Genomic DNA, 70,348 nt, shown 5'->3' on the forward strand with positions numbered 1-70,348 from the left:
AGCTCAGTTGTTTAGGGTGTGGTGCTGCTAATGCCAAGGTCACGGGTTCAGTCCCTGTATGGGCTATGCTGAGGGTTGGAATAGATGACCTCCAGAGGTCCCTTCCAACCTTACCATTCTATGATTCAATGGCCTCTTACAATTGCCCCCACCAAAAAGCCAAAAATTGGCATGTGAGCAGGAAGAGCACATGCAAGTTTCTCATCATCCAGCCTGTCTGGTTTTGCTGTCTGCACCAGTTTCTTGGAAGATGTTGTGCTCTTACCTTTTTCTCCGCACATGAAACGTTGTTTGGGCTAGTGGGCTAGCTGGACCACCAAGGACAGAAGTTTTTTTCTTCAAGCCCTTTGGGAAGTATTGCCTCCTGAAGAAACTGTGTTCCTGATGAGGTCCCTGTTAGGTCTGCTCACAGTTCCTTGCTTTCTAAAGACTTCCCTTGCTTTCACCTTTCTTTCTTTCTAAAGGGACAGATAATGAGACTGTGGAAGAGGAGATGTTTTGGGAAGGAGGCATTCACAGACTGCTTGTCTCTGATAGAGGAGCCAAACCTGTGGAAGGAAGAGGCGTGGCAGGTAATTGCTGTCCCTTGTCAGCTGGTGTAATACCTCTAACTGCTTGTGTGCCTCTGGGCTCCTTCCTTAGGAGATAGGAAGATCGGCCAGCAGTGGCTTTTTGGAGTGGCCTTTCATCTCTGGTATGTGGCGATTATTGCTGTTTGTGATTTACTGGGGCAGATGTTGTTGCAGTCTGTGTAACTGCAAGGGGACCCTTGTGCGCAGTGAGACAGGAGAAGGAGACCCTGTGCAAGACTCTTGTTGTGTTTGGTGCTTTTAATTCTGAAGCCGAGGTGTGTCACTTTGGTCTCATCTAATCGAGCCTCGGAAAGCACCGTGTGAATTCTAGTTCTCTCCTGAGTCTAGTAGAGCAGCCTGCTCTTGACGGAAAGATAGTGTGCACATTTTGGAAGATTCTGTGAGTGCAGCAATGGTGCTGCTTGTAGGAGGAATATAGTGGTGAAAGCCCATGATACGTGTCTCTCTTGATCCTCACATATATCTTCAGGGGAGCCTCTGAGACCTAAAGGGCATTTTTCTGTTGGCCAAGGCTAGAGGACCAGCTTGTAGGTGTAACGATTATTTCTGGGCTTCCCGCACTTAGCTGCATGCCTTTGGTGCTGTGAGCGGATGCAAAAGTCCCCAGAGAGCAGTGCTGGAACCTGGATGCATTCAAGTGTTCCCTGGAAGAGCTGTGAGAGGAGGAAGGTGAGATGATGCCTGTGTGTTAGGGAAGCCAGAGCACGCAGTGACTGCTGGGCTGGGGAGTGCAGCTGGTACTGTTCCAGCTGCAGCTGTGCCTCTCTGCAGCCGGGGCCCCCAGTGTCCCTGAGCAAGAGAGCAGGAGCACAAGAGAGCCTGCCTCTGTGAGCTGGACTTAGGGTGCTGAGCTGGGAGTGCCTTCCCTGGCAGTGAGCTGGGAGTTCCCGCTGTTACTCGTGGAACCTAGAAAACGTTGCAGCTGCAGGGTTTTCTCTCAGGCAGACATGTTAACTCCTCAGCTTGCCTGGAAATCTGAAGGCACCTTTAGGTGAGGAGTAATGCAGAGTCTGCCACTCTAGTGTGCAGAATGGTAATATTTCTCCTCCAGGTGGGGTAAGAAGAAGAAAGCGGAGGCTTCAGATCATAAAGATCTACACAAACGCATTGTAATAGCTTCTGAAGTCATCTCCGGTGTGGTAGTGGCGAGGGTAGTCTTGGTGGTAGTAGTCCCTTTGCTGCTGAAGAAGAGAGAAGGGTAAATTGGGTTATTTTCCCCATGTATTAGTGGGATGGCTGCTCTTAGGAATTCAGAGCTCTAGTGCTGTGGAATGCAAAGTGAGCTGTCAACAGTCCTGTTGAGATTTCTGCTCTCAAATTTTCTTATTTGGCCTCGTGATTCATACCAACAAATAGGCAGTGCTGAAGCTTGCTTTTATTCTATCAGAGAACCAGTTAGGCCTGTCACCAACACTGCCTGTAAAAGGGAAGAGGGCAGAGCAAATTCAGGCCGAGGAAGGCAGGAGGCTGACATATTGCTGTGGAAAATATGGACTTGAAGAATAGCTTCAGTCCACTGCTAGTGAATTAGGGCACCCTGTGTTCTAATGCTGATATCTCATATTTTTTGCCTCAGCCTAGAGGCTGGAGCAGCTCCGATCCTAGTGATGACTCTTTCTCAGGTACATGCATGTCATTGGATTCTGCAGAAAAAGAGCCTCTGTTGACAGTAGCTGAACCCGATCACTCCAAGCCTGTGTGTCTTTGTATAACTGAATACTGTGTTTTTTCAAGGGGCCACAGCTGATGCTGCAATGCCCTTAGCAGCCTGGAGACACCCTGAAGGCACCTAGACCACCAGTTGGGCAGTTCCAGTTAACAGCCCGTGAGGATGTTTTCCAGAGGTCTGTATCACGATGTTGTTTTCCACAGGCGCCTCTCCTTGTTAGGGATGTCCCTTCAAAGGGCTCAGGTTTCTGCTAGGGTATTTCTTATAAAGCACGACATTGTTTAAACCAGGAGAGACACTTGTTCTCAAGCCAGTGGCAGCTGCTGAAGACTTGAGGTGAAGTGCTGGAGGCCATGAAGGGATGGATCTCTTTGGACCCAGCCTCCCTGAGGTGTCCTCTTTAGGGCTGCCATTAAGGTTTCCTTTTTGGAAGGGCAAATGGTTAAAAATGCGAAATCCCTGGCTGTGATTAATTCCCCAGAGATTTCTTGGAGCTGGTGCTTGGAATGAGAGGTGTAAAAGGGAAAGAAAAAGCAGGCTGTGTTGTGGAAGAGAAAGAGCACAGAGAGATCTGCCTGGGAGCCCTAATGAATGTTCCTCTGCATCAGCTCCCTCCTGCTGAAAGGGCCCAAGGCACAGCAGAATCGCAGTGACTCCCCTGGGATGTAGCAGGCAGGGTGAAACCTGACTGTAAAACCCTGGCTTCACACGAGCCCCAGATCAGAGACTGGTACTCAGTTTTGCTCTACAAATTTACTGGGTTTTTCTACATCTCCTGAACTTTTTGTTCTCTGTGCCAGCTCACAGCACAAATTTCTGCATCCCCCCCTCCCCAGTTTCCTTACCCAAATGTCCTCATCCATCAGGCTGCCAGGGCCAGCCCAACTGCAGCACCTTGCAGCTCCTGTCTCTGCACAGGGGAAGAAGCCCTGCTGCTGCAACCCCTCAGCAGCTCTTGCTGCTGTCCCAGCAGGAGCTTAGCTGCATCTGTGACACAGGACATCCTGCTCCATCTCCAGTCTCAGCTTCTCTCCGGCCAACAAGTCAGGCCAAGGATCGAGCATAGACTGGAGGAAGAGCCCTGCCCACTCAGCTGAGGTTGTGCTCCGGGCAGATAAAGGTCTAACGCTGCCACAGGGGTCTCTGGCAGAGCTGTCTGCACAGCGGGCAGAGCTCTGAAGCGCTCCCACGTTCCCACACAGTCACAGGAGCAGGGACTCAGCTGGCCTCTTTGGCTGCCCCACGGCACTGCACCCTCCCTTCTCCCCATTCAGGAGGGAGATGTACAGACATGACCACTCAGCATGGATACATGCTGGTCCCTCTTCTGTCCTTTGTATCAGGGAGGAGGATGGCACAGCTCAGCTCAGCTCCAGTAAGACGTGCATGCATCCTCCGTGCTGCTCTTCAGCTTCTCTGGCCATCCCATATGGTCCAGAAAGGATGTCCCATAGCAACATGCATGTCCCAGGCACCAGCAGATCTGCTGTCTCAGAGCCAGCTCCCAAGGGATGTACCCTCCAGAGATGTTTGGCTTTTGTTGTGACTGAGCTCAAGTGAGAAGAGTGGGGAGAAGCAGGTGATTGCTTGGGCAGCTTTGAGAATGAACTTGAAAATGTGTGCCTGTAGGGATAGTGATTGCAGACCACCCACTGCCCCCAAAGACTCCTTCCGGGCTGGTCTTGAGTCAGGAACAGGAGCATCTTTGATGAGGATGTTGGCTGAGTCTGTATGCACGGTGCAGAACAGATTAGCAGTGTATCACTGTAACCCCTTGGCCACCTCATTGCCATGCTGTTGTTGGCAGTTGGTATTTTTCAACTTTGAATAAAACAAATCCAGCCATTGTAGGTACTTCTGGATTTGTGAGGATTTTTTTTTTTTTTGAACATTGGGACTGAGCAGCAGGGAGAAGTCTGAACTACATGTCCTGTGTTCTTGTAGGCAGTGCTGAATAGACCAGCCCTGCGCACAGCCGTCTGTTGTGAGGAGGGGAATTTTCCCTTTTCCCTCTGGGTTTCCCTGGTCAGTTCCTGGGAGCGGAAAAGAGCATTTCCTGTGAGCAGGGGAGGCACCAGGAGGTTCCCAGCATATCAAGAGGCCAGTGAAGACACAGCCAGGAGATGCTTTGGGAAACTCTTGGGTTTCATTTGTGGCTGCTCAGGATGCTCTTTCTTCTCTTTCTTGGAAGATGACACAGGGCAGAAGAGAGAGCCTTCAATAAACCCTGACTCATTATATTTTAGCCCTAGTAAAGTGTTTGCGTTGTGCTGGGTGCTGATCCTAACACTGTTGATCTCCCAGCCTCCCGGAGGTGTCCTCATCGGGGCTGCCATTAAGGTTTCCCTTTTCGGGAAGGGAAAATGGTTATCCTTCCAAGTCCTTTGGACTGCTCAGCTGGATCAGGACACAGCAGGGGCAAGGAGGGGCAGGAGACATTGTGAAGGATCCCTGTACAGCTGTGCGCAAGTACAGAAATTCAGCCCCGAATTCACCCCAGGGTGTTGTAATCAGAATAGAAATGGTGATGTGCTCAGCAATCTGCTGCCTGCTCTAGGAGAAGGCCATGACTTTTAACAGTGAGTGTGTGCCAGGAACAAGGCTCAACTACGTAACACCTACTGTTAGACTTTGGAAAGGACGTGCCAGTAAAGAAGCAGAGTAAGGCGCACCGTAAGTGCTTTTTGTAACCCAGCCTCCAGGAGGCAGGCAATATTGCTGAGTAAAAAAGAATTTCAATAACCTTTCCTCCACATTTCACCCCAGACCTGTTTTTTTCCTACATCGCTTTCAGCCTTCCTTCTCTGCTGTTAGACCCTCCCGAGCAGCGTTCCTTGTCAAACCAGACATCTCCCTATTCACAAGTGCAGGGAGCCTTTTCACCCACAAGTGCATTGCTCGAGTCTGGCGAGCTGGGAGGTTTGTGCAGGGCCTGCTCCTGCACTGAAGTGAACATGTCAGCACAAGGCAGGAGAGACGTCCAGAGGTTGGGAAACCGGTCTTCCACTCACAGATCTCACCAGTGGGAGAGCCAAGGAAAGTCTGAGGGGGCTGGGTGGGAAAGAGAGAAAATGAACGTGATGGGAATAGGAACATGTGAGCCAGAGGTCCTGCTGGGATACGAGGCCGCAAAAGTGCTGGGCAGGGGATGAAAACTGTTGAAGGGCAGAGGTACTGTGTGAGCAGGAAGCAGGTTATGGTGTCAAAATTACCTGTTCTCGTTTGTGCGTTCACAGGCACCATTAACGTGCAGCAGGAGTCAGATTTTTAAGTATTTTAATTTTTATTGCTAGCAATAAGCTGCCTCTTGGCTGGCAGCACAAGAAGGGGCCGCAAGCAGCTTTTTGTTACAACTTTTAAGCAATAGTTAATTGTTACATGTTTAATACTTTAATTTACATAACCAGCCAGATCGATCCACAATTTTTACTTCTACCCATCCTCTTGCTGTGTTACAGTACAAGAGAGTTCCGTGACAGCCTCATATGGTCCATCTTCTTCATGAGCTGATTTTGCACCTCTTCTGCTGGTACCTTGGAACAACTTTTGTACTGCTGGCTGGATTAAGCTGGCTTCTTTGCAGATCTTCAACAAGAACAGGCCTAAGGCGAGGTCAGATAAGATGTTCTGCTTGCAGGGTACATGAGTTTCCATGTTCTTTTTCTGCAAAACTAGAGGACAGTGGAAATCTCCTTAACATTCCTTCCTTTCATTTCATGCATACCACCTTTCAATATTACGCTGGTCTACACTGATATCTCCTTACACATGGAAAGGCATATTTGACCCATGCATGAGACAAGAGAAAAGCACAGTTCCCACTGCCAGGATTAATGTTAAAATTATTAAAATACTTCTGGTCCACACTCCCAGACCTGGTAGCCATGACCACAACCATGACCAGTTCTGTTGCTAGGAAATTAAGCAGTTACTGCTCTTTGGCTACTCGATGGAAGGTACGCACATGTCGTTGAATGATGTTTGCATAGTATTTGTTTTTATTTGTTTCCACAAAAAACACAGACAGTGTATACCAACGCACACACTCCCCGCTGTGTGGCCACTTAGGTAATCTAAAGCCCAGCGATTCTGGAGGGCTAATGGAGAGAAAGACTTCGCTTCTACTTTTAGATTTCTTGAGGCACTTGGAGCGGTGTTTTGAATGATTTCAAGGGTGGCAGAGATGACACCCACCCTTGGGAACAGTGCACGCATTAACTGATTTATTTTTTTAGGTCTTTTAACTGTGTTAAAATAGTACGGTTCCCTACTAGGATGGTCTTGCTTCTGTGCCCAGGAGGCAGGAGGTTACATCAGTCCCAGTGGTACTTTTACATTTTGATAGTCCCCATTTGCCTGAGTATATCATTTGGAAAGGATTTTCACCTATGCACCAGTTGCTATACTTCTAAATGCACACTGTCCAGCTGCTATTACCAGGTGTGACTGCAAGGCGGGCAAGCGCGGGTCAGAATCCAGCAGAGAGAGACGCTCAAAGTCTGCCCTGTGAGGAACGGCTGCGAGAGCTGGGCCTCTTTAGCCTGGGGAAGAGAAGCCTGAGGGGGGATCTTATCAATGTCTTCAGTATCTGAAGGGAGGGTGTCAAGGGGACAGGGACAAACTCTTTTCAGTTGTCCCATGTGATAAGGGCAGAATCTTTTCTCCTTCTCTGGAGATATTCAAAGCCTGCCTGGATGCAACCCTCTCTAACATGCTCTAGGTGACCCTGCTGGGGAAGGGGGGTTGGACTAGATGATCTCCAGAGGTCCCTTCCACCCTTCCTATTCTGTGATTCTATGATTTTTATGATTTCTGGGTCCCCCAGGTCAACTTTTAGCAAGTCACAAGTTTCTGCCGAGCTCTCTTCAGTCACAACTGGCCAGCATCTGCCTGCCAGCAGAGAGAAAGAACACTACAACCTGCTCAAGGTGACATTCAGCGATAAAGACAGTTTAAATACCTGGCTGTAGTAGCAATACCTACTGTTGAACAGAAGCCTATCTTTCTCCAGTTTTAGGAGAGCACTCACCATGTGGGAGACCTTGTTCTGCCCTTATCAAACACTCTGGGGGTCAGAAGTAGTTTGACCATACAGGAAGAGCCATCTTCTCTTCATATTCAGGAATGAATGGAGAGAGCTTGGATTTGCTAAAGCAGCTGCAGCCAGGGAACACGGATGGCCACAACGCAGACGCAAAAAAAAAATAAATGTATCTCTGCTTCCATACCTCTGTCTCCAGCAGCAGTGCACACGTTATGCTCTGGCTTTAAAATGTAGGTTTAACCAAGGGCCTGGGAAAAAGGAATAAGGACACCGGGGTCAATAGAAATAAACAGAAACAACGGGGTCTGACCTGTAAGCTCTTCGAAATAGCTCTCCATGCAAGGGTGTGTTCACATTCTTCTCCTTGCTCTAGCAAGGACAGAGCCATTTGTGGCCATCTATTTCCTTTCCTCCTTAGCAAAAGGAGGATGAGAGGAAGCTACCAAAACAGCACTAGAGCTCTACATGTACATACCTCAGGGCTCAGGCCCTGCTCTTTTCACAGCCATCTTCTTTCCTCTTTACTACAGAGGACAGACTGCTAACGTTTGTAACTTAATGCTGAAAATAAATCAAATTTTCACAGGTTGATCAATAAACAGAATACTGCACTGCCCCCGCACACTACAACAGCAGCTCCTGCCTGTCCGCTTTCCCCAACAGTCTCCCCACACACACCCGGGGCATTTCAGCTTTCCAGGAGGGGAGAACATCCCGGGGCAGAAGCAGCACAGGCAGCAGCTGCCTCAAGTGCAGTGCAGAGGTTTCTCTCCCATCCCTCCCCTCCTCTCCCCTCCCGCAGACTCGCCCAGGCCCCGGGGCAGAGCAGGGCCCTGCGGCAGCAGCACCTGGCAGCAGCGGTTCCCCATGCACCAGCACCAGCAGCCAGGGACACGCAGGCCCCGCCCCCACAGCCGGAAGTGACACCTCTCACAACATGGACCCGTCCACCCCGTTTTTCCCCATTGGCTCCCGTGGGGCGTGGCCTCGTGGGGCGGGACACCAGGGAGGGGTGGAAGGGAGGCAGCAGTGTGTGTGCGCTGTGCAGGGGCCGGGAGGGGAGGGGCAGGCAGGGGAGCCGAGGGGAGGGGTTGTGAGGGGAGAGGAGGGGCGTGGCAAAGAGGAGAGGGGCGTGGCCAGTCAGGGCAGAGCATGCGCAGTGGCCGAGAGGAGGGTGGTGAGGGGCGGGGCGGGGGCGGGGCTGCCTGAGCCCTGCGGGTGGGGAGGGGGCGAGAGGCGGCTCCTGCCGCAAGGCAGTGTCTCCTGGCCCGGGGCCGCCCGGAGCCTTTAGCTGCAGCGTCGGGAGCTGCCGCGCCAGGGCCGAGGGCCGCGGGCTGGGCAGTGCGAGCAGCCGTGCGCACGTGGGCAGCCGGAGCTGCCGTGGCCCGGTTGTGTGCTAGCAGCGGCTGGGGAAGGCCCGGCCCAGCCTGGGCTGCCTCCGGCCCCTGGCAGCCCCCGGCTCTTGTGCCAGCGCTGGGAACTGGGAAGTGTCCTGGGGTCGAGCGGGAGCTGTGAGCAGCCCTGCCCCATGCAGCCCCCTCTCCATGGGGGAATGAGCCTGCCCTGCTGGGGTTGGTCCTGCCCCCCAGAGCTTCCCCAGGCCGTGTTCAGCCTGTCTGTAGTTATCCCTGGACATCGCCTGGAGGGTGCTGGGTTGTGCTTTGTGTCTGCTGGGAGACCGATGCCGGCGAGGTGTGAATGAAGGATCCGCATGAAATGTGTCTCTGGGTAAAAGCTGAACTGGAGGACACGGTCATTTTTTGTCACCTTGAGTTTTACCTTCTGAAATCCCGGCAGAGGGGTATTCCCATGCAGGAATGCCTTGGTGAGGGGTGTTACCACGGTGAGCAGTAGGGCTTTGTGATGGTGGTGGCATGGTTCCCGCAAGGCCACTGTGATGGGGCGGTCTCCATGGGGACTGTGTCCCTGCTGGGAGCAGGGCCCCTGGGGTCCTCACTCTGAGGAGAGCAGCTGGGTCAGGAGGGAGCTGCTCCCTTTGGTGCCAGAGAGGCAGGTCCCCAGGAGAGGATCCTGAAGAGAGAGAGGAAGCAGCAGGCAAACACCTGCTCCCAGTCTGTAATGGACTCCCAGGCACACCAAAGCGCAGGGGTGAGGCGAGCCATGGGGCTGGAGGGAGAGAGAGGCAGCACAGATGGGAGCGTGACGGAGAGCACCGGGATGGTTTGGGCTGACCTGCTGGAAAGCAGCTCTGCAGAGAAGGACCTGGGAGTCCTGGTGGTCAATAAGTTGACCATGAGCCAGCAATGTGCCCTTGTGGCCAAGAAGGCCAAAGGCACCCTGGGGTGCATTAGGGCATCCTGTAAATTAGAGAGATCACAGCGAGTGGTAATAACAGGTAACAGATCTGGGGGAGGTACAGGAGATTCAGGTACTAGTGATGAGGTCGGTGACTGTGAGACCACTTGTGTGAGGCCCTTGCCGCTAAGCCTAACAACTGACCTTAAGCACTACCTCTAATCCTAAACCCTACCCTAACCCTTCCCCCAAGGCCCCATTTTAGTCCACATCCGATACTCTGATCACAAAGCCCAAACCCAAACCCGTAATTCCTTACAGGTAATGCCCAACTCTTCCCCCAAGAGTCACTCTAGTCGCTAGCTCTTATGCCTAGCCTTAATATGTAAGCCCCAAACTCCAGCCTGAACCCAGCCCTCTAACCCCAAACTCTAAAACATACCTTAGCTGATTACCGGAAACTGTAAGCCAAACCCCAGCCCTCCCGAAGCCTCTCCCCACTCCCTAACCTCCAAAGCCATTCCCTCCTCTGACCTCCTGCCAGAGCACAGCTCTGACACCTCTGTGGATGCCAGCACTGGAAGAGACATGCTTGCGACCCAAATTCTTCTAAATCCTGAAGAAACTCCAGCAGGACATGGAGAGCAGGGGGCATGTGCTGCGCGGGAGGGCAGACGAGGGGTCCCGAGAGGAGCAGACACTGACTGGAGGCTGGGGGCATAGAAGGCCCCCACGGCCCAGCCGGTTCCAGCTCCCGTGGTGACAGTGACCTGCCAGCGCTGAGCTGCAGGGAACAGCAGTGCAAGGAAGGTCCCTGGCACCCAGCCCCGTGTGGACATCTGCCCATCTGCTGCCGGCCCTAGTGGCCACATGTCCACCTGCCTGCTCAGGGCACAGAGCCAGCTGCGCTTGGGGCTGGGGCGTCTCCTCACATCCCCCCAAAGGCCTCGTGGTGCCTCGCTGCAGCTCAGGAGGCTGTGGGGGCCGGGCAGGGAGGAGGCAGCAGGGATCAGGCCCTGCCGTGGGATCCTGCTGCCTCCTCCCCGCCCCACTCCCAGGTAATGTTGGAAGAGGGACCCTGCAGCGTTTGGTGAGTTCCTGGGTTACACAGAGCTCTCTGCCCAGGGCCTCCCCAGCAGCATCACTCAGCTCCCCATGGAGAATGCCATACATTTTTATTTATGTATTCATTATTACATACTTGTAATACAACTTAACAGTATATAGTAAAATTTACAGTATAGTTTACTCTATCAGACTACGGTACAATTTACACGGAACTGTATCTATTAGAAGTCTGCATGTAGTATAGTACAAGATTATGAGCCTATTGCCTTATGAGCCTTTTCCCTTAAAGCCCTTCTGCGCTGTATCTTGGCTCTCCCCTCCACTATACTCTTGATTTTCTTTTTCTCGCTAGTGACTGAAGTGGCGATTGTGGGCTGCCACGGGGGATGACTGCTGGCTATGCTCTGTCTTCCTGGTGGCTCTTGAAGGCTCGCAGTCCAACACCTCCCGTCTCTGGAGGTTAAAGACAATGATGCATTAGAAATTACAACAGTTGTTTCTCACTTTAATTCCTGGTTTCACCAAGAGAATGATCAAGGAGGCCTGCAGGCCCATGATTTTGGTGGCAGCAAAAAGCTTGGGTCCCTGTAAATGTCTTTACCGGAAGGTTATTCTCCCACGACAGCATTTCCAACCAGGGCGCTCCTCAAAACAAGCCTCAGGGGAGTGCGTTTGTGCTGAACTGCAGCAGAAGCAGAAGTTGGTGCTGCACAGGAAGGGCTGGGGCTCAGCGTCTGCCCCGTCTGCTTTGCCAGGTGTTACAGCCTACAAGACAGTCCTGTCCTTTGCAGCAATCCCTGTTTTGGGGCACCATCCCAGCATTTTCCAGTATTTTAGATAGTAGATTGAGGCCCCTTTTCCCAGACTGCTAAAACTCTGAGCAGCATTGCAGAAGTCCATTTGTAGCTGCCTTAATCAAATACCTTGTTTTCTCCTGGCTGTGAACATGCCTGTGGTCAGTGCTCTGTGCTAGGGGAGGGGACTGGTAAAGGTGGTGGCAGCTGGTGTGCTCTCCTCTCATGTTACTAGTGCATGCCAGCCTGATGGACTGGGGGCACCCACGGCTGAGCTCTCTACTGGCAGGAGCTGTCCCTTGAGCACTCCTCTCCCCCCACTGCTCCCTCCCGCGGAGACCCTTTCCCCAGCAGTGGTGGGCAGTGAGGGCACATGGTGGCGTCCCCCGAACTGCACGGCCCTTAGCATACCTCCTTGCTGTGGTGTGATGAAGGTCACCAGCGCAGGGATCTGGGCTCCTGATGTCAGCTTGGCCAGGTATTGCTGTGTCCTACAGTCACGTGTGCTGGGCTCAGCATTGGGGAAGGAGCCCACAGTGATCCCCCCACATCCCTCTGAGGCCCACTGCCACCACGCGGGTGGCAGCATGGCCTTGGCACCAGGGGCTGGTGGATCATGGCCCAAGCTGCCATGTCACTTGGCTCTTGGGAGATGGAGCAACCTAGGCCAGCGCAGGGCCTGTCTTGTAACCCCTAATCAGAGCTTGCGTGGAGGCGAGTCCCTGCCCTGGCTGTGGGCACTGAGCAGGAGCCCCATGTCTGCCCCACTGCCAGCCCCAGTCTGTTCCTGACCTGTGAGCAATGTTGGCGGTTGGCTGGGCTCGGGGATATGGCAGGATCACCTGGGAGGCTTTAACAGCCCTGTGCATGCGTGATACCTGCTGTACACAGGCTCTCACCTTCTTGGCTTGGTCTGGCAGTGGCTTTTCTCCTTGTTACCCCTCCTTCAGAGCACCAGTCCATTGACTCAACAGGAGCCCCAAGGAGGGAGGTGGTGAAAACCTAGGAGGGCAAGACATGCCTTGGCTGTGGGGATCCCTGCCTCAGAGGTGAGCTGGCTGGCACGCCAGGCTGAACATGATACCAGCAGCACAGCCTCTAAGGCACCTTTCTCAGGAGCGTTATGGGGGAGCTGCATGACTGTGAAGGCAGCTTGCCCTTCAGTGAAAGGTGTGAATGCATCATACGCCTGCCCCAAGCCTGGTCCGAAGATGCAGTCAGAATGAGGCAAAGAAGAAAGGGGGAAAGGATGGGTCTGGTTGTCAGTGCAATGAGAGAAGGCAAGATGATCTCCATCTCTGCCCCAGAGCCATGCCTCCTCTGAAACACATGTTCTGCTGCAGGAGCTCAACGTGACTCTGTACTCCCACACGAGCCCATGATCTGCGCCCGCTCACAGTGCCGCTCCAAAGCCCTTCCTGACAAGGTCTCTGGCCTCAGCTGACTGCTTTCCTGATACCTGCGCACCGATGACGCTGCTGACCATGTCCTGCTCTGTCTGCTGTTCTGATGTGGTCCTCCTAGCCCTCTTCTGATCCTGAAAAAGGGAAGGAGGCATTTGCAGGAAGGGGGATGAGGCCAGCCCTAGTCCTGGGGGCACGGCTGGCAAGTGGCAGCATCACCCCACTGCTGAGATGCCTCCCTCCCATCTGACCACAGTCCCTTTCCTGTGGGGGTAAGAGGAGCACAGAGGAGACGCATCCCATGACTCTGATGGCAGATCAGCAATAGCACCCATCTCTTCCTTTGGCTCAAGACCAGCTTGGAAGGTTTTCTCCCTGGAGCTTTCCAGGGGTGGAGAGCAGCCCGACAGCAGATCCTGAAAGATCTCCCTGTTCCCATCTAGGATCCCCTAGCAGTACACAGGATCCTTCAAGGGAGACTCAAACAGACGCTGGCCTATTTCTGTCCGACCTGTCCCACTGCCTGGGCCAGCTGTCCAGGTGCTGTGGACACCGGAGAGCATTTTCTGCCTCAAAGTCATGGGCTTTACATTTTGGTCCAGACAGGAGGTTTGAGCCTGATGATGCTGGTGGCGTGGTGAGACCTGCTGTGCCTAACTTTCGGACTTTGCATTCAAGCACACAAGGAAAGAGAGCCTGGTCCCACTTCTTGGACCAGGAACAGGGCGGAGTGCCACACCAGGTTGGAGATGCTCTGGTATGGAGAAAAGTTGGACTCTAATCAATTCCAGGAATTCTGTCTGTGAAGGCCACTCTGCCTACGGGAATACCCAGTACCATGTCAGGCCTGTGCTACCCTATAAAAAGGCCTCACCGGCTCTGGTGTCTCCTCTGAAGCAGGCTGTATATGCCGCTTCTTTGCCGGAAGACTCCGAGGGGTCTCTATGTCCATGGTGCTAGACTTCCTGCACACTGCCTGCAAACGCAGCAAGGGCACATTGTCCCGGGGCATCACCAGGGCAGTGAGGACAACGTGCTGCTGGGTCCCCAGCAGCACTGGGGCTACACAACAAGTGGGCCATCAGCCCACTTTTTTGCTACGAATGCTCAAAGGCCCCTGCCTCAAAGAGCTCACTGACCCCAGACACGATCCCCGACCACTACACAGCATCCTTCCATGCAAAATCAAACACGCACTGCCCCATCTCTCTCCATCTGCTACCACTGCCTGCGCCAGCTGACAGGGTGCTGTGCACACCGCAGAGCGTTTTATGCCTCAAACACACAGGCACAGCCTTCTAGACTTCGCTGCGCACACCAGGTCTGAGCCGCGGGAGGCTGGCGCTGTGCTGGGACCAGTCGTGCCCAGTTTGGGGGCCTCTTTTTTCACCTCCACGAGGAAAGGGAGTCTGCTCCCATTTCCTGGGCCAGCAGCACGGCACACCTCACAGCACGCTGTGCTGCCCTGGCCCAAGGTCTCACCGGCTCTGGCGTCTCCTCTGTACGAGCCGCTCCATCTTGCTGCGTTGCGGGCAGCCTCCGTGGCGTCTCCTCGGCCGTGATGGTAGTTTCTCTGCGCACTGCCTGCAAACGCAGCAAGGGCACATTGTCCCGGGGCATCACCAGGGCAGTGAGGGCAACGTGCTGCTGGGTCCCCAGCAGCACTGGGGCTACACAACAAGCCGCACAGAGGGCACGCATGTTCTGCACATGCAGGTCCTGCTCAGGCGCGATGTGCGTCCCCTCCCAGCACGGCAATTGCTCCTGCCTGCCTCGGGGGCACCCAGCCCAACAGGGCCCTACTGCCAGCTGCACCCAAACACGGGCACGCTCCAAAGGCCTGAGGACCCCCATCAGGCATGGGCTGCCCACACCACCCACAAAGACAGCCCGGCCCCATGGGCACGCCTCACTCGCACAGTGCACGCACTAGTGCTGGCTCTTGCATGCTGTCTCACAGGCAGACGATGTGCAGAGCCTCCACTTCTCTCACTGCTTTGAATAGGCCCCTTTTCTTCAGCTCTGCTACAAAACCTCCACCAACAGACTCATCTGCAGAGCCCGGCCAAGCTACGCGTGCAGGTAGAGCAGCTCCAGAGTGAGGATGTCAGGGACTATGATAGGCGCTTACCTTTTTCTTGGATGTTCTGGGGACTGCACTTGCCTTTGGAATCCTTGGCAGGGGCTGGAAAGGAAGGAATATTTCGCACAATGAGTCCGAAGGAGCCTTCTTTGGCCTTGTGCAGATTAGCAGGCAGCTCCCAGCGAAAATCCTGCCTATCCCAGCTCAAGGGACTAAAAACCTGGAGGAAAGAAGAACAAGTCAGTAGCCCAAGACCCTCAAATCCTTTGAGGTCAGTCCCACCACTAAAGGGCTCCCACCCACCGTGCTCCACGGTGCCCCTGGCATTAGGGCTCCACAGCCTGCCTCCTCCACAGCATCCCTTACAAGGACAACAGACGCCTTGGCTGCAGGGCTACCCATGGCACACAGCAGCTGTCTGGTACGCCATGCTGAATACCAGGTCGCCACCACAGCCTCGCTGACACCTTTCTCAGGAGCATAATGGGGCAGCTGCACGGCCCAACTGCAGCTCTGAAGGCAACTTGTCCTTCAGGGAAAGGTGCAAATGCACCACGAGCCTGCCCCGAGCCTGATGCAAAGGTGGGTTCCCAGTGAGGCAATCCAAAAAGAACAAAAGGATAGGTCTGGTTGTTGGGGCAATGAGAGAAGGCAAGATGATCTCCATCTCTGCCCCAGAGCCATGCCTCCTCTGAAACACATGTTCTGCTGCAGGAGCTCAACGTGACACTGTGCTCTCACACGAGCCCATGACCAGTGCCTGGTCCCACAACCCCTCCAAAGCCCTTCCCGACAAGGTCTCTGGCCTCAGCTGACTGCTTTCCTGATAGCTGGCTGGCCGCCGATGATGCTGCTCACCACGTCCTGCTCTGCTTCGTGACCCTGTGTGTCTCTTGTCGTCCCCTTCTGAGCCTGAAAAAGGGAAGGAGGTATTTGCAGGAAGGGGGATGAAGCCAGCCCTAGTCCTGGGGGCACGGCTGGCAAGTGGCAGCGTCACCCCACTGCCGAGATGCTGAGGAGCAGCTTTCCAGGGAAGGACCTGGGGGTCCTGGTCACAAGTTGGTCATGAGCCAGCAATGCGTTCAGGCCACAAAAGGGGCCAACAGTATCCTCGGCTGCATTAGGAAGAGCATTGCCAGCAGCTCAAGGGAGGTGATCCTTCCCTTCTGCTCAGCACAGGCGAGGCCCCACCTGCGGAGTGCTTTTTCCAAATCTAGGCTCTCCTGTACAAGAAAGAAATGCACCTGCTGGAGAGAGTCCAGGAAAGGGCTATCAAGATGACTACAGGTCTTGCACATCTCTCATCCGAGGAGAGCCTGAGAGAGCTAGGACGGCTTAGCCTGGAGGCAGATGGTAGTGCATGGATTGTTGTGAGCAAAGGAGTTGGCCAACATGGCAATAGAGACAAGAAGGTGCACCACTAGCAGGTGAGTTTTCCAAAGTATGAAAAGGAAGTACAAGGGGCCTCACATCTGGATGCCGAGCACTAGAAATGCTAGGACTGAGAAAGGTGCAGAACACACTCATGCACACCCATCCTAGCCACTTCTAAGCTAGGATGAGTCCTTGCTTCTTCACATCAGGAAATTGTTTTCCTGAAAGAAAGAAAACAACCCCACAATACCTCTAGAGCAAGTGAGCACCCCTACCACTTGGGCCTCAGCATCTCAGCTGAGCAACTGCTCTTCCCAGGCTCTCTGCCTCGGGAGAGATAGTGAAATCCTCTCACAAGGGCAGCCTGAGGAACAAGCACATGCACAAATTCAGCTGCACGAGGCAGACGAGGCAGCTGCTGCCTCCAGGCCCCTCTGCTGTAGTCCTTTGACTCCCCCCTCCCCCCCTGCCAGCAACATCACAGCTGCCTCCATCCTGATATCCCCACTAGTGAACTAGTTTTGTTTTTCTTAATGAACATGGTATGAAAAGAACAGTCATGAAATTAAAAACTCTCTTCTTTCCCCTCCACATCCACAAACACTGAAAACAACTGAGCCAATCTAGTTGTTGCTAGCAACCCTTTGGCTTCTTCCTTTTTTTCTTGGAATGGTTGTTTTCAGTGTGAGTTTTGCTGTTTTCACAGAATGACAAAATAGACAATATTGGCAGGGACCTCTGGAGATCCCCCGCTCCAACCCCCCTGATCAAGAAGGGGCACCTACAACAGCTTACCCAGGACTAGGTCAGGCAGGTTTAGAGTATCTCACAAAGTCGAAACTCCACAGCCTCTCAGGGAACCTCTTCCAGCGTTTAACCACCCTCACAATACCTGAAGGTATTTTCCTACCTTCAGGTGGAAATTCATGATTTGCCATTTTGTGCCCATTGCCTCTCCTCCTCTCCCCGGCTACCACAGAGAAACACTCAGAGCCACGCTCTCATCTTCTTTACACCTTCCCACCAGATACTTAGACACGCTCAAAGGATGTCTAAAGACACTAGCGGTCTGTTTTACAACAGAAAAACAGTCCCAGCCCTCTCAGCATCTCCTCCTATGGGACCTTTCAGTCATCTTTGTGACACACAGCACCGTCTTTGACACCCACAACAACAGCAGACATGACCCGGGGAAATGCCGAGGAGATGCAGGGATGCATTCTGGAGCTGGAGATCCAGAATAGACTGCTTTTCAGGGATCATTAGAAAGAGACGATCCACACAACCACAAGAGAAGATCTCATAACCACAAACAACAGCCATGGGCCTGGCACTCGCTCATCAGGCACCACTGCACAAGTGACCTCAGAACCGCAAACAGCAGCCTAGTGACCAGCGCTGGCTTTCAGGCACTGAGGCACAAGAGACCTCACAAGCACAGCCAGCAGCTGGGGGCCTGGCACCGGCCGACTGGGCACTGAGGCACGAGTGTCCTCACAACCACAAAAAACAGCCACGTGCCCAGCACTGGCCTATCAGACGCTGGGGCAGAAGTAACCTACAAACCATAAACACCACCTGTGTACCTGGCACTGACCTATCAGGCACGCAGGCAGAAGTGACCTCACAGCCATGAGCAGCAGCCATGGGCTTACTACAGTCCTATAAAATACCGCTGCACAAGGGACCTCACAGCAACTAACAGCAGCCTTTGAACCAGTACTGGCCTGTCAGGCACCGAGGCACGGGGGACCTCACAGCAACTATCTGCAGCCATGCGACCAGCACTGTCATGTCAGGCACTGGTGCAGAAGCCACCTCACACCCACAAATAGCGTCCGTAGGCCTGGCTCTGGCCCACCAGGGCCTCAGGCAGAAGTGACCTCACAAGCACAAACAACACCTGTAAGCCTGGCATTGCCCCATCAGGCTCCGAGGCACGGGGGACCTCACACGCACAGCCCACAGCCATGGGCCTGCCATTGCCCTAACAGGCAGTCAGGCTGAACTGACGTCACAGCCACCGAGACTAATAATGTGTCTCCTTTTCCTCTGGAATTTACCATGTGGAAGTCTTTCAAATAGGTATCAAACAACTTAATTGCTACTTGCCTCTGTGGTTTGGAGGAAGTAGTTACTTTGCAGGCTTCATCAAAGCCACTGGGCATCTGCTAGCCTATCAGACAGCAAAGCAATAGGCACCTGACAAGCAGAAAAGGCAGCTATGTGCCTACCGCTGGCCTCTCCAATACTGAAACAGCCAGGCACATTTACGGAAGCCGTTGCACGCGTACATAGCCTCATCTCATTCACTTGCAGCTGCTTTCACAGAGGGCTCAAGATGCTGGCAAAGATGTTGACAGCTACAGGGACACACCCTGGCATACTGCCTCCATTCTCAGCAGCCTGAGGACTGCACTGGGAACGTACACAACTGGAGCAACCTAGAAAGAAAGACAGAATCGGAGTGTTACTGTCAGTTCTGCTGGCCTTACATAGTCGCAACAGTTAGGGGAAAATGTCCTTCCACCATGCTGAGCTGTATCTGTGAGAGAACAGCCAGCAAGGCCACTGAGATGTCCTACTCCTCTTTTTGGCAAGGTGAGACCATGTCTCTATACCAAGTCCCCAAAACAACAGCTAGAACACGACATGACATGTAGGACATCCTCTCTCAGAGACACTCTGAAATACAGTTTGCACAACAAAAGAGATCGTTGAGAAGGGCATCTTGTGAGGACAGCATCAAACTGCTCACACTTTGCCCAGCAGATCCCAAACTCAGCTCTGAGCAGCACCTGGGGGCTGCAGGGGCAGCAGCAGCTCAGGGAAACCCTTCAAAATGCATCTCAGAGCCACAAAAGGTTCAAAGCTTCCTGCACCCAGACCCCACCAAGCCGCCCAGGCCCAGCTGCTCGGCGCAGGCCGGCACGCCTGGCTCGCAGGTCAGTTCCCTTCGGTGACAGGGCGCTGGGTCCCCTGGTCACAGCCCCAACAGCCCCTTCAGGAGCTCCTGCACAAAAGCAGCCCCCTCGTCAGCACCGCTGCCGCTGCTGCAGCGAGAGGGCACTTGAACACACCCGCAGCCCCCACCAGCCCCACTCGCACCCGCTCTCACTCCCACTCCCTTCTCACCTGCTTCGCTCCCTCGTCCCTTGCAGGTCTCCATTCTCTTGGCCTTTTCCCACTCTGGACTCCGATTTGCTGAGACAGCCATCATTCCAATCCATCCTCGCCCTCCTCCTCAGGACAGCCAATAGGAGGGCCGCACTCAGGCAATGCCATGGCAACGCTGTGTCCTCCTGCCTTGGCAGCCAGCTCTGCTCCCTCCCCCGCGGGACGACGCCATCTTGTGGGCAGCAGCGTGGGGCATGGCGGGGCCTCGGGGCAGCATGGCGCTGGGTGCCCGGGCAGTGCAGGGCCTCGGGTGCGGCTGCTCTGCTGCAGTGCCCCGCGGGGCTCCTCGCTGCCCTGCGCCCTGGGGGCTGTGCTGGGCTTGGAGGGCAGCCCTGGGGCCTGTGCTGGGGCCAATCCTGGTGGCGGCGCTGGGGCCCTGGGAATGGCCGGGGCGCCGGAGCCTCCGGGCGACGTGCTGCTGCCCCCAGGGCAGGGCAGAGTCCTCTCGGTCCTCCTGCCACAGCCCCTTCCCCAGGGTAGCCCCAGGGCTTGGCAGCCTGCCCGCTGCACCTGGCAGGGCTAGGCCATGGCTAAGCAGGGGCTGCTCTTTGTAGGGCTGGGCTGTGCCCCAAGGGGTCACTCCAGAGGGCTGAGGAGCCCCATGGGGGCACAGAGCAGTGAGGGGGAGACCAGCTCTGGGCCTGTTGGTGCCAGGGAGTGGAGGTGTGGGGTCAGGAAGGGGCTGGGGGAGATGGCCATGTTGGGCTCCCCCCAGCAGTGCACCTCCAGAGAAAAGTCCTTGGGGTAGCCAGGTCTTAGAGGGTGACAGTGGCGCCTCTGCCTGTTCACAAAGTGCTCTCCCAAACAGGCTGTCTTTTGGGTGCAGAGGTTGGAGCCTGTTTTGCAGGAGGACAGAGGCTGTGGCCATCTCAGGATGGCATCTCAGAGCCCAAAATATGCTCTGCCAAGTTAGAATCATAAAAGGATACAAATGGTGTCAATCCTCACTGGAGAGCTACAGAAGCACTGGAAACAAGGAAGTGCATTCCTGGCTGATGGTGTCCCCGCAGCAGTCCTCCATGTCGCTTGCCCCTTTGCCCTCAGCTCACCTCTCAAGCCCAGGACGAGGGATGCTCTTCCCATCTCATCACCCAATACTCCTTTCCAACATGCTGCTGCTCCTCTGCAGGTCGACAAGGGCTCCTAGTGCAGCCCCGCTGCCTCCTGTCCCCCATCATTGCCACGGAGCCACTACGAAGGACAGTGGTGGGGACTGCGTGAGCAGTGCCATGACACCACGGAGACCTCCCTGTGATGCAGCACATCCTGCTTTGACCTCAGCTCGTGTTATGTGGGGGCTCACTATGCCATTGCCGTGGAGATGGCCCAGCCAGGGAGCAGAGAGATTTCCTCTCACATCCTGGAAAGCAATCCCCTCCCTTCCCCCAGTTATTTCCCAAACATTTCAGATAAACTCCTTCATCTCCAGAGGGGTCTTGGGCATCAGGGCAGCCCCAACCCCAGGACCTGGGAGTCGTGGCTGCCACATGGTCCCCTACTTTTACACACCTGCTTTCTGCACTTTTTTGAACACCCTCTGTATTCCCTGTCTACTGCCACCATACACCCCAGTTCCTTTCCTTTGCTCCAGCAGCATGCTAAGATTGAGAAAGCCTAAGTGGGGTGTGTATGTGAGGGAAATAAAATAAATAACGAGATGCCAGCACAAACAGCAGTGGGATGGCAAAGCAGGTGGTGTATGAAAATGCCATTTCAGACACCCAAAGAAGTCATGTCCTTCCAAAATCTGCCAAGTGGAAATGACCTACAAAGCTAAACAATTCTGAAGGCTTGTGGAATTTGGTGCCTCTGGTTTTACATGTTGCCAGGGACACAGGGCTGTAAGAAGCACTTGGGAGAGGGCCAAAACTTGCAGGAGGCAGTATTGGCTGGAGCTGAGCCCTGGCAGGAGCAGGAGAGAGCAAGGTAGGTATCTTGCGGGCGCTGTGCTTCTCCTGCTAACAAGGCTGTCTGGGCAGAGGCTTTGTCAGTGTGGGGCAAGAGACGGGCAAAGGCAGCTGCCTTGGGCACCCCCAGGCATGTCCTTGCAGTCTGCCAGGCAGAGCATGCAGTCAGCCTGCCGGCAGGCAGAGACCTCCTGCTCCTTGCCAGCACTTCCCACTTGCTCCTCGGCAGCTCCAGGGAGTCAGGCAGAGGCTTTCAAGGCCACCATCATGGCTGAGCTTTGCACCTTTGCGAGGACATGTGCAGAAGCCCACGAGCCCTGTGCGTTGGGCAGCCGAGGCAGCCTGTGCCTTTGGTGGGACCAAACCAGGGTCCGGCTGTGCTGCACTGCTGCGTGCAGCTGCTGCTGACCACCTGTGGGCAGAAGGACTCACAGGATGGAGGCGGTTGCCTTGGTCCGAGTGGCTGGTGAAGAGCAGGAAACCTGAGGCCCGTGGGCAAGGGAAGCTCTGGCTACACGCAGCTTGCCTGATCTGGGCCCAGAGCTGCTCTCTGCCCCTCAGCGCAGAGCTCACGGGCTCTGTGGGAGGCCTTGGAGCATGCAGGTCGCTGTGCTTTGACCCAGGGAAAATCCCGAGGACCAGCAAGAAATTCCCACCTGGTCGCAGCAGCTCCTGCCTGCCTCTTTTACCCCAGCTCCTTTGCTAAACCAGCTGGCTGCTCTCCAGGCAGCTCCCATGCCTGCTGCCTGCCCCTGCCTACAGCCCCATGGCTCACCTTGCCCTTGTGCTCTGGCGTGCCTGGCAGTGTGTGTGCAGCATGGCAGCAGACGTTTGCTGCCGCTCCTCGTCCCTCTGCAGGATCCTCTGCTGGGGACCTGCTGCTCTGGCCCCAAGGGCAGCTGCTGCCTCCTCATGGAGCAGCTCTCCTCAGAGGGAGGACCCCAGGGGCTCTGCTTCCAGCAGGGACACAGTCCCCATGCAGACCGCCCCATCACCAGGGCCTTGGAGGCACCATGCCACCACCACCACAAAGCCCTGCTGCTCACCGTGGCTACACCCCTCACCAAGCCCCAGGGATTGCTGGCGGCACCCCCAGCACAACGCCTTGGCAGTCCCCATGGGCACACCCATCCCCATGGCCTTGCCTCCAAGCCTCTGCTTTCAGCTTTGTTGCCAGGCTGGCAGCTGAGAGCTGGGCAGCACCACCAAGGTTCCTCTCTCCAGGCCTGCACCCTATGCCCTTGCACAGGCTGCCCTTCTTCAGGCACTCCAGAGCACACAGCCACTCCAAGGCCACCCCTAACTCTGACTGCTGATCCTCAGCCCCACACTCTCCAGTGGCTCCTTGTGCAGCCCACAGCAGAGCTCCCTGCATTCCTGCTGCTGTTGTGACGGGCTTGCCTATTCCCACACCATCCAGCACTTTTCCTTGCCATCCCAGGCCATCGCTTCCTCACTCTTCTTGCAGTCAGTGTCTGCTCCAGGTTGCTCCCCTCACCAGCTTGCCCAGCTGAATCACAATCAAATCAGCACTTGGCAAGTCTCCTGCCAAAGAAACGCTGCCACGCTTGTTTGAGCGATGCTGTGAAAAAAACCCTGCAAATAGCAAACAAGACTCAAGGAAAAGAAGGGAAGAAGAGTAAGAAGCAGAGGAGGTGTGCTAGCTTTGTGGATCTACCACCTTGCACCCATCTCTATGCAGAAATGAAATAAACAATTATCTGGACCCTGTGTGTCTATTGGGTGCTTGCACACTGGGTAACAGAACGCAGTTTGGGGACAACACAGGGATAACTACAAATAGGCTAGAGCTGGGGAAGCTCTAGGGTGAAGGAGCAGCCCTCTCAGGGCAGGGTCATTCCCCCATGGAGAGGGGGCTGCATGGGGCAGGGCTGCTCACAGCTTCTGCTCGCCCCCTCCCAAAGAATAATTCCCAAGGGCTTCTCAGCAGGTAGCTGCAGGCAGGGATGAAAACAAAGGCAAGGAGCTTCCCCATGTCTCTGCTTTCAGGTCCCAGCTGCTGGGGTGGGGGGAAGGGAGAGGAGCTGCCAAGCCTGCACAAGAGCCCGTGACTCCAAAGCTGATGGAGAGACCGGCAGGTCTGAAGGAAGCTCACAAAGTTCCTTCCCCAACATGCACAGCACCAGCAGCACCTTTGCCTGCCCCAGCAGGATCTGTCCCCACTACCCCCAAGCACCTGCCAACATGCAGATGCCCCTCAACACTGCCTTGCTGCTGGGAGGTGTCTGTAGGGCAGAGCTGAGCACACAAGGCTGTGATGGGGCCTGTGGGTTGTTGCTCTCCTGAGGAAATGTCACCTTCAGACCCTTGACCGTCTCTGGGGAGGTGTCCCGAGGGGCTGTGAGCGCCCTCCAGAAGGGCACAGCTCTCTCACAGACGCTTTGCCGTGATACCCGAGAGCCTGGCTCTGGCCACGGCCATCAGGAGCCTCCGCACATCCTGCTCCTAACAGTGCCCACAGCCAGGCTGGGCTCAGAGAGGAGCTGGGGACCTGCCCTGGGGAAAGTGGGGCTGTCAGCAGGGGCACGGGGCACTGGCTGCCTCCTGCCTCCTACCTGGAGCCCCCACAAGCACCGCTGCAGCCACGGCCTCTCCTCACAGCCGGGATGGCGCTGAGAAATGGCCACCACAGCTGGCACCGAGCCATGGGGATGTTAGTAGAAAAGGTGCAAGAACTGGGGGCTGCCGGGGGCCGGAGGTGGCCCAGGCTGGGCCGGGCCTTCCCCAGCCGCTGCTGCTCCACATCTGGGCCGCGGCGGCTCCGGCTGCCCCGGCGCACACGGCCGCTCGCTCTGCCCAGCCCACAGCCCTTGGCCCTGGCGCAGCAGCTCCTGGCGCTGCGGCTAAAGGCTCCGGGCTGCCCCGGGCCTGGAGACGCTGCCCCGCGGCAGCAGCCGCCTCTCGCCCCCTCCCCGCCTGCAGGGCCTGGGCAGCCCCGCACCTGCCCCGCCCCTCACCGCCCTCCTCTGGGCCGCTGCGCATGCTCAAGCATGACTGGCCACGCCCCTCCCCTCTTTGTCACGCCCTTCCTCTCCCCTCAGGGCCCCTCCCCTCGGCTCCCCTGCCCGCCCCTCCCCTCCCGGCCCCTGCACAGCGCATATGCACTGCTGCCTCCCTCCGACCCCTCCCTGGGGTCCCGCCCCACGAGGCCACGCCCCACAGGAGCCAATTGGAGGAGTGAGGGATGGTAGGGGCCGTGGTGCAGGGGGCTTCACTTCCGGCTGTGGGGGCGGGGCCTGTGTGTCCCTGGCCGCTGGTGCTGGTGCGTGGGGAAACGCTGCTGCCGGGTGCTGCTGCCGTAGGGCCCCGCTCTGCCCTGGGGACTGGGCCAGTCTGCGGGAGGGGAGGGGAGGGGAGGGGAGGGGAGGGACGGGAGAGAAACCTCTGCACTGCGCTGGGGGCAGCTGCTGCCCGTGAGCACCCCGGGGACACAGCGAGGGTTTTAAGCCTGCGCTGCAGCCTGGCAGGTGCTGAGAAGCCCTGAGCTGTGAGAGCTAAAGCACTAGTGACCACGCAGGCATCAGGGCAGGAGGAAGAGGAACAGAGCAGCTGCTGCCTGTGCTGCTTCTACCCCGGGATGTTCACCCCTCGTGGAAAGCTGAAATGCCCTGGGCGTGTGTGGGGAGACTGTTGGGGAAAGCAGACAGGCAGGAGCTGCTGTTGTAGTGTGCTGGGGCAGTGCAGTATTCTGTTTTCTCAATCAACCTGTGAAAATGTGATTTATTTTCAGCTTTAAGTTACAAACGTTAGCAGTCTGTCCTCTGCAGTAATGAGGAAAGAAGATGGCTGTGAAAAAAAGCAGGGCCTGAGCCCTGAGGTATGTACATGTAGAGCTCTAGTGCTGTTTTGGTAGCTTCCTCTCATCCTCCTTTTGCTAAGGAAGAAAGGAAATAGATGGCCACAAATGGGCTCTGTCCTTGCTAGAGCAAGGAGAAGGATGTGAACACACCCTTGCATGGAGAGCTATTTCGAAGAGCTTACAGGTCAGACCCCGTTGTTTCTGTTTATTTCTATTGACCCCGGTGTCCTTATTCCTTTTTCCCAGGCCCTTGGTTAAACCTACATTTTAAAGCCAGAGCATAAGGTGTGCATTGCTGTTGGAGAGGGAGATATCTAAGCAGAGATACATTTTTTTTTTCTTGTGTCTGCGTTGTGGCCATCCGTGTTCCCTGGCTGCGGCTGCTTTAGCAAATCCAAGCTCTCTCCATTCATTCCTGAATATGAAGAGAAGATGGCTCTTCCTGTATGGTCAAGCTACTTCTGACCCCCAGAGTGTTTGATAAGGGCAGAACAAGGTCTCCCGCATGGTGAGTGCTCTCCTAAAACTGGAGAAAGATGTGCTTCTGTTCAAGAGCAGGTATTCTTACTACAGCCAGGTATTTAAACTGTCTTTATCTCTGAATGTCACCTTGAGCAGGTTGTAGTGTTCTTTCTCTCTGCTGGCAGGCAGATGCTGGCCAGTTGTGACTGAAGAGAGCTCGGCAGAAACTTGTGTCTTGCTCAAAGTTGACCTGGGGGACACAGAAATGTTTTGTATGCTTGAGTTTTACTTTCTGAAGTAGCAGACCCTTCTGAATGAGAATGTATTTGGGGGCAGGTGTAGCGCAGTTGTTCAGAGCGTGGTGCTGCTAATGCCAAGGTCGTGGGTTCAATTCCTGTATGGGCTATGCTGAGGGTTGGACTAGATGATCTCCTGAGGTCCCTTCCAACCTTACCATTCTAGGATTCTGTTTTTATAGGAATAGATTTACGTTTGTCGTCTAGCCCCCAAAGACTTCTGCTTGTCTTAGGTAGTCTTTTGACAGCAAATACATGGAAAGTGCAGCTAAGGATCTTAGTTCTGTGGTAGGAAGTTTCTGTGCGTCTGACACAAAAGGGAGGTGGTCCTGTCGTGATGGTAGCAGCTGGGTTTGGCAGCAAAAGTGTTGAAAAGAAGTGCTTTTACTGAAGAAGGTTTGAAGAATCCCTACAGTGTTGCCTAGTCTTTTGGAAAGCAAGCTGAAGAAAACTTGTCAACAGCTTTCAGTCTCTGTTCCTGAAGCAGAACTACTCGCAAGCCTCCATCTTTGTATCTGCTGACCAAATGCTTCACCTGAGTATTGCCTTCCTCACTGCCTGGTAAGGAAGTGTGCAGGTGAGACTTACTGAAAGGCCTAGCTCCTGAGGCCTCCTTTGGTAGGACATGACTTCAGTGGGTGCCTGTGAGTTGCTTTTCTCTTTCTGGAGCTTACAGCAGGTAGTGATTTACATGTTTCCTTCTGCTCTGAGCTGGCCTAGTAATCTTTAGTGTGTTGCTTTCCTTGAGGAAGGAGGCAAGCTGTATGTGTGGGCAGGGGTAGTCTGATGTCATTAGTAACAACGGAAGGCTTGGGTGCTTGACGGGGGTGTTACTGGGAGGCCTGTGAGAAAGAGGCTGAAGTTTTGGCTAAAGGGACAGGCTCCTGAAAAGCAGAACAAGCTTTAAACTCCCTGGAGTGCAAACCAGCAGCTCGATACAGGAATGAACAAAGAGTAAGGGGAGGAGTTACTTAATCTTGCCTTTTGGACGGTTCTTTTTATGTGGGACTACAGCTTATACATATGTACCTGCTAATTCTGCAGGAGGTCCCTGTGCTGTGGGAAGAGTAACATTAAGGATCTTGCCTTACATGTTAAATAAAACTAGATCTCCACAGCATGTTCTGGACAACACATGTAACCCCCATGGAAGCCTTTTTTCACATGGAGAAGCTCTAGCGTTGCTGCTAGGCCTGGTAGGGATCCCGGGGGTGCTAACCCATACTATTGGCAATTGGAACGTGTAGCTTGTGCACTGGCACAGGGTCTAAATTGGACATTCAAGGCTATCACCTCACACAAGAGCTACGTCGAGGAGTACTGCAGAAGAGATTGGTAAGTGACTATTTGCTTCCATGCAATAACCACAGATTCCAGAGCTTTGTAAGAACATGGTGTTTTAATTTAACTGATGAATCTTTGTCTGTGAGTATGATGTTGCTCATATTGAAGAGCTTGTCCAGCATGATGGTGACGCATGGCTGGCTGAGTGGTGGGCTCCTTGCCTGGATGGCTTGGACACCGTATCCAGGCGGTCTCATAGCATTGCTGGCTATCATAACACTATGTGTATTACTTTCAACATTATGTAAATTGCCTTGCCCGGCATGCAAGTCCGACGAATAACCCGGTGTCAGGGCAAATGTTTCTAATCAGCAACTATAAATATCTGCTCACAGATGTGCTAAGCTGTTTATGTTTTGTACCTTAGGATAAAGATGTAATACACATGTACCCCATAAATCTGTGTGAAACGAACAAGCTGTCTATAAAACGTAAAAGTGAGAGATGGTGGGAGTTCCTCACATCAGAGCCGCGCTCGGGGCAGCCCTGCTGTCTCTCTCACAGGCCACCATGGGAGCTATGGGGAACCCTCCTGCATTGCTAACGTTGCTCCTTTTTTTTTTTTTTTTTTTTTTAACCTAGTTGTTAATCATTGTATTTATATTAATGAGCCTTGTGTCTCTCATGATCGAACCCCTAGATTACACTTACAATGGCCAGAGCCAAGGCACAGGGAGGAAAGGGAAGGTGGGAAGCCCGTGAACTGGAACCCTCCGGGAGCAGGAGAGAGAACAGAAGTGGAAAGGTGGCTCTGAGAGAGGTGCTTGTAGCCCCCCGTGCAGCTCTGCCTGCCCCATCCTGCTCGCGGGAGACATCTTGGGCTGAGCTTTCACATGGGGCCAGAACTGTGCTCCAGGAGAAACATGCAGGGCAGATGCCATCAAAGTCAGGGGCAAGGGAAGTCCCCAAAGGTCCTGCTGCCACGTGGCAGTTTCCAGCTGCATGGAGGCAGGAAGCCCCACAATACACGAGTGTGGACACACACACATGGGCACATCTGTGCACACCAGGTGGGTGCACAGTCCCTATGCCCTCAGCTGTGCTTTACTTCCCCTCCAAAGCAGCCATGCTGCAAAGTGCCCGTTTCACATCCCCTCCAACACAGTTTCCCATGACCTGGCCACTTGGTTTAATGCAACAGAGGAAAATACAGAGTGCAGGAGCCCGGCTGGGGATCAGTGATACCTCTCCCTCTTCTCCAGGAGGCAAGACATCTGCCGAGGGCTGCGGAGTTAAACAGGAAGGGGCTGAGAGTGAGGAGAGAAGCCAAGAAATGCTACTGGCCACGCTCGGGCCATTGCTGATGGTGAGAAGCTCGCAGCTTCTTCTCTCCTTCTCAGGGCCTAACAGCGGGGAGGGCCGGGGTGTCCCACTTGGGCGCCAGGCTCCCAAGCCTGCTGCGCTCCCAGGCCGGGACTGCCCAAGGAGCAGACCCTCTTTCCGAAGGGGAAGCAGGGGAGCAGCAAACACCCCCGTGTTGGCAGGTACTTACGCAGGGAAGTGCTGCTGCCGTAGGTTTTGCTTTGGGAGTTTTCACTGGGCCTCTAGCCACTTCTCCTGCAGAGACGCCTGGGCGCTGAGCGGGGGCAGAGCCTGCGTTCCCCACGGTGAAGTGCTCCTGCGACAGCAGCGACAAATCCTCTCTCACCCGCTGGCTGGCAGCCCTGCTGCCACTGCCGGCCCGCAGCCCCAGCACACACTGTTGCTTTGGTAACCAGAGCCCCTTTCAGCCCTGGAGGGATTTGGGGCTTGAAGTTAGGGCATCAGAGAGGCTCCTGGAGGGAAGGTCTCCCCCAGGTCCTTTGGGGACCCCCAGAAGCTGGGGAATGCTACCCCCAGCCCTGCAGATGAGGGAGAGGGAAAGGGGACGTCATGTGCGCAGGGCTATGGCACGGGGTTGTGCCAGGCCTTTGCCGCCACTGTGCGCGCTTACTCTTGCCAGGCTTCGGCAGCTGGGAAGTCACTCTCTTCGCTCGAGCAGATGGCTTCCCGCCCTGCATTTTGGGTTTGCTCTGTCTCCTGGGCTCGCCTGGAGGATGAGGAATCCTTTGCACCAGAGGGCCCAAATGCTGCCGAGGAAGTGAGGCCAGGAGAAGTAAGACTGCAAGCAGTGCGGCTGTTTCCTGGGTGCCTTGGGGCAGAGGTGCCCTCTGGCACATGAGATCTCCTCGCACCATGTTGTGTGGAGCGCACCAAGCCTCTTTCCCCAAGAAAAGCCTTTTGTAACGGTCCTGCATCTTGGCCGTGCTCTCCAGCCTTTCCCTTTTGGCCAGCAGTGGATCGCGCACATCCAGGGAAGTGTCTTCCACACTGATCCCTCCTGTCCAGTGGTGATCCTGTCAGGCAAGGGAGGGAAAAGAGAAAGCAGTGGAGATGGAGGTGCGGCGAGAAAAAACCTCATGCCACATGAGGCAGGCGTGCAGGGCTGAATGGCTTTAAAGGCTGCCAGTACCTCGTTCCTCCAGCCTGGCCATGTAGTTTGGTTGGCATATGTGTCCCAGAAGTATCCCATATCCAACTTCTTCAGAAGCTTGCGGATTCTCTGCAGAGCCACAGCATGGCAATACCATCAAGCATGAGTTGGGTAGCTCTCCCTCTCTCTCCTGCTCTCTGGCACAAACCTTTCTGCCCATGGAGTTTTGCTCACCACTGCAGGGGTATGGACATATGGTAGGCTCCCAAACCCCATCCAGCCACAAGGGTCTTTTCTGCTATGAGCAGTGACCATGGCAGTCAATGCACTCAGGAGAGCTGGGACGCTGGCCCTCACAGGAAAGCCCACCGTTGCCATTGCTGGCATCAACAGTGCCCACAGAAGGGACTCTGCAGTGCTCCACAGAAACGCAGGAGGCAATAGTGTCCTGCAAAACTACTGAGCGTCTTCCCTCTCCTGCAGCAAGGCCCAAAGGAAGCACTTTTCCAAAAGGGACCACCAGGCAACAAGGCTTTTCTCCAGGGACAGCTGCCATAAGAAATGCAACCAGCCAGAGCACCTGCTGCTGCTATTTCCCGGCAGGCTCTGCGCTCCTGCAGCATCTTTGGGACTTCAGCTGGATAAAGGAGTCTCCTTTTGCCATCCTCCTCTCCCAGGGACAGCCAGACAGACAGGGCATGTGCCCTCTAGGGAGAAGCACCATGGGCAGTGGGTAGGCACACAGGAGGACTTTGCTCTCCACTCCATGCTCACAAGCTATGCGCTGCCTTTGCACACATCCTTCCCATTGCAACTGGCAATCCCAACACGCTCAGTCCTCTCTCACTCCTCATTGGTAAGAGCCCAGTGGTGAGCACAGCTCGCAGGAACACTTGCCCCCTTGGCAAGCCAGGAGAAAAGCCTCTGCCCTACTTGTCCTTGCTGCAGTCTGAGCACTGAGCTGCAGGGCTACCAGGGGAAGGGGCGCAAAAGTGGAGAGCTCCCGTGGGGCCAGAGGCACCCAGCCCAGGCTGGGCCTTCCCCACCACTGCTGCCACACAGCCACGCTGTGGCAGCTCTGGCTGCCCCCGCACACACAGCCACTCGCTCTGCCCAGCCCGTGGCCCTCGGCCCCAGCGCGGCAGCTCCCGGCGCTGCGGCTAAAGCTGTGATCACCGTGCCCTCGGGATGGCCAGCAGCTGGCACTCTGAGCACAGGTCCCTCAGGCAAACACATCCTGCTCAGCCCCACACAAAGGAGCCCACGAGGCACCACTTCCCCCTTCCCGATTCCCAGGGCATTCCCCAAATGCTCTGCCTACTGCGAGCAGAGTCAGCACAGAAATGACACTGTCCTCGGTGGGAAGAAAACTACTCATTCCCCTTCAGGCTTCACAGGGACACTGTGTGCAAGGCAAGAGCTCACTCCCCTGGCGACAGCAGCACCCTCCCCAGCAAGTCTCACCTGGCTGCAGGTGTTTTGATCTGGACTCTCTCCTCCCTGGGTTTACTTTCAGTGGCCTTGGGTATTTGGGGCAGATGGTGCTTCCCTTGGGAGCGGGAGTCCTTGGCCGCACATTCCTCTGCATGAGCTGACAGAGGAGACCCTTCAGAACAGCGCTTGCCCTGTGCTGGCCACCTCGGGCCACGTGGGGCTTGCCAGGAGCTCCTGCGGACCTCATGGAGTCTGCTTTGGGGGAAAGTGTGTCCCCCAGGGAAGCGCTGTGTCCTGCTCCGGGGACACACGGGTGGGCTCTTGCAGCCAGCTGCCCCCCACGACCTGACACAGGTCCCGGAGGCAGGGACCCAAGCAGAGCTGTGCACAGCACAAGGGCGAGCTGCCGCTGGCCCAGCATGGTGGGGAGGGGTCTGCAAGCACAGGGCCTGCTCTGGCCCTCTGGAAACCTAAGAAGAGGCAGTGGGGAGAAAGCCCTGGCAGTACCCTGGCCCCTGCATGAGCAGCCCAGTGGGGATGAGAGGAAGCCAAGGGGCTCCTGTCTGCCATGGACACCTCGGGCTGTCTCTTAGCACCACTGCAGCAATCAGACTCCCCGGGGCCATGCTGTCCCCTTCGCCCCCCAGGTGCGCTTCACCAGGGCTCTGGGCACTGTCGCCAGCCCTCCCCAGGCATGCCCCCCCCCCGGCTCCTGGCTCCGTGCAGTGCCTGTGCTGGGAAGAGTGTCTGGGACAGCCCTCCCAGCAGAGCTCCACAAAGCCGTATCCTCCATGCCACAGTTCAACACCGCTGGTACGGCCAGCTGCTGGCCATCCCGAGGGCATGGTGATCACAGCTTTAGCCACAGCGCCGGGAGCTGCCGCGCCGGGGCTGCGGGCCACGGGCTGGGCAGAGCGAGTGGCTGTGTGCGTGGGGGCAGCCAGAGCCACCACAGCGTGGCTGTGTGGCAGCAGTGGTGGGGAAGGCCCAGCCTGGGCTGGGCTGCCTCTGGCCCCACGGGAGCTCTCCACTTTTGTGCCCCTTCCCCTGGTAGCCCTGCAGCTCAGTGCCAGCTGCGGAGGCCATTTCTCTGCGCAGTCCCAGCTGTGAGGAGAGGGTGCAGGTCCAGCAGTGCTGGTGGTGGCTCTAGGTGCCCCCAAGACGCCTCCTGGCATCGGGGCCGTGTCGAGGGGCATCTGCCTGTTGGCAGGTGCTCGGGGCCATGGGGAGAGATGCTGCTGGGGCCAGCAAAGGTGCTGGTGCTGTGCATGGGCAGAGAGTGGGGGAGGGCACTTTCTGAGCTTCCTCACAGACCTGCTGGTCTCTCCATCAGCCTCAAGGTCTCAGGCCCAAGGGTCCAGGAAGATCTGCAATGGATTTGCTATGGGTGGGATGGATTTCCCTTGGCATCTCGAAGTCTGTATCATGTGCTTTATTTTATTTTATTTTATTTTTCCTTGCAATTAAGAAAAATCCTTCTGTGTCTATTTTCAGCTAGTTCTCTAAGGAAAGAAGGTGGGAATCACGGCATATGTGTTGCAACGTTCAGTTGCCGACTTCAGTGGAATAAGGGCAGCTTGTTGTGGGAGTCATGTAAGTGCCAGGTGACTGATGAGAGAAATGGCAGGGTTGGGGAGATGAGGAGGAAGATTGTCTATACAGTGCCTGACATCTAGGACGCTGTTTTTCATGCATGTCCAGACTTCATTAGGAGACTGTCTGGATCGATGTCAGTTGGGGATTGTTGACTTCACTTCTTCTGACAGCTGAAAAATAATAATCATAGAATAAAAACCCTTTTAGAAATACTTGTATATTGTTGCCATCTCCATCTTTCAGCTACATGACAGAGACCTCTTCAATTAGCCATACAGGACTTGAAGAAATTAAAAGGAAAGATGGCTCTGCCATCTCCACAGCAGTGACCTACTGAGCCCTGTATCTGTACTACCTGATACTTGGTGGGAATGGTCCATGTTAAAACTTCTGTATCCGTACTACCTGATACTTGGTGGGAATAGTCTAGTGTTGTAACTTTTTAGTGCCTAGAACAATACCGCTGTGTTAAGTGGAATACAAATAAGTAACTAACAAGGTCTTGGAAATCTGCAAGAAAGAGCAGTGGTTGGTTACATATAGATTCTTCCAGCCACAGAATCACCATGAGAAGCAGTCAACATGAAGGTCAAAAGTTGAAGAGTAATGAAGTAGCGACCCCCAAAGTCAAGTCTGGCCCCCGAAATAAGTCTGCACGCGTCTGTGATATCATAGCCGGTTATGCAACCGGGCGGAGTTGGGCTAGACTCCGTGCACTTGTTGGCCCCATGTGCCGGCACTCCCGCCTACCGCAAGTAAATACCAGATTTTGTCCGAAGGAGAGGGAGGCTGCTACACAACAGAGGACCACGTTGCCTCCTCGGGGACGCCTGAAAGGATTGTGCCTGCCGACTCTCTCTCTCACCATGCAGATGATTGGGACAAGCATTGGAGTGGTCCTTCTTGAGATTACCATCAGGTCAGTCTGTTTGTAAGTATCTGCTAATAAACTGCTTGCTTCTGAAGAGCATTTGTGTGTGTGTATGTGTTTGTGCTGGCTTGCCAAACTGGATGTTTGGCCCCTGGGAATCTAACTAGAACAAGCTCCGAGATGACACGAGCTGAGGTCACAGTAGAATGTGCTGCCCCACAGGGAGGTCTTCCTGCTGCTGTGGTGATGCCCTCCCTGCCCACAGCTGCCCTGTGGAGGTGCTCCACAGCAAGCAGTGGGGACAGGAGGCAGCAGGGCCATGCTGGGGCCCCTTGCCAACATGCAGAGGAGCAGGAGCATGTCAGAGAACAACTTTGGGTGATGAGACAGGAAGAGCATGCTTTTTCCACAGCTGGAGAGGCAAGCCAAGAGTAAAGGGGCAAGCGAGAACAAGGACTGCTGGAGCAGTACCATCAGCCTGGACTGCAGTTCCTTGTTTGCAGCGCTCCTGCTGCTCTCCACCAAGGGTAAGGCCTTGGGGAGCTCCTTCCAGAAGTGTTGCATCGAGATGCAAAACCTGTTGTGGATCCCAGTCTGTGGGGGTGACTGGACAGGGCTGAGGGCTCCTGCAAGAGCCCTGCTTGAGAGCCTTCTCTGGCTTGGGAGACAATGTAGCAACCAGGACTGGTGGGTCCTGGGGCTGCCCGAAGCCCCAAGGCTCCTCAAGGGATGGGGGAAATCCAGGGCCAGGTTTCCCTGGGAGTGGGACATGCTTTGGGGTCTGGCTCTGGCAGGAGAGAGGTCCTGTATCCCAGAGGCTGGGGTCTTGCAGCTCCTGGGGGTTTCTCAAGACTTGCTGGAAATGCCTTTGCTCGAAATGGATCCTTCACTTTGTATTAACTTTGAGTCATCTGCTTGTTTGGGAGAACCTTTGATCCTTTCCCCTGGATCCTCTTGTGCTTCTAGCTTGGCAGAGCATGTTTTGGGCCCTGAGGTGCCATCTTAAGATGGCCACCACCCCTGTCCTCCCGGAAATTGGGCTCAAACATCTACACCCAGAAGACAGCAAGTCTGGGAGAGCAGCCTGTAAACAGATAGAGTCCCATTCCCACTGCACCAGTCCTGGCTGTCCTCAAGGATTTTTCTCTGAGCTGTGGCGGGTGGTGCTGGGGTGAGTCCAGCAGAGCCATCTATCCCAGCCCCCCTCACAACCCTACATCACCTCCCCCCAGACACCGGCAGGCTGAGAGGGGTCTCCCTGTCACTGCTGCATACCCCGTGGGGCTTCTCAGCCCTCTGGAGCAACTCCCTGGGGCACAGCCAGTGGTCACACTTTGTGTTTTTCGATCCAGCGTGACTTTGATCCTGTAAAAATGCCAAACCCCAAACCAACTCCAACATCTAGATCCTTGCACAGGTCTGCCCAGTGCAACAAGCTGTCAGTGCATGATCCCAGAGGTGACTTTTCCAGTGCCCCCTTTGAGGTATTTCACTGGTTTTGGTACTATCTGGAGATGTTTCTGAAGGATTCATCAGAAAATTATGGAAAATAATTGTGGTAAAGGGAGACGACTGCTTCCAGGATGCGAGAGGAAATCTCTCTGCCCCCTCTCTGGTGGTGCCATCTCCACGGCAATGACATAGTGAGCCCCCAGATGACACAAGCTGAGGTCACAGGGGGATGTGCCCCATCACAGGGAGGTCTCCCTGGTGCTGTGGCAGGTGGCCCTCACTGTCCCGTGAGGCCCAGGCACTGCTGGGCACTGCTCACACACTCTCCTCTGCTGCCCTTCATAGTGGCTCCACAGCAAGGATGGGGGACTGGAGGCAGTGGAGCTGCACTAGGGCACATCACGAGCAGGCAGAGGAGCAGGGGAACGTTGGAAAGGAGTTTGGGGTGACGAGATGGGAAGAGCGTCCCCCGGCTGGAGAGGTGAGCTGATGGCAAGGAGGCAGGCAAGATGGAAGGCTACTGGATGCACAGCACCAGCCCAGACAACAGCTCCTTCTTCCCAGTGTTCCTGTGGCCCTCCATGGAGGGTAAGGCCTTCGGGGGCTTCCTCCCGAGGTGCCACACAGAGACTGTTAACTGCAAAAACTGCTGCGGATCCTGGGCTCTGGGGGTGGCTGGGGGCTGCCGCAAGAGCCCTGCCTGAGGATCCCACATGGCATATAGGACAATGTGGCAGCCAGAATTGGGTCCTGAGCTAAGGCTGCCCGGAGCCCAAAGGCTTGCGTGGGGCCACCTCCATCGCAGCGTGGGCAGCGGGGGCGGTGTGCGAAACCGTAGCACTGCCCGGGCACCTGGCGCCGGGCTGCCACGAGGCCCTGCCGCGCCCCGCGCTGCCGCCCACAAGATGGCACCCTCCCACAGGGGGAGTGGTCAGAGCTGGCTGCCAGGGCAGGAGGGCGCGGCGTTGCCATGGCGTCACCTGAATGCAGCCCTCCTATTGGCTGTCCTGAGGAGGAGGGCGGGGATGTATTTGACTGATAGCTGTGCCAGCCAATCAGAGTCCAAGATGTGAAAAGGGAACAAAAGACTATAAGAGGGGAGGGAGCGAAAGAGATGAGAAGGGAGTGGGATTGAGAGCGGGTGCGAGTGGGGCTGGTGGAGGCTGCGGGTGCGTTCAAATGCCGGCAGGTGCCCTCTCACTGCAGCAGGGACAGCGGTGCTGGCGAGGGGTCTGCTTTTCTCCAGGGACTCCCGAAGGGGCTGTTGGGGCTGTGACCAGGGGACCCAGCGCCCTGTCACTGAGGGGAACTGACCTGCAAGCCAGGTGTGCCAGCCTGCGCCGAGCAGCTGGGCCTGGGCAGCTTGGTGGGGTCTGGGTGCAGGAAGCTTTGAACCTTTTGTGGCTCTGAGATGCATTTTGAAGGGTTTCCCTGAGCTGCTGCTGCCCCTGCAGCCCCCAGGTGCTGCTCAGAGCTGTGTTTGGGAGCTGCTGGGCAAAGTTTGAGCAGGTTGCTGCTATCCTTGCGAGGTGTCGTGCCCAAGTCGTTGTGCTTGCTCCATAGCTCTTGGTTTGCTCCAGGACCTGTGACCCTGGGAGCAGCCTGAAGGGTGTTTGCAGAAGAGCTCTGTTAACTGTGAGGTGTTCTGCTTTTCAGGGGCCTTGGAAGCTGACGAAAGGCCATTTTCACACTCGCTGTTATTCGCATAATCCTAGATGAGGAGGAAGAGTTGCTGAATTCTGGCTCTGCTGGTTTCAGCAATTGAAATGTCCTGGACGGAGTCTGTTGCCATGTCTCAAATTGTCAGTGCATAAAATAGGAGAATGCTTCTTGTGCTCGATGTGTGGAGGATTTGCTGTGCTTGTTCAGCATTTGGGAAGGAAGTAGACTTGTGAGCTGTGGGAAGGCTTCTCCGGCTTCTCCCTCTGAATGGGGACATGAGGCCCTGCTCTCTTGCTACATATAGAGACTACCTAGGCAGAAGAGAATCTTTTTTGGGGGGAGGGGGATTGCAACTGCTATGTAATGGGTGCTTTGCTGCACTGTGAGCATTGCGAAGCCAGGAAGTGAATCAGGGAGGCCATTCAGGAGGTGGCTCAGCCATGGGAAAGGGCAGGGGGAGCTGCAGGCAGCAGCAGGGCGGGCAGTGAGGTCCCTAGTGTTTAAAAGGGTTGTATCAGGAAATGCCCTGTGTCCCATTAAGTGTTTGTAGGTAGCTGGTAGGGCTGGAGGAGGCCCATGGCTCAGCTGTTGATGGTGAGGTCAGTTCTGCACGAGTCCCTGATAGGCCGGCTGGAGGGAGAAGGCGTGGCTGTTGCTTGTGATGTCACTTCCAGCGGAGCAGTGGATAGGGCAGCAGCAGGTCCGCACTAGGATGTGTTTTTGAGATGGTTTCTGCCTGAGCAGCGGATCAGCCAGGATTTGTCTGCTGGCTGAGGAAGTTCTAGTGAGGTAATTCCTGCCTTAGAGGCTTCTCGACCAGTGACAGAGACGTGGTTGTGCAGGTGACTGCGAGGTCCCGTCTTTCTGAGTCCCTGATAGACCGGCAGCAGGCAGTTAGGCCTGGGCATTGAGTGTGAGGTCTCTTTTGTCCGAGTCCCTGCTCGGGCAGCAGTGGCTCATGGCTGGGGGAGTTATGTTGAGGCAACTGGTGTCTCTGAAGCCCATAGGCCATCAGCAGGCATGTGTTGGGGGTTTGCAGTTGTGAGTAGCTGACAGGTCAGGAGAAGCCACATGGTGGTGGTGAGGTGACTCCTGGGTTTGTTGCATGTGCCCAGAGGAGGGATTGACCCCTGCAGAGCTCTATAGCAGCAGAGAAAGGCAACAAATTAATAAAGCAGAAGTAGAAGTCCCCCATCATCTGACCAAATTCTAGTCTACTCTGTCATCGCAGTGGTGCTAGTAATCTCTTCTTCCCAGAGTGTGTGTTAGGCATGGGCGTTGACTGTGAGGTCCCTTTTGTCCATGTACCTGCTCGGGCAGCAGCGGTTCATGGCTGGGGAAGTTATTTTGAGGAAACGTGTGTCTCTGAAGCCCATAGCAGCTGCAGGCGTGTGTTGGGGGGTTGCACTTGTGAGGTCACCTCTCTGAGCAGCTGATAGATCAGGAGAAGACACGCAGCCTGGAACCAGTGGTGAGGTGACTTCTGGGTTTGTTGCATGTGCCCAGAGGAGGGATTGACCGCTGCAGAGCTCTACAGCAATATATAAATGTAACTACTCAGTCAAGCAGAAGTAGATTTTCCACATCGTCTGACACAAATTCTGTTCCGCTCCGTCATCCTGTGTCAGTACTACTACATGAAAAATGTGGGTGTTGTTCTCTGGTGAATATGGACATGGAGTTTGACTTTCCAGTTGTTGCTAAGTAGAAACTTGCAGGCTGCTCCCGGTCAGCTAGGCAGTCCAGACAGAGTTTTGAGGCTGCTAAATCTCTCTGATGCTGGTGTAAGCAGTGGTGTTAGTAATCTCTTCTTCCCATTGTCTGTGTGTGCTTTAGAAATTCCCCCTGTGGAAACAGCAAGGAGCTTATGAAATGTTCCTGCAAGGTCTAAGTGCTGTGTCTGTCTTTCAGGTGTCCACCTGCTTTTATGACACATTTGGAACTGTAATACATTAGACGTTGGTGCTTTTCTGTCTGAGTATGCAGCCAGTGGAGAATAGTTGCAAAGTCTGTTGGAGGAGACAGAAGGAATGTCACCCTGAAACAGGGCAACATTTTGAAAGAGATTTCTTGTTCAGGGAAGTTGAGGCACAAACGAGTGGCAAGAGGTGGCCTGATCAGGGCTTGTGAGAGCACTCCTCTGCTTCCTGGAGATGGGAAGTGACCAGGTATAGGACTGTGAGCAGGTGCTTAGAGGCAGTGATTGTTGCAAAGCCTTGGAGGACTAGAAGGGAACTGAAGAGTTGGAGAGCTGGGCTTTCTGTGTTGTGGGGCACTTGGGGTGCCCTGTATGTTGCTGATGCAGAGGTCCGTGTTTGCTGCAGCCCTCTGTGAGGCGAGCAGTGGTGTGGGCATGGTGTCACAGTGCAGGGGTGCCCTGTGGTGGGTCCAGGTGGTGGTCCCAGTATTTTGGTGCTCATCATGGGAGGAGATAGCTGGAGAGGGCGGTGCTATGCATGAAGAATGCTGCCAGGGTGGGAAGCTGGGAGTGCTGCAAGGTTAGGATGTGACTATGCTGGCTGGGCCTAGGCTGGCCTGGTGTCATGGGCCAGAGTTGCTGGCAGCCTGCTGCCTTTGATGCACTGAGGTTCAGGCCTTGGGGATGCTAAGTGATTTCCAGGATCTGCAGCATGGATTTTTCCTGAAGGCCAGGGAGTGTTTCTCCTTGCTGTGGGATGCGAACCAATCCTGCATTTTCCCTCCTTTCCTCTCATTTCCTCTTGCTCATAAGAGCTTTGGTCTGCAGCAGTGTTTGCTGAGAGGAGCGGACATTGTGGGAGATGCGCTTTTCTGGCTGGGTCTTAGCCTGCTGGAATCCCTTTGAAGGAGTGAAGGCCTTGTGGTGTGGTGGTCTTTGGAGAAAGGCAGGTGAGTTCTTGGGAGCTGACTGTCAAGGGGCTGAGTCCTTCCTGTAGGAGACCTGTTTGGAGGAGTGCCTTTGAATGGGAGCAGCAAGGCCAAAGTGCCCTGCAAGGGATGTGCAGCCCAGGTCTCTCTTCCTTCCAGGTGCAGTCTCTGCATGTTACCCCACCATCATGCTGTAGTGTGACCTTTCTGTGCTGCAGCGGGGAGATAAGAAAGCAGCCACGTGTAGCCATCGGTGTGCTAAGTGTGGTGTGGTTAGGTGCTGACCCTGCAGACCCTGGCAAGGGACTGGATTTTGCCTGCACTTTGGGTGGTGGCGAGGAGCCCCACTTAGCTCTAGCTGCATTGCTCGGAGTAGCTGGAGTCAAGGCAGTGGTGGTGAGCACACACATCCCACCGCTAGCCTCCCAGCAGTTTGGCGTGCATTATGTCCCCTCTGTTCTTGAAGCCTTTTACTGCTGGCTCCACTGTGGGAAGGCCTAAGTTCAGGAGCTGTGTCATGTCAGGTACTGCTCTGGAGATGGCTCAGCACCACGCTTTGTCCTCTGGCATCACTCCCTGGATTCTCTGAGGATGATCGATGGCAAATGGCAGGTCATCAAGGCCAGGGCCCAAGTCTGTGTGCTCCCTGACTGAGTTTCAGTGCCAGGCTCAGCTGTCGAGTGTTGTGGCGTGGCTTGTGAATTGGACAGTCAAGTCCTTCTGCTCCTGTCAGGCAAGGTGGGTCATGCTTCCTGGTGTACCTAAGACATGGAGCACCATCTTTGACCTTTTGGGGCCAAAAGCATCCTTCTGGCAGCAGGCGATACTCAAGCAGCCTTGCATTTATTTCAGAGATTCACAAAGCTGCCATGAGCTCCAGCAGTCTCTGAGGCCACTGCATTTCCCATGGTGCTGAAGCCTGCCCCCAGCCAGTCGTCTCTGGGTACGTTGTGTGCTGTCAGGGGCAGCTGTCATCTGCATGTGGAGAGTGAGTCTGTGGATCTGTCCTCCTTTTTGTTCAAGTGAAGCTGCCTTTTGCCATTTCAGAAGGAAGTGTTTGTCCTGCCTCCGAGCTGTAGGGAAGAGAAGGCGTGAGGATGGGCCTCCCTTTGAAGGCTCTAGGGGCCTGTCAGTAGGGAGGCCCCTTTGGGTGAGTGCCTTGAGGCCATGTGAGGCAAAAGTGAGTGGCAGGAGCTGGCCTGATCAGCAGCTGTGAGAGCGCTTGCTCTCTGCTTCCTGGAGATGGGAAGTGACCATGTCAGGACTGTGAGTGGATGTTCCGAGGAAGCACTGTTTCTAAGGCGTTGGAGGCTTAGAAGGGACTGGAAAGGCTGGAGAGTTGGGCTTTCTGTGTTGTGGGGCCCTTGGGGGTGTCCTGTGTGCTGCCATGTGTGGTGCTGTGCCCTGTGCACGACTGATGCACAGGCACATGTTGGCTTAGTGTTGTGCTGCTCAGCATGGGAGGAGGTGTGTGGAGAGAGCAGTGCTCTGCTCCCAGAGGCCAGCCTGCCATCACAGTGTCCTTGTGGGAGCCCTGGGTGAGCACTGGTGCTGACTGTGCTCCCTCCTTGGAGCATCCCAGTGTGAGCCATGGATGCTTGCAGTTGCTTTCTGTCAGCTGAGGTTCAGGCTTGCAGTTTCTGAAGGTCTTGATGCTTCCTGAGTCTTGGGGGTTTTACGGACTCTGCGGGAGAAAGTGGTCTGCTCACTCCTTCAAGGCTTTCTGTGGAATCTGGACCCTGATTGCATCTCCCCATCTCAGACCCTAATCCATTTTGATCCATCCGAGAGATGGGTAGTTAAGGAAAGCAGTCAGAGCCATTTCTCCCCTTTGTGCCTACCCAGACACCGGCAGATGGGGAAGATGCCACCTCACAAGAAGTCAGGGCTCTCAGGGTGACGGGCGACTGTCCTTATATACCCCACGCTCCAATGCCTGACCGTCTTGGTATGCCTTTGTTGGACTCCCTGCTGTGTGCTTGTGCCTTTGCAGAATTGGAGAGCCCAAACGGGACCCAGTATACAGACACAGTCTCACCAGTGACAAAAAGGTGGATAGAACATCTCAGTGGCCCTGCTGGCTGTGCTCTCACAGAGGCAGCTCAGCACAGAGGAGAGACATTTGCCCCTGGCTGTTGCGACTATGGAAGGATAGCAGGACTGACAGTAACACGCTGATTCTTTCTCTCTTTCTAGGTTGCTCCAATAGTCGAGGCTCCCAATGCGGTCCTCGAGCCACTGAGGATGGAGGCAGGATTCCAGAGTGTGTCCCTGTACCTGTCAGCATCTTTGCCACCATCGTGAGCCTCTGTGAAAGTACCTGCAAGTGAATGAGATGAGGCTACGTATGGATGCGAGGGGTTCGATAAATGCATTTGGCTTCCATGGGTGACCTGGGGACTGTCACAGTTCTTAGGCTCCTGGCTCTGTGAGGGCTGAAGATGTGCTCAAGGTCCCGTTGTCCATGGCACCAGCCCTCAGTGCTGTGTGAAGCCAGCTGTGGAGCCCATACTCCTGCTGCAGAGGCTGTGCAGCCAGGAGAGCTGGCATTACAGCAGCCCTTCAGCCTGGGGCTGTCTCTTTGTTTCGGCCTCATTTCAAAGCCTCTGCATCCTTTTTCCCTTCACAAGGGCTCCATGTCCAAGTAAGGAAAGGAAAGGAAAGGAAAGGAACCAAAGCTACTTTGGGCTCAGGGGGCCTTCAGGACTCTACGTTGTATCTGCAGCTTCTGTATTCCTAAAGAAAATCCACATGCCCTCCCCTCACCACCTTCCTAGCTGGAGGTTCCTGAGGGCATGGAGGTGAGAAGCAGCAGCCTACTCTGCCCAAAGAGAGCAGGATCCTGCCCAGTGTAAAGAACCGCATCATGCAAAGAGCCAGCTCTGTGCCTGATCTTGTGCTGATCATCTGCACATGCCTTGTGAGCCTGGAGTGCCTTGGCCACCTTTGGTGTTAGTGCAAGAGCTTCCCTGCATGCCTGGGTGTTGGAGTCAAGGGAAGGCAGTGAGGAGAGCAGTGCCTGGGGCGCGTGAAAGTGGGGAGTGCCCTGCAAGCCTGTCTTCTTGCTGGCACTTGGTTGCATGTAGTAGACGGGGCAGCTGTGTGGGGCAGAGACGGTGGCACAGCTGGCACAGCAGAGGTCTGGCGTTATGCGGAGGGCTGTTGCAGTGCTGAGTTGCTCTGTCAGTGTCAGACAGCCTTTCCAGTGCAGCTGCTGCCTGGGCTGATCTCTCAACGTTGGCCCTAGAAATGGAAGTGGCATCCTGCTGTCAATTTGTAGGTGCTTGTATCCATACTACATGATACTAGATGGGAATGGTCTGTGTTGTAACTTTTTAGTGTCTGGAACAATACCGCTGTGTTAAGCGGCATACAAATAAGTAACTAACAAGGTCTTGGAAATCTGCGAGAAAGAACAGCAGTTGGTTACGTATGGATTCTGTGCCTTCCAGCCACAGAATAACCATGAGAAGCAGTCAACAGGAAGGTCAGAAGTTGAAGAGTAATGAAGTAGCGACCCCCAAAGTCAAATGTGGCCCCCAAAATAAGTCTGCACACGCATGCAGTATGATAGCCCGGTTATGCGACTGGGGCGGAGTTGGGCTAGACTGCCTGCATTTGTTGGCCCCATGTACCAGGAGTCCTGCCTACCGCAAATAATCATAAATACCTGATTTTTTCCGAAGGAGAGAGAGGCTGCTGCACAACAGAGGACCACTTTGCCTCCTCGGGGACGCCCGCAAAGATTGTGCCTGCCGACTCTCTCTCTCGACATGCAGACGATCGGGACAAGCATTGAGGTGGTCCTTCTCAAGATTCCCATCGGGTCGGTCTCTTTGTAAGTATCTCCTGATAAAGTGCTTGCTACTGAAGAGTGTTTGTGTGTGTGTGTGTGTGTGTGTGTGTGTGTGTGTGTTTTTGTGCTAGCTTGCCAGACTAGATGTTTGCCCAAGGAAAACTAACTAGAACATAAATTGGTGACGAGAATGGCATTCCTGGGGTTTGCAGCATAGTGAGACTGGAGAAGCGCACAGCTGTACCGAGGCTGCGCCACCTGCATTGGTGGGACTCGGTCAGTGGGGTGCACAGGTGTACCGAGGCCTAACCATCTGCATTGGTGAGACTCAGTCAGTGGGGTGCACACGTGTACTGAGGCCTCACCACCTGCATTGGTGGGACTCGGTCAGTGGGGTGCATGCTGTACAGAAGCTGCGCCACCTGCATTGATGGGACTCGGACAGAGGGGTGACAGCTGTACCCAGGCCTCGCCACCTGCATTGGTGGGACTTGGTCAGTGGGGTGCACAGCTGTGTGGAGGCTGCACCACCTGCATTGGTGGGACTCAGTCAGTTGGGTGCACTGCTGTACCAAGTCTGCACCACCTGCATTGGTGAGACCCGGTCAGTGGGGTGCACAGCTGTACCGAGCCGTGCCACGTGCATTGGTGGGACTCGGTCAGTGGGGTGCACAGCTGTACTGAGGCCTCACCACCTGCATTGTTGGGACTCGGTCAGTAGGGTGCACAGCTGCACGTAGGCAGAGCCACCTGCATTGGTGGAACTCGGTCAGTGGGGTAACAGCTGTACCGAGACCTCTCCACGTTCATTGGTAGGACTCGGTCAGTGGGGTGCAGAGCTGTACGGAGCCTGAGCCACCTGGATTGGTAGGACTAGGTCAGTGGGGTGACAGCTGTAAAGAGGCTACGCCACCTGCTTTGGTGGGACTCAGTCAGTCGGGTGCACAGCTGTACTGAGGCTGCGCGAAGTTCATTGGTGGGACTCGGTCTGTCGGGTGCACAACTGTAGCAAGGCCGTGCCTCCAGCATTGTTGGGACTTGGTCAGTGGAGTGCACAGGTGTACCGAGTCTGCGCCACCTGCATTGGTGGGACTCTGTCACTGGGGTGCACAGCTCTAATGAGGCTGTGCAATCTGCACTGGTGGGACTCGGTCATTGGGGTGCACAGCTGTACTGACGCTGAGCCATGTGCATTGGTGGGACTCAGTCAGTGTGTTGCACAGCTGTACCGAGGCAAGCCACCAGTATTGTTGGGACTCGGTGAGTGGGGTGCACAGCTGTACCGAGGCCGAGCCATCTGCATTGGTGAGAGTCGGTCAGTGTGGTGCACAACTGTAATGAGGCCGAGCCAGCTGCATTGGTGGGACTCAGTCAGTGGGGTGCACAGCTGTACCTGGGCCGAGCAACCTGCATTGGTGGGACTCTGTCAGTGGGGTACACAGCTGTGTGGAGGCTGCACCACCTGCATTGGTGGGACTCGGTCAGTGGGTTGCACAGCTGAACTGAGCCTGAGTCACCTGCATTGGATGGACTCGGTCAGTGGAGTTAACAGCTGTACTTAGGCCGCGTCACCTGCATTGGTGGGACTCGGTGAGTGGAGTGCACAGCTGCACTGAGGCTGCACCACCTGCGTTGTTTGGACTCGATCAGTGGGGTGCACAGGGAAATACAGTTAGAGAAATACTGTGAGAAAAACCTTGCAAATAGGTGAAGGTAGAGAGAAAAACAGTACTGCAAAGTATAACCAGCTTCGGTTAAATAACCTTGATAAAACCACAGCGCTTCCAAGACTTCGAGGGGTAGGTAAGACAAAAACAGCATTATAACCCAGAAGTGACCTTAGGTTCTTTAAGGCTTATTAACATATTAAACTTCACATCCCTAAATGAATAATGAGATAGAAATGACATGATAATGATGTTTCCACCTTTTCTTCACTTCCTATGCCAATTAACAAGAGTGATTAATCGCAATCGCAGAGGAATTACCTGCGGTACTGAAACTGTAACCAATAGAAAAATTTGTATAAAATACTCCCTGAAAAGGGTGTATAAATCAAGAATGAGAGGGGGACAAGGTGTGCTAGCTTTGTGGATTTACCACCTCGCACCCAGCTCTGTGCAGAAAGGAAATAAACAAATATCTCGACCCTGTGTGTCTATTGGGCGCTTGCACACTGGGTAACAGAACCCAGATTTTGGACAAGAGCAGGAGAAACACTTTCTTCTGAAATGGCAAAAGGCAGGGAGAGCATCATGGGGCTCCTCACCACCACCCAAAGTGCAGGCAAAATCTAGTCCCTTGCCAGGGTCAGCACCTAACCACACCACACTTTTAGCACACCGATGTCTACACGTGGCTGCTTCCTTATTTCCCCGCTGCAGCACAGAAAGGTCACACTACAGCATGATGGTGGGGTAACATGCAGAGACTGCACCTGGAAGGAAGAGAGACCTGGGCTGCACATCCCTTGCAGGGCACTTTGGCCTTGCTGCTCCCATTCAAAGGCACTCCTCCAAACAGGTCTCCTACAGGAAGGACTCAGCCCCTTGACAGTCAGCTCCCAAGAACTCACCTGCCTTTCTCCAAAGACCACCACACCACAAGGCCTTCACTCCTTCAAAGGGATTCCAGCAGGCTAAGGCCCAGCCAGAAAAGCGCATCTCCCACAACGTCCGCTCCTCTCAGCAAACACTGCTGCAGACCAAAGCTCTTATGAGCAAGAGGAAATGAGAGGAAAGGAGGGAAAATGCAGGATTGGTTCACATCCCAAGCAAGGAGAGCAAGGAGAAACACTCCCTGGCCTTCAGGAAAAATCCATGCTGCAGATCCTGGAAATCACTTAGCATCCCCAAGGCCTGAACCTCAGTGCTTCAAAGGCAGCAGGCTGCCAGCAACTCTGGCCCATGACACCAGGGCAGCCTAGGCCCACCCAGCATAGTCACACCCTCACCTTGCAGCACTCCCAGCTCCCCACTTTTTCAGTACTGCCTACACACAGCACCGCCCTCTCCAGCTATCTCCTCCCATGATGTGCACCAAAACACTGGGACCACCATCTGGCTCCGCAACAGGGAACCCCTGCAGTGCAATATCCTGCGCACACCACTGCTCGCCTCACAGAGGGTTGCAGCAAACACGCACCTCTGCATCAGCAATGCACAGGGCAGCCCAAGTGCCCCACAACACAGAAAGCCCAGCTCTCCAACTCTGCAGTTCCCTTCTAGTCCTCCAAGGCTTTGCAACACGCACTGCATCTCAGCATCCACTCACAGTCCTACACATGGTTAGTTCCCTTCTCCAGGAAGCAGACGAGTGCTCTCACAAGCCCTGATCAGGCTACCTCTTGCCACTCGTTTGTGCCTCAACTTCCCTGAACAAGAAATCTCTTTCAAAATGTGGCCAGTACCTGTTTGGGGGTGACTTTCCTTCTGTCTCCTCCAACAGACTTTGCACCCATTCTCCACTGGCTGCATACTCGGACAAAAATCATCAACTTCTAATGTATTACAGATCCAAATGTGTCATAAAAGCACGTGCACACCTGAAAGACAGGCAAAGCATTTAGACCTTGCAGGAACATCTCACAAGCTCCCTCCTGTTTCCACAGGGGGAATTTCCAAAGCACACACACATGCTGGAAATCAGAGCTAACTAATGCTGCTTACACCAGCATTAGATTGATTTAGCAGTTTAAAAAGCCCAGCTGGACTCCCTAGCTGTCTGGCAGCACGCTGCAAGCTTCTACTTAGCAACAAGGGGGAAAAACAAACTCCATGTCCATATTGACTGGAGAACATCACCCGCATTTTAAATATAGTAGTACTAACTCAGGATCATGGAGTGGAATAGAACTGGTGTCAGACGATGGGGAACATCTGCTTGATTAATTAGTTGACTTTCTCTACAGCTATAGAGCTCTGCAGGGGTCAATCCCTCCTCTGGGCACATGCAACAAACCCAGGAGTCACCTCACCACCATCATCCAGGCCATGAGGCTTCTCCTGACCTGTCAGCTGCTCACAAGGGCAAACCCCCAACACATGCCTGCTGAAGGCCTACGGGCTTCAGAGACACCAGTTGCCTCAAAATAACTTCCCCAGCCATAAGCCACTGCTGCCCGAGCAGGGACTCGGACAAAAGAGACCTCACACTCAACGCCCAGGCCTAACTGCCTGCTGCCGGTCTATCAGGGACTCAGAAAGACGGGACCTCACAGTCACCCGCACAACGACGTCTCTGTCACTGGCCAGGAAGCCCCTAAGGCAGGAATTACCTCACTAGAACTTCCTCAGCCAGCAGACAAATCCTGGCTGATCTGCTGCTCAGGCAGAAACCATCTCAAAAACACATCCTAGTGCGGACCTGCTGCTGCCCTATCCACTGCTCCGCTGGAAGTGACATCACAAGCAAAAGCCATGCCTTCTCCCTCCAGCCGGCCTATCAGGGACTCGTGCAGAACTGACCTCACCATCAACAGCTGAGCCATGGGCCTCCTCCAGCCCTACCAGCTACCTACAAATACTTGATGGGACACAGGGCATTTCCTGATACAGCACTTTCAAACACTAGGGACCTCACTGCCCGCCCTGCTGCTGCCTGCAGCTCCCCCTGCCCTTTCCCATGGCTGAGCCACCTCCTGAATGGCCTCCCTGATTCACTTCCTGGCTTCGCAATGCTCACAGTACAGCAAAGCACCCATTACGTAGCAGTCGCACCCCCCCAAAATACATTAGCTTTCACCTAGGTAGTCTCTATATGTAGCAAGAGAGCAGGGCCTCATGTCCCAGTCAGAGGGAGAAGCTTTCGAACAGCTCACAAGTCTACTTCCTTCCCAAATGCTGAACAAGCACAGCAAATCCTCTACACATCGAGCACAACAAGCATTCTCCTATTTTATGCACTGACAATTTGAGACATGGCAACAGACTCCGTCCAGGACATTTCAATTGCTGAAACCAGCAGAGCCAGAATTCAGCAACTCTTCCTCCTCATCTAGGATTATGCAAATAACAACAGCGAGTGTGAAAATGGCCTTTCGTCAATTTCCAAGGCCCCCGAAAAGCAAAACACCTCACAGTTTACAGAGCTCTTCTGCAAACACCCTTCAGGCTGCTCCCAGGGTCACAGGTCCTGGAGCAAACCAAGAGCTATGGAGCAAGCACAACAACTTGGGCACGACACCTCGCAAGGATAGCAGCAACCTGCTCACACTTTGCCCAGCAGCTCCCAAACACAGCTCTGAGCAGCACCTGGGGGCTGCAGGGGCAGCAGCAGCTCAGGGAAACCCTTCAAAATGCATCTCAGAGCCACAAAAGGTTCAAAGCTTCCTGCACCCAGACCCCACCAAGCCGCCCAGGCCCAGCTGCTCGGCGCAGGCCGGCACGCCTGGCTCGCAGGTCAGTTCCCCTCAGTGACAGGGCGCTGGGTCCCCTGGTCACAGCCCCAACAGCCCCTTCAGTAGCTCCTGCACAAAAGCAGCCCCCTCGTCAGCACCGCTGCCGCTGCTGCAGCGAGAGGGCACCTGCCGGCATTTGAACGCACCCGCAGCCCCCACCAGCTCCACTCGCACCAGCTCTCACTCCCACTCCCTTCTCGCCTGCTTAGCTCCCTCCCTTCTCGAACGTCTCTCTTCCCTTGGCCTTTTCCCACTCTGGACTCCGATTGGCTGAGACAGTCATCATTCCAATCCATCCCCGCCCTCCTCCTCAGGACAGCCAATAGAAGGGCCGCACTCAGGTGATGCCATGGCAATGCTGTGCCCTCCTTCCCTGGCAGCCGGGTCTGTCCCCTCCTCTGCATGATGGCGCCATCTTGTGGGTGGCAGCGTGGGGTGCGGCGGGGCCTCAAGGCAGCCTGGCGCCGAGTGCCCAGGCAGTGCGGGGCCCCGGGTGCGGCTGCTCTGCTGCAGTGCCCTGCGGTGCTCCTCGCTGCCCTGCGCCCTGGGAGCCGTGCTGAGCTTGGAGGGCAGCCCTGGGGCCTGTGCTGGTGCCAGCCCTGGGGTCAGCGATGGAGCCCTGGGAATGACCGGCGTGCTGGAGCCTGCAGTTGATGTGCTGCTGCCCCCAGCGCAGGGCAGCGTCCTCTCGGTCCTCCTGCCCCGGCCCCTTCCCCAGGGTAGCCCCAGGGCTTGGCAGCCCTCCAGCAGCGCCTGGCAGGGCTGGGCCGTGGTCCAGCAGGGGCTGCTCTGTGTGGGGCTGGGCTGTGCCCCGAGGGGTCGCTCTAGAGGGCTGAGGAGCCCCAAGGGGGCACACGGCAGCGAGGGGGAGACCAGCTCTGAGCCTGCTGATGCCAGGGAGTGGAGGTGTGGGGTCAGGATGGGGCTGGGGGAGATGGCCATGTTGGGCTCACCCCAGCAGTGCACCCCCCAGAGAAAAGTCCTTGGGGTAACCAGGTCTTACAGGGTGACAGTGGTGCCTCCACCTGTGCACAAAGTGCTTTCCCAAACAGGCTGTGTTTTGGGTCCAGAGGTTGGAGCCCGTTTTGCAGGAGGACAGAGGCTGTGGCCATCTCAAGATGGCATCTTTGAGCCCCATATATGCTCTGCCAAGTTACAATCATAAAAGGATACAAATGGTGTCAGTCCTCACTGGAGAGCTACAGAAGCACTGGAAACAAGGAAGTGCATTCCTGGCTGATGGTGTCCCTGCAGCAGTCCTCCATCTCACTTGCCCCTTTGCCCTCAGCTCACCTCTCAAGCCCAGGATGAGGGACGCTCTTCCCATCTCATCACCCAATACTCCTTTCCAACATGCTGCTGCTACTTTCCATGTCGACAAAGGCTCCTAGTGCAGCCCCATTTCCTCCTGCGCCATCATTTCCACGGAGCCACTATGAAGGACAGTGGTGGGGACAGTGTGAGCAGTGCCCAGCAGCGCCTGGGTCTCGCAGGGAAGTGAGGGCCCCCACCCATGGCACCATGGAGACCTCCCTGTGATGCAGCACATCCCACTGTGACCTCAGCTCGTGTCATGTGGGGGCTCACTATGCCATTGCCGTGGAGATGGCCCAGCCAGGGAGCAGAGAGATTTCCTCTCACATCCTGGAAAGCAATCCCCTCCCTTCCCCCAGTTATTTTCCAAACATTTCTGACAATTTCCTTCGTCTCCAGAGGGGCCTTGAGCACCAGGGCAGCCCCAACCCCAGCACCCAGGAGTCCTGGCTGCCACATGGTCTCCCGAGACAGACAACCTTCCCAGGCAGGATTTTGCCCGGGATCCACAGCAGTTTTTTTCAGTTCAGAGTTTCTGTGTGCCTCCTCAAACAGGAGCCCCAGAAGGCTCCCAGGGAGCTGCACGAGCGTTGGGAACAAGGAACTGTTGCCTGGGCTGATGGTATTGGTCCAGCAGTCCTCCCTCTCACTTGATTCTTGTCCTTGGCTCGCCTCTGTAGTTGAGGAGGAGGGATGCTCTTCCTGTTTTGGCACCCAAAACTCCTTCACAATGAGCCCCTGCCTCACTGCCTGCTGGCGAGGGGCCCCAATGTGGCCCCATTGCATCCTGTCCACACTTCTTTCCATAGAGCTGCTATGGAAGACAGAAGTCTCTTTTCTCTTCTTGCTCTCCATTTACCACATTTTGCCCATAGAAAGACAGCAGAAAATCACCCTCTCAGCAGAGTCCCCTACTTTTACACACCTGCTTTCTGTACTTTTTCAACACCCTCTGCCTTCTTCGCCTACCGCCACCACACACCACAGTTCCTTTCCTTTGCTCCAGCAGCATGCTAAGATTGAGAAAGCCTAAGTGGGGTGTGTATGTGAGGGAAATAAAATAAAGAACGAGATGCCAGCACAAACAGCAGTGGAAAAGGGATGTCAAAGCAGACGGTGTATGAAAATGCTTGCAAGCCATGTCAGACACCCCAAAGAAGTCATGTCCTTCCAAAATCTGCCAAGTGGAAATGACCTACAAAGCTAAACAATTCTGAAGGCTTGTGGAATTTGGTGCCTCTGGTTGTGCATGATGCTAGGGACACAGGGCTGTAAGAAGCACTTGGGAGAGGGCCAAGCCTTGCAAGAGGCAGCCTCGGCTGGAGCTGAGCCCTAGCAGGAGCAGGAGAGAGCAAGGCAGGTGTCTTGAGGGTGCTCTGCTTATCCTGCTAGCCAAGCTGACTGGGCAGAGGCTTTGTCAGTGTGGGGCAAGAGATGGGCAAAGGCAGCTGCCTTGGGCACCCCCTGGCATGTCCTTGCAGGCTCCTTGCCAGCACTTCCCACTTGCTCCTCGGCAGCTCCAGGGAGTCAGGCAGAGGCTTTCAAAGCCACCATCATGCTCATCTCTGCACCTTTGCGAGGACATGTGCAGAAGCCTGTGAGCCCTGTGCACTGGGCACCCAAGGCAGCCTGTGCCTTTGATGGGACCAAACCGGGCTCCGGCTGCACTGCACTGCTGTCTGCAGCTGGTCTTGGTGCACCTGTGGGCAGAAGGACTCACAGGGTGGAGGCAGTTGCCTTGGTCTGAGTGGCTGGTGAAGAGCAGGAAACCTGAGGCCCGTGGGCAAGGGAAGCTCTGGCTGCACGCGGCCTGGCTGATCTGGGCCCAGAGCTGTTCTCTGCCCCTCAGCACAGAGCTCACAGGCCCCGTGGGGGGCCTTGGAGCATGCAGGTCACTGTGCTTTGTCCCAGCGAAAATCCCAAGGACTGGCAAGAAATTCCCACCTGGTCGCAGCAGCTCCTGCCGGCCTCTTTTACCCCAGCTCCTTTGTCAAACCAGCCGCCTGCTCTCCGGGCAGCTCCCATGCTTGCTGCCTGCCCCTGCCTACAGCCCCATGGCTCACCTTGCCCTTGCGATCTGGCGTGCCTGGCAGTGCGTGTGCAGCCTGGCAGCAGACGTTTGCTGCTGCTCCTCGTCCCTCTGCAGGATCCTCTGCTGGGGACCTGCTGCTCTGGCCCCAAGGGCAGCTGCTGCCTCCTCATGGAGCAGCTCTCCTCAGAGGGAGGACCCCAGGGGCTCTGCTCCCAGCAGGGACACAGTCCCCATGCACACCGCCCCATCACCAGGGCCTTGGAGGCACCATGCCACCACCACCACAAAGCCCTGCTGCTCACCGTGGCAACACCCCTCACCAAGCCCCTGGGATCGCTGGCGGCACCCCCAGCACAATGCCTTGGCAGTCCCCATGGGCACACCCATCCCCATGGCCTTGCCTCTAAGACTCTGCTTTCAGATTTGGTGCCAGGCTGGCAGCTCACAGCTGGGCAGCACCACCAAGTTCCTCTCTCCAGCCCTGCACTCCATGCCCCTTGCACAGGCTGCCTTTCTTCAGGCACTCCAGAGCACACAGCCACCCCTCACTCTGCCTACTAATCCTCCCAGCACTACCCGGCACTTTTGCTTGCTGTCCGAGGCCATCTCTTCCTTATTCACTCGTCTTACAGCTACCCTCTCCTCCAAGCTGCTGGTGCTAGAAGGCTCTCTTCACCAGCTTGCCCAGCTGATTCACCCTTACCAGCTGGTGCCCACAGCCAGGCTGGGCTCAGAGAGGAGCTGGGGACCTGCCCTGGGGAAAGCGGGGCTGTCAGCAGGGGCACCGGGGCGCTGGTTCCTCCAGCCTCCTGCCCAGAGCCCCCACAAACACCGCTGCAGCCACGGCCTCTCCTCACAGCTGGGATGGAGCTGAGAAATGGCCACCACAGCTGGCACCGAGCCATGGGGCTGTTAGGAGAAAGGATGGAGGAGCCGGGGCCTACCAGGGGTCGGAGGCGGCCCAAGCCAGGCCGGGCCTTCCCCAGCTGCTGCTGCCACACAGCCGGGCTGCGGTGGCTCTGGCTGCCGCCACGCGCAAGGCCACTCGCTCTGCCCAGCCCGCGGCCCTCGGTCCCGGCACGGCAGCTCTCGGCGCTGCGGCTAAAGGCTCCGGGTGGCTCCGGCCCGGGAGACACTGCCCCGCGGCAGCAGCCGCCTCTCACCCCCTCCCTGCCCGCAGGGCCCGTGCAGCCCTGCCCCGCCCCTCACCCCCCTCCTCTGAGCCTCTGCGCATGCTCTGCCCTACTGGCCACGCCCCTCCCCTCTTTGCCATGCCCCTCGTCTCCCCTCACAACCCCTCCCCTCGGCTCCACTGCCTGCTCCTCCCCTCCTGGCCCCTGCACAGCGCACGCGCACTGCTGCCTCCCTGCTGCCCCTCCCTGATGTCCCGCCCCACGAGGCCATGCCCCACGGGAGCCATTTGGGAACAACGGGGTGGGAGGGTCCGTGTTGTGAGAGGCATCACTTCCGGCTGTGGGGGCAGGGCCTGTGTGTCTCTGGCTGCTGGTGCTGGTGCATGGGGAAATGCTGCTGCCAGGCGCTGCTGCCACAGGGCCTTGCTCTGCCCTGGGGACTGGGCCAGTCTGCAGGAGGGGAGGAGAGGGGAGGGACGGGAGATCAACCTCTGCACTGTGCTGGGGGCAGCTGCTGCCTGTGAGCACCCCGGGAACACAGTGGGGGTTTCCAGCCTGCGCTGCGGCCTGGCAGGTGCCAAAAAGCCCTGAGCTGTGAGAGCTGCAGCACTAGTGACTCCGCAGGCATCAGGGCAGGAGGGAGAGGAACAGAGCAGCTGCTGCCTCTGCCTGTGCTGCTTCTACCCCGAGATGTTCTCCCCTCCTGGAAAGCTGAAGCACCCTGGGTGTGTGTGGGGAAACTGTTGGGGAAAGTGGACAGGCAGGAGCTGCTGTTGTAGTGTGCTTGGGCAGTGCAGTATTCAGTTTTCTCGATCAGCCTGTGAAAATGTGACTTCCTTCTTCAGCTTTCAGTTAGGAACAGTCGCAAGCTGTCATGTCCAGGAGTGGGGAGAAAAGAGGGCTGTGAAAAGAGCAGGGCCTGAGCCCTGAGGTAACTATATGTAGCACTCTGGAGCTTTGTTGAAAGCTTCCTCTCTTCCTGCAGTTGCTAAGGAAGAAAGCAACAGGATGGCCACAAACGGGCACTGTCCTTGCTAGACCAAAGAGAAGGACTTGAACACACCCTTGCGTGGAGAGCATTTTCCTTCCAGTACCTTCCAGCTGGGAAGTTTGGTCCGTACCATCCCTATTGGTCCTTTTGGTTAGTGGGGAAGGGTTGACTTAATTCCAACGAGTTCCAGACTTGTCAGGTATAAACAAAGAGTTCCTGAAAAGCCTGCAAGGATAGCAGACCTCATTCTTTTTGTCCGTGAGGGTGTGGTGTATGTGTTTGCTCTCGCTGTAGCCTAATGGTGCTGCCCGCAGCCTACCTCAGGCCTCAGCAGGAGCCAGGTGTTAGGCGCAAAGGCTGAGCCAGAGTGAACAGTGCCATCTCTGGTGACAGTGAAAGTACTCCTTTGGGGGGCAGGGGGGGGTGTATACAGGGAATGTCTGTTTATGTGCTTGGTGTTCAGCGTCTGTGTGGTTTTAATGATACTCGTTTCCAGGTGGAGATAGTCACTCTGCTGACTGGCCTCTAAACTGCAAGTGAGCATTTTGGAGACGTCCAGTTGTAACTCGGTGTGCTGGTCTTTACTTGGAGTGAGCTAACTGTGCTTGGAGGCAAGTGTGCTTGGAAATGTTCCTGTTTTCCCTGGCAGGATAACATGCAGCTTGCAGTCTTCCTCCCCAGTAGATCACCAAGGGCTTTACAGAGGAGGTGCTGGTGGCTTCCCCCTTTTCCAATGAGTGAAAGTGACACAGCAAAAGAGGAAGGCTCCTGCCATGCGTTGAGAGAAGAAAGTGGGAAAGCATGTGAGCTCTTCTTTCTCTTTTCTCTTTTTTTCTCTTGCTGCTCAGAAAGAATAGTGCTGGAAGCTGATGTGATGTTTTCCCTTGTCCATGTGTGCAATGGAGCTAGCTTGTAGCCAGACTGAGCACTGCAAAAAGGGCACCTCCTCACCCTGAGGTGGATTCATCAGCACTGGAGGTGATGGCATTGAAACAACTAGTTTCTGTCTTTCTCTGCTTCTCTCAGGCATTACAGACCAGCAGAAAATGCTTGTGACCAGGGCAAACCAGTGAAGCAAGCCAGTGCAGAGGTAAGCTAGTGTTCCTTGTCATTTAATTTTTAGGGAATGATGGTTGAGTATATTCAGGCATTGCACTCTTTGCATGTTGTAAAGAATGCTCTGCTGCCTTATTTTTTCCCCAGGGGAGAGGAGAGCATTCTTCTGCAAATGGCACTTTCCCAGAGGTTGCCTGCTGTCACTTATTTTGTTTCTGTGCCATTCTGAGCCCAGAAACAGTAGTACACAGTGGGATAGTTTGAAAGCAGGCATCCCAAAGAAGGACCTTGGGAGTTTGGAAAGGGAGGGATGTGCTGGTTGGTTGCTTTTGTGTGCAAAAGTATCCTTCTTGCTGTTTTATGCATGAGGAAGACTCTTTGCACTGTCTGCTAGTCAGACGGTCTGTCCTTGCTTGCTAGCACTTGACTTTCAGAGGGCTAGCAAAACAAGGGCCTGCAGAGTCATACTACAGCCTGAGGAAAAGGGGATATTTTTTCTTTCCTTATTCTTTTTTGTTGTTGTTGTTGTTGTTTTTTGTGAACCCAGCCCTATTGCAGATCCAAGTATTTTATCCTAACAGGCCCAGGGGCTGTTTGCCTTCCTTAAGCACACTTGGATGCCAACAGCCATGTTGCAGCCAGTCTAATGCACACCGTGGTGTTCTTATTGCCTGACTCCAGTGTTGTTGTCTGTTCCCCTTTGGTTGTCAGCTCAGCTCCCTTTGAAGCTCACCCGCCTCCAGTTCTTCCAGGCTCCTGTCTTTGGTGCCTTGGTGTGGGGAATGCCTGCTGTGGTTGTCTGAAACCTCAGTGTTGGGAGGGCTGCAGCGTCATGTGGCACAAGAGGCATTTGCTGTTCTCGTGCTCATTCCTGAGCTGCTTTCTTGTGCAGCCCTCCCGTTTTCTGTGCTAGTCCTCCTGTGCTAGTCCTCCTGTTTTCTGTCAGCTTCCTCTCTTTCCCCTGTTACTGCTGAAGTGAGAACAGCCTGAAACAACTGTGCCCTTCCAAGCGAGGAGTGTGAAACAAAGAAGCCAGCTGCTGTTGCTACCTGAGCAGCAAGCTGAGGAAGCCTGTGATCCTCTGCTCTGAAACACTGTGACAGTTTCCAAGGTCTAACTTGACCGGCTTTTTGGTGGGCCTTTTTTCAGGCGACTGCTCCATCCAGGTTTGTGTGCTCGGCGAGCCCTTTGCGCTTTCACTGTGTTTTTTCAGGCCACTGTGAGGGGGCTCACTGCTGCATTGGAGGAAGGCAAGTCAGAGGAGATCAGGAGTAGTGCTTTCGACCTCACTGCCACCCCTGACGATATCCATAGACTAAGGAACCTTTGCTAGTTCAAGGATGAGGTAATGTCTGCTGCCGTGTAGTCATGTTCTCATACCTCTTGACTGTGTATGTGAGTTTTCTTTTCAAATTCTTTGCTTTTCTTTCACTGCACTCAGCAGGAGGGAAAATGGAATCTAAGTGCAGCATGTAATTGCAAATTCTCAAATGCTTGTTCTTAATGATCTCTCCAAAGGGACCATTTCCTTCTTTTTTTTTTCCTCATTTTTATGGTTTTATGTACGTGTCTCAGTTTCTCAGAGTGACAAAGTCTCTCACACTCTCTCAGAGTGTCACAGTCTGAGAGAACTTTTATTATCCCTGTCTCATTATAACTTACAAATTGATAAGTATGGCCATACTAGAGGTACCCTCTAATCAGGGAGGACCTATCTTCTTCCTCAGAAAAACTGAAGGAACAGTGAGAAGTTGGCATATACACTTCATGCTCCTTTTTTCTTTTCACTCTAAAACTTTCCCAAGTGATGGCTGGGGTTGAAAGAGGCAAGAAGACTGCCTGATGCCTTCCATCGCATAGGCACAAGCAGCTTTTAGTTTGTTGTGGTTTGCTCCTCAGTTACTAAGTCGTCTTATTCCTTATGCACAGAAGAATGCTGTGTGCTTGGGCAGTGGGGTTAGCCTAGAGGCTAAAGGGGCACTGCTTAGCTTCCTGTGCCTGTCGCTGTGACTCAGGTTTGGGTCCCTATTTGCCTGTTTTTCCTTGACATCTCATCCCCTCCCAAAGAAGCTCCTGGGTCCTGGAGTTCAGTCACCTGCTCCAGGCAAATCTATCGCAGAATCAATTTTATAGATAGACTTAAGTTCCCTTGTGAGATATTTCCTTGACTGAGAGCCACATGCAGAATTTCCTTTTCAGGAATTTGAAGTCTTTTCAAATCCAAGTGGCATTTCCTGATGGCAACTTCATGGGTATTGCTCCTTGTGGCAGCATTGCTTGTGAGGGTAACTGATTCTCTCTCCATAGAGCAACTTCTCCTGTACAGAACAATCCTGTTTCCTCTGTCTTAGTTTGGCTATGTCAAACTGAATTCTCCTAGTGTGCTTCCGTGTGATTGGCACTTCACTTCTGGAGCATTTTCCTAGCTTGCCTTTGTTGCTTATTTTTGTTGCAATCTCAGTTCCTTTTTTTTCCAAGGAAACCAGAATTACTCACAGTACGTCATATGCTATCCCTCAAGTGCCATTGGGAATACTTCTGTATCTGCTGGGAAACTATTCCTTTCTTCATGATTCTACTTGTAGATGATTAATCTGTAACTAGCTGATACACTCAGCTTTGTGCCTGCATAAGAACGTACAGCAACCTCCACATTTCCTGAATCCTGCTTTAGAGCAGAAATTCTTGTCGCAGCACGGCAGCCTGAGAGGTGCAGAGAAGCCCTGAGCTGTGAGAGCTCCATCACTAGTGAAACCTAAGGCAGCAGGTGAAGAGTGAAAAGAGAGAAGCTGCTTTCTTTGCCACTTCTACTGCTTGATGTTCCCTCCTAATGGAAAGCTGAAACTCTCTGGGTGGGTGGTGAAACTGGTGGGGAAAGCAGAGAGGCATTAGCTGCTGCTCTACTGAATGGCAGAGGTGCAGGGGTAAGGAGTCAGTTTGTATTTGCTGCCAGGGACAAGATTTTTTTTAAACAAACATTTTTTTCCCCTGCTGTAATCTGGACGGTAGCTCAAAAGATGTCTGTCACGACAGAGAAGCAAAAAAAATCTCCACAAGATTGTGCCATCCTGCGGATGTGTGTGTGTGGGGAGGGATTTGGGGGCTCTTGGAGCAAGCTATCTTTCTGTACAAAAGTCTGGAAAACATTGATGCAAGCCCCCAGAGAAGAGAAATTTTCTGGGCACTCAGAGCAACACAGGCAGGACCCAGCGATGTCAAGGGAAACCCATCCCAGCCATACCAAACCAACCACTCTCTCCAGAGGACTTTCTTAACCCTTGGGCTGGGAGTAGGAGAGGAAACGGGGGAACAGTCATCCCAGACTTGCCTCCATCAGGCCCTTAGCTCCAGAACGTGTCATAGCTTCAGGTGAGTTCTCTCAGGCAACACTTCCCATGCCTCTGGTGCATGGAGAAGACTGGCTAGGCACACAGGAGACAAGGGAGAGAAAGGGCAGAGAGGCCAGCAGGTAGAGTTGGGCTCCCTGTGTCACAGATGACTAGAGGCTGACTAAGGAAACTAACTCCTGTAGGGACTTGGAAAGGCACATCTCAGACAGTATTTAAGGGGGGTGGAGTCTCCCTTCTGCAGGACTTGCCCCAGCACTCTGCAGAGACTAGGAAGAGCAGGAAGGTTGGCTGTAGGGACGCTCACAAGCTTTAGCAGCTGCAGAGCTGGGAGGTGCCCTTACAAACTTCTGAATGCAGGCCCTGAGGCATTGCACTGCCTCGTAGGCTCTGCACCAGAGCCCAGACAGCAGCACTGCAGTATGAGGGATGTCCTGAGAAGCCTTGAATCCTCAAATGTGGGAGATCCAGGGTGCCAGGGCTGTACAGACCGTGGGAGAGCAAGGGTGCCAGTGTGGATCCAGGGTGCCTGGGCTGCACAGATCCCTGGAGGATCCAGGGTGCTGGTGTGGGGAAGGGCAGGGGGCTGAGGAGCATACCCAGGGGAGAAGCAGAGCCCCAAGGTGACACTGAAAAGCCCAATGACCATGTGAAGCCCAGAGTTGAGACCTGGCTTTTCTCAAGCTCACACAGAAGGAAAGATGGACTAAGTTCATGGGAAATGGGAAAACTTCCCCAGATTGGCTATGTGGCCTGGACCATGGCTTTGGAGTCTGGCAGGGACGAGGGTCCTGGGTAGGGCTCTCTGGATGATGTGTGTTTGCTCTTTTCTGGCATATCATTTCTATCTTAAGCACCACAGAGCGAGAAACCTTGCTGAAGACTTTTCAAATCAAAGAGCCTGCTTTGGTGCCTAAAGGAGGAAGGTTATGTCCTGTCCCTTATTCTCCTATATCCTACTTCAAATAAAAGAGAGATCCACAGCAGCAGCCAGTTTTGAGGCTCACCAAAGCATCTCAGCCTGTGGCCACCCTTTGTGCTTTTTCATCCCACCGGACTTTGATCCTGTAAAAATGCCAAACCCCAATCCAACCCCCAAACCCCAGATTCCTGCACAGAATCCTGTTGCCTAGTGCAGCAGCCAAGGAGTGCAGGAGCACAGCAGTGACCTCTCCAGGTCCCCTCTTCAGATGTTTCCCTGACTTTGGCACCATCTCGAGACATTCTTGAAGGAATTTATCAGAAATGCTTGGGAAATAACGGGGGAAGGGAGATGCCTGCTTTCCAGGAGGGGAGAGGAAATCTCTCTGCTCTCTCCGTGGCGGTGCCATCTCCATGGCACTGACCTGCTGTGCCCCCAGATGACACAAGCAGAGGTCACAGCGGGATGTGCTGCATCACAGGCAGGTCTCCATGGTGTCCTGGGTGGGGGCCCTCACTTCCCTCTGAGACCTAGGCACTGCTGGGCACTGCTCACGCCCTCCCTGCTGCTGCCCTTGTAGTGGCTCCATGGCAAGACTGGAGACAGGAGTTAATGGGGATTGTGCTTGGATCCGTCACTGACATGCAGAGGAACAGGAGCACGATGAAAAGGAGTGTTGGGTGAAGGGAAGAACATCCCTCCTCCTGTGCTGCAGAGGTGAGCTGAGGGCAAAGAGTTGAGATGGAGGACTGCTGGATGGACACCATCAGCCAAGACCACAGTTCCTTGTTCCCAAGGCTCCCGCAGCTCTCCACTGAGGGTAAGGGCTTCGGGTACTTCTTCCTGAGATGTTGCACAAAGATTGGCAACTGCAAAAACTGCTGTGAATCCAGGGCTGTGGGGGTGGCTGGACAGGACTGGGTACTGCCACAAGAGTCATCTCTGAGGGTCCCATCTGTCTTAGTGGACAGCTAGGACTCCTGGGTCATGGGGCTGGAGATGCGCTGAGCCTCAAGGCTTCTGTGGGGCCAGCTCCATTGCCTTTTGGGGTATGTGGGGGGCATGGGAATCCATGGCAGGTTTTCCTGGGATTGTGACCCATTTGCAATCTGGCTCTGAGAAGAACTGGGGTCCTGCACCCCAGAGGCTGGGGTATCCTGCTGCTCTCATGGGGCTCTCAAGAACCTGCTGAAATGTCCATGTACAATAAGGAAACCACATTGTAATGACCCCAGGTCCTCTGCCTGTTTGAGAGAACCTCTGTTCCTTTCATGCTTGGTACAAGTTGGTACAGCATGTTTTGGGCTCAGAGAAGCCATCTCGAGATGGTCATAGCCTGCGTCCTTGCGCAGATTGGACTCAAAACATCTGCATGCAAAAGAAAGCCTATTTGGGAGAGCACCTTGGAAACGGGTGGAGGCATGGTCCCCACTGCTCAAGTCCTGACTGACCCAAGGATTTTTCTCTGAGCTATGGGGTGCAGTGCTGCAGTAAGCCCAAAAGAGCCATCTCTCCCAGTCCCTTCAGGACCCCACACCCCCACTTCCTAGCACCAGCAGGCTCAGAGCTGGTACCCCCCCTCACTGCCCTGTGCCCCCACGGGGCTCCTCACCCCTCTGGAGCGACCCCTCGGGGCACAGCCCGCCCGACAGAGAAGCCCCTTATTGGCTGTCGCCCAGCCCTGCTAGGTGCAGTGGGAGGGCTACTGAGCCCTGGGGCTACCCTGGGGAAGGGGCTGTGGCAGGAGGGTCGAGAGGACACTGCCCTGCCCTGGAGGCAGCTGCACGTCGCCTGCAGGCTCCAATGCCCCGGCCATTCCCAGGGCTTCATCGCCGGCCCCAGGCCTGGCACCAGCACAGGCCCCAGGGCTGCCCTCCAAGCCCAGCACGGCACCCAGGGCACTGGGCAGCAAGGAGCCCCGTGGGGCCCCTGCGGAAGAGCGGCTGCACCTGGGGCCCCGCACTGCCGAGGCACCCAGCACCGGGCTGCCCCGAGGCCCTGCCGTGCCCCGCGCTGCTGCCCACAAGATGGCGCCATCATGCAGAGGAGGGGACAGAGCTGGCTGCCAGGGCAGGAGGGCGCAGCATTGCCATGGCATTGCCTGAGTGTGGCCCTCCTATTGCCTGTCCTGAGGAGGAGGGCGGGGATGGATTGGAATGATGGCTGTCTCAGCCAATCGGAGTCCAGAGTGGGAAAAGGCCCAGAGAAGAGAGAGGTGCAAGAGCAGAGGGAGCGAAGCAGGCGAGAAGGGAGCGGGAGTGAGAGCGGGTGCAAGTGGAGCTGGTGGGAGCTGTGGGTGCGTTCAAATGCCGGCGAGTGCCCTCACGCTGGGGTGGGTGCAGTGATGCTGACGAGGGGGCTGCTTTTGTGCAGGAGCTCCCGAAGAGGCTGTTGGGGCTGTGACCATGGCCATCAGCAGGTCTGCGGCGGGGCTGTGTGTTTTTGAGATCATTTCTGCCTGAGCAGCAGATCAGCCAGGATTTGTCTCCTGGCTGAGGAAGTTCTAGTGAGGTAATTTCTGCCTCAGAGTTTTCTTGGGCAAAGGCAGAGACCTGGCTGCGCAGGTGACTGCAAGGTCCCCTCTCTCTGAGTCCCAGATAGGCCTGCAGCAGGCAGTTAGGCATGGGCGTTGAGTGTGAGGTCTCTTTTGTCCGAGTCCCCGCTAGGGCAGCAGTGGTTCATGGCAGGGGAAGTTACTTTGAGGAAATTTCTGTCCCTGAAGGCCATAGCAGCAGCAGGCATGTGTTGGGGGTTTGCACTTGTGAAGTCCCCTCTCTGTGAGCAGCTGACAGGTCAGGAGAAGACACACAGCCTGGATGGTGGTGGTGAGGTGACTCCTGGGTTTGTGTCCAGGGTAGGAGTTGACCCCTGCAGAGCTCTACAGCAATATGGAAATGCTGCTACTCAGTCAAGCAGAAGTAGATGTTCCATACCATCTGTCATAAATTCTGTTCCACTCTATCATCCTGCGTTAGTCCTGCTACGTTTAAAATGCAGATGATGTTCTCTGGAGAACATGGACATGCAGTTTGACTTTGTACTTCTTGCTGAGTAGAGTCTTGCAGCCTACTCCTGGTCAGCTAGAGTCCAAGTAGAGTTTTGAGGGTGCTAAATGAACCTAGTGCTGATGTGCACAATGATATTAGTAATCTCTGATTCCCAGGGTGTGTGTGTGCTTTAGAAATTCCTCCTGTGGAAACAGTAGGGAGGTTGTGAGATTTTCCTGCAAGGTCTGAATGCTGTGCCTGTCTTTTAGGTGTCCACCTTCTTTTATGACGCATTTGGAAGTGTAACACGTTAGAGGTCTCTGAGTTTCTGTCCGAGTATGCAGTCACTGGAGAAAGAGTGCAAAGGGTGTTGGAGGAAAACGAAGGAATGTCATCCCCCCAAAGTTATGGGCCCCATTTTCAAAGCGATTTCATTTTCATGGAAGCTGAGACACAAGCAAGAGGCAAGAGCTGGCCTGCTCATCACTTGTGAGAGCCCCTTGCTCTGTGCTTTCTGGAGGTGGGAAGTGAGCAGGCCCTGGGCTGTGAGTGGATGCTGAGAGGTAGTGCCTGTTGCAAGGCCTTGGAGGAGTAGAAGGGAGTTGAAGGATGTAGAGTTGGGCTTTGTGTGTTGTGGGGCACGTAGGGGTGCCCTGCCAGCTGTCATATGTGGTACAGTGCTGTGTGTGTCGCTGATGCAATTGTGGATGTTGGCTGACAACCCTTTTTAGAGGCGAGGGGTGATGGATGCGGTTTGTATCCCTGTGCAGGGTGGTAGCTGCAGTGTCTCGGTGCTCAGCATGGGGGGAAGGTAGCTGGAGAGAGCAGTACGGTGCAGGGGAAGGACTGCCAGGTTGGGGAGCTGGGGAGCCCTGTGAAGTAAGGGGGTGTTTGCTCAAAGGACCCAAGCTGCCATGGTGTCATGGGCCAGAGATGCTGGCAGACTGCTACCTTCAGTGCGCTGAGGTCCAGGCCTTGAGCTTGCTAAGCTCTTGCCAGGATGTGCAGGTAGGATGCTGCCTAAAGGACCCGGAGTGTTTCTCCTTGTTCTGAGATGCAAACCAAGCTTGCCTTTTCCTTCCTTGCCTCTTGTTTGCATTTCCTGATGAAATCTTTTATCTGCAGCAGTGTTTGCTGAGAGAGGAGGAGCGGGCTGGAGATGCTTTTTGGGAAGTGGGCAAGGGAATGCTGTAAGCTCTTTGAAGGAGTGAAGGCCTTCTGGCAAGATGGTTGTTGGAGGCAGGCAGGTATGTTCTTGGGAGCTGACTGTCAAGGGGCTGTGTTGGAGCTGTGTGGTGGCCCCAGTGGTTTGGTGCTCAGCCATGGGAGGAGGTATCTGGACAGAGCAGTGCTGTGCTCCTAGAGCCCAGCCTGTGATCACTGTGTCCTTCTGGGAAGCCAGGGTGAGGACTCCTGGTGACCGTGCTCTGACCTTAGAGCATCCTGGTGTGAGCCAGAGATGCTTACAGTTTGGTGATTTCTGTCAGCTGAGGTTCAGGCTTGCAGTTTTTGAAGGTCTTGTGCTTTCCTGAGTCTTTGAGATATTACCGTTTCCCCTGGAGAAAGCAATCTTCTCACTCCTTCAAGGCTTTCTGTCCTTGGTCGGTGGTGGAGGCAGCACCTGCAAAGGCACTGGTGCCTTTGGAAGGAGTCTGAGAACAGCAGATGCCTTGAGCCAGCAATGGGAAGACATCTGGAGATAGGGATCTAACGGCCTGCTGAAGGCAGGTCCCAGTGGAGGAGGTCTATTTGGGCCTTTCTCAGTAGAGTTTTGATTATCTGCCTGGATGGAGATGTGGGAACGTGCCTGGATCCCTGTGCCACAGTTTGGCCACCCTCCTGGAGAACAAGGGTTCTTAATATCTAAGAAGAATTTGCCATTGTCCAATTTGTCCCTGTGGCCTCTCATGCCCTCAGCGTGCACCTTCAAAAAAAATCCATCTCTGTCTTGTCTGTGCCCTCCATAAGCCAGCTGTGCACAGCATGCATGTCCCCCTTGGCCCTGTCTTGTCTAGGCTTAAGAATCCCAGCTCTCTCAGCCTCTACTTGCATGCCCCATGCTCCAGGCCTTGACTGTCTTGGTGTCCCCATGCTGGACTCCCTGCTGTGTGTTCGTGCCTTTGCAGAACTGGGGTGTCCAGAGGGGACCCGGTATACAGACATGGTCTCACCTGTGCCAAAAAGAGGAGTAGAAGCTCTCAGTGGCTCCAGAGGCTGTGCTCTCACAAATACAGCTCAGCGCAGAGGGGAGTCATTTGCCGCTGACTGTTGCGACTGTGGAAGGCCAGCAGAGCTGACAGTAACACTCTGATTTTCTCTTTCTTTCTAGGTCACTGCAGTCCCGTACGTTGCTGGTGTAGTCCTAGAACTGCTGAGGATGGAGGCAGGATGTCAGGGTGTGTGCCTGTACCTGTCAACATCTTTGCCACCATTGTGATCTGTCTGTGAAAGCAGCTGCAAGAGGTGAGGTGCTGAATGAGGTGAGGCTACTACGAGTGGATGTGATGGCTTGTGTAAGTGCGCCTGGCTTCCATGGGTGACTTGGGGTGTAGGTTCACGTCCGCTGTGCTGCAACTTCTGCATCGCACAAATGCTGTTAGTGCCAGCTTGCTCTGCAAATGCTACTGTGTTCCCCCCTTTTCCAAGAAGGCTGTGGTGCCACATATTTGTCTGAGTGTCCCAAAGCCACTGTAGCTTGAAATTGAGGATGTCTCACAGTTGTTGGGTTCCTGTCTCTGTGAGGGGTGAAGATGTGCCCAGGGTCAGGTTGTGAATGCAGCTGTGGAGCTCAGAGTGCTGCTGCAAAGCCCGTGCAGCCAGACAGGTGGCATTTCAGCAGACCGCCAGGCTGGGGCTGTCTCCTTGCTTGGGCCTCATTTCAAAGCCTCTGCACGCTTTTTCCCTTCACAGGGACTTCTTGTCCAAGTAACTAAAGGAAAGGAAGCGAGGTTACTTTGGTCTCAGGAGGCCTCAATCTCAGGAGGCCTTAAGGACTCTCAAATGTTTCTACGTTATATCTGTAGCTTTGTATTATTAAAGAAAAACCCCATCCCTGCCCTGAGTAGGTGGAGGTTCCTGAGGGTGTGGGGGTGGAAAGTAGCAGCCTGCTCTGCCTGAAGAAAGCAGAATCCTCCCCTCTGAAAACAGCAGCATTGCCCAATGAGCCAGCCCTGTGCGTGATCTTGTGCTGATCATTTGCACATGCTCTGTGAGCCTAGAGTGCCTTGGCCACCTTGTGGTGTTAGCACAAGAGCTTCCCTGTGTGCCTGTGTTTTGGAGGGACAGGAAGGCAGTGAGCAGAGCAGTGCCAGGGGAGTGTGAGTGGCCAGTGTCCTGCAGACCTATCTTCTTGCTGGCTCTTGGTTGCATGTAGCAGACGAGGCAGCTGTGTGGGGCAGAGACAGTGTGTTTGTAGACTAGCTGGCACAGCAGAGGTCTGGTATGAGGTTGATGGTTGTTGCAGTGCTGAGTTGCTCTGTCAGTGTCAGACATCCTTTCCAGTGCAGCTGCTCCCTGGGCTGATCTCTTTACATAGGCCCTGGAAATGGAAGTGGCATCCTGCTGTCATTTTGTAGATGCTTGTGGTGGTTGCATTTCCCCACTTGCAGCAAAGAGTTCTGAGGGAGGCACAAACATGGAGCTGGGCTCAGTGAGGCCCTTGGCTGGGCTCAGTTTGTAGGAAGGAAAAATCTCAGAGGCTGCCACTTGAAGGTTTCTCTTTGGCATCATTTCTGGTGGGAGAGCAGAAGAGAAAAAGGGCACAAATCTCCCTGGGAAAGCTAACATCGCCCCCCCCCCAGTGAGTGCTGCATTCATCCTGTGCAGCCTTAGACCCTTGTGATGCAGATGTCTGCCTGTGGATGACTCTCTTTGTGCTCCATTTACCATCACAGGAGAGAAGCAGCAGCTGCCAAAGTGTCATTCCCCTACTCCACAAGCCCACAGCTGAAGACACGGTGCACTAGGCCTTGACTGCCTTGAGATCCACAGGGCTCTCTAGAGGCTTCAAAACTTGCTGGGAGACAGACCCCCTGGAGAGTTTACCCTGCTGCCTGTCAGACTGAGGTGAGGCTGCCCATCCTGCAAGCACGAGTGGTGTGCAAAGGAGCTGAGAGTTTTATGCTTCTCAGGTCCCCTTTGGAAATGGAACTTCAATTAAATTCATTCACCAAAGCTAGGGAGCTAAGTTGTTTGATTCTGCTGGCACTTCCACCAGTAAGCTGGCCACTTTCAGAGGTGAATTGGGTCGAGCCAGCAGTGGTACACGCATCAGACTGGAAACAGAGGCTATCATCTGCCCCCCTCTCTTTTCTGCATACCACTTACTCTTTTGAACCCTGATGGCCCTGAAGACCAAGAATCCAGTACCCTACTGATACGCTAAACGTACATACTGCCACTCCCCTATTCCCTTCTATGGTAAATGGGAACAATATTCCAGCAAGTAGTTCAGCCACAGTGTCTTGGGCCAGGTCTCCTAGTGCCGTCTGTTTCCACCACCCTAAAGGCAAAGAGATGAGCTCCTCTGAGCCAGGCTGTGGGGCACTGCATGACGATGTGGGGAGAGTGCCTGGTCCCCAAAGCTGTGCAACATCACAAATGGGTGTACCCCCTCCCAACGTAGTCATGCCCAAATCCTTGTGTGGGAAGGTTAGGGCTCTGCAAAGTACCTGCCCATGAAACTTGTGGTGTGGAATGTGCAGGAATGTCGCTGGCAGTGGGAAATGTGGACTCATTCTGCAGGGTCTCTCCAGCTGCATCCTATCAGCCCATGGCCTTTGGTTCACACACCTCAAGAGCACCTTGGACTTGACTGTGCTCAAGGTGGGTGATGCAATGCAGGCTGGGAGAAGAACCGGACAGGTCAGTGTTCACTCACATGGGACACACTTCATCGTCCCCCAGCGTAAAGCACGTGTGAGTCATAGAAGGGAGACAGAAGCCCTGAGGAGCCACACAAATAGCATGGAAAGATGGTGCTGGGCAGGAGACAGGAAAGCAAACAGTTGGAATTGTCCACCCACGACCTGAAGCCAGGCACACCATCACAAAGCCCTCATCCCCCAGCAGCTCACTCTGCTTTCCCCAGGCCACCCCTCCTACAGCCCAGCTGCCAACGCTCCTGTCTGCACCTGATCTGGCACCAGCCTCTCTCCTGCTCACTGCTCACAGCAACCTGCCTGCTCTCCATCATAACAGCACAAGGGCTCATGCTGGAAGCTGCCCCCCTGCGTTGTGCTGAGGTGACACCGGGAGCCTGGGGGTGAGGAAGTGCCTGTGAGAAAGATAAGCAGGGGACAGGCAGCGTGATCTGCTCTTGCAGATCTGCAGGGTGGCCCTGGGCGGAGACATCAGAGACGTCGTGCATTTCCTCACTTTATTGCAGGGGCCCTGGGGAGAGAGTGCCAGAGCCTGCATTGCTCAGCCCCGCCAAGTCCCACAGCCAAAGCCATACTCACCAGGGCTGCAGCCCAGTTCGCAGGCGCCGTTGGACATGCTGATGTGAGGCACCTCCCGGAGGTGATCTTGCTGCTGCTTAAAAGAAGCTTCAAAGTGGGGTTGTCAAGTTGTCATGTCCTGGTGCTGCTAGCTCTGCCTCCAAGCAGAGGGGAGCGAAGCAACTGAAGGCAATCTTCTTGTGTCCTGAGCTCTGGCAGCTCTCCAGCAGCTCCCATGCCACATGGCTTAAGGGAGTTGAAATGAACAAGAGCAAGAGCACTGCTGAAGAGAGCCAGTGCCAGCTTCTTACCTGGAAGGTAGCTCCCGCTCCAACACCGTGGCTTGCACTGCACAGCAACAGCACAAAGGGGAAGAATTAAAACACACAAGGAGATAAAATCCCATGGTCAGGTGGGGTGAGAGTGAATGGAGCAGAAACATGGAGGCAATCTAAACCCAACCCCCAGTCCAAACCATTCCTACCTGAAGCAGCTCAGTGGACATAATTCTCCCACCGCATTTACCTGCCTCTGTCCAGCTTCCAATGGGTGTGCAGAGCTCCTACAAACAGTGCACCAGCAGGAACACCAGACAAAGCAGGGAAGGACAGGAGTCAGGGTGTCATTCCTTCACCTGCTGAGGGAGAGCAGAGGGTGACAGGAGGCAAGTGAGTCATGCTGAGGAACCTCTTAGAAGTCAGCTCCTGTGTGGAGGAGGGAGGTGTTGAGCGCATCACACAGCTGTGGGACTTTGCTTCCAGACAGGACCTGCTCTGTCAGTGCTCAGCTGCTCTCTTGGCACAGCCTTTTACTGCTCTCTGCCATCAATCCTCACGTGTCCATCTGGGGCTCCTGGCCAGCACAGTAGTGGTCTGTGTCTATTTAAAACACAAATCCTGCAGTAGGAGAGCCCATGTTGCAGGGCCCAGATGCTGTATGTGGAGTGGTGTTGGCATTCATCCCTTAGACTAGTGTAAAGGGCACAGACAACGAGAGCACTGTCTCACTGGGGCCTCCTCAGGGTCTCCCTGAATCCCCAGCTTGGGGATGTTCTGATACCTTCCCTCTGCTCAGCATTTGTTTTGGCACCCAGCTGCATTGCGCTGGTCTTTCTATAAACCTGGTGCTGCAGTGTCCTGCCAAAGGTACTTTTAGACAGCCAGCTCCTCGACTAACTGCTGTGGGGACGGACGTTGTCATGTGTGTGGGCTCTGCACCTGCCAGTGCCTAGCCCAGCTCGTGCTCCAAGGTTTCCCCAGGAGCCCTTCATGCCCTTCTTCAGCTCATTTAGAAGGACCTTAACGAGTCTTTGCCCCTAGCATTGCAGTCCCCCCTCCACCAAGGATGACACTACTCACCAACTGACTCTCAGAGCTCGTCGTGCTGAAGACAGCCCTCAGAGTGCAGCACTCCAGACCCTTTTCCACTTGCTTTGGTGTTCTTTTGTAGTCCTCATCTCCCCAGGCTTCTCTGGCTGCTCTCATCTCTGCTTGCTGACCGTCCGCTGGGCAGTCCCACTCTCCCTCCTACTGCCGAGGCCATGCGTGCCTCTTGCTGTGCTGGGCACAGGCCTCAGAGCTGCTTGCCTTCCTCTTGGTGGGCGACCGGGGCCTCCCGGGTGAGCGCTGCCTGTCCCTGCCATCAGCAAAGGGGACGTGGCTGCAGCCCTGCACAGCGCAAGCAGCCGTGTCCTCCATGTGCCCCTGCTGTAGCTCTCTCTCCTCCCTGGAGGCAGCAGGGCAGCAGCTGGGGTGGCTCCAGCTAGTTTTGTTTGGCATGGCAGAGACTAGTGGGCTGCCTGCCCTGGCTTTGCTGTGGCTGCAGCTGGGTGTGTGGAGTGGCTGCTCTTTCTGCCCAGTGTCGCCTTCCTCTGCTGGGGCTGAGGGCTCCGAGTCTGAGGAGAGCACAATGCATGCAGGGCTTCTCTCTGACGAGGGCTTCCAATATCCCACAAGGAGACAGCTGTCTGATGAGGAGTCACTGTCCTGGGGGCTGGCAGGTGCCGGCAACTGTCTCCGGGCTTCTCCTGCCACTTGAGCTGCCCCATTGTCAGAGTTTGTCTGTAGATCTTGGTGAGATTGTGTGGCTGTGGCAATGTCACAGGGGCTGACATATAAGGTGACAGAAAGCGTCATATAGCCAGGGCTGCCAGCTGGGGATGGACTCTGGGCTGGCCCTGGAGTCGTGGCTGTACCCGCAGCAGCTGCCAGGCTTAATGACGCTGAGGGGCCTCCTTCATGCTGGCTGTGAGAGTGGCAGTCATATATGGCCTGCTGGTCGTAGGTCTCCATGGTGAATGAGCACTGGGCAAAGCTGATGAGCTCATGGACGAAATGCCTGGTGCAACTCAGCAGCAGCAGCTCTAAGTC

The sequence above is a fragment of the Rhea pennata genome, chromosome 21 (genome assembly GCF_028389875.1).
Source record: "Rhea pennata isolate bPtePen1 chromosome 21, bPtePen1.pri, whole genome shotgun sequence".
NCBI lineage: Eukaryota > Metazoa > Chordata > Aves > Rheiformes > Rheidae > Rhea > Rhea pennata.